The 60164-nt window shown below is 36.5% G+C and overlaps 1 protein-coding gene across 1 annotated transcript; it reads right to left on the minus strand.

Annotated features, from left to right (window-relative positions):
- Positions 1-3634: 3634 nt before the first annotated feature.
- On the minus strand, positions 3635-47326 carry LOC308701672 (uncharacterized protein). The gene is made up of 15 exons (XM_081384049.1): positions 46986-47326; positions 44055-44387; positions 43156-43497; positions 34882-35007; positions 33582-33896; positions 27566-27889; positions 25828-25914; positions 24882-25259; positions 23631-23936; positions 20094-20387; positions 19227-19535; positions 13528-13833; positions 12428-12721; positions 6984-7283; positions 3635-4759 (listed from the first exon to the last, which is right to left on the minus strand). Exons 1-15 carry the CDS (start codon positions 47029-47031, stop codon positions 4683-4685), a joined length of 3837 nt encoding a protein of 1278 aa, XP_081240175.1. The 5' UTR covers positions 47032-47326; the 3' UTR covers positions 3635-4682.
- Between the last annotated feature and the right edge of the window lie 12838 nt (positions 47327-60164).

A 60164-nucleotide genomic window follows, 5' to 3' on the forward strand; every position in this document is an offset into this window, starting at 1 on the left:
TTAGGCTTACATACCTTTATCTTGTTTCTTCTCTTCTTCCAGTCTCTTTTGACGTTTTTCATGGCCAGAAAGATGTTTTCTTTTCTTGTCAGACATCGTCGACGTCGGAGTCACTGTCTGACTGACTGACTGACTGACCGACCAAGTAGTGATGGGTCGTTCGCGAATGAGCCGGATCTAAGAGCCGGCTCTTGTAGGTGAACGACGGGAGCCGGCTCGCATATCTGAAGAGCCGACTCTATTTTTAAAAATATAGTCTTTAGAAATTAAATCATTATGTAGGCTAATAATGAAATAACAAATGATTTTAATTGTATTTAAAATAATTGACTAATTCAAAGACCAACAGAAAAATAATTATATAGGCCTAAAGGCGCACACACATTTGTTTCGACTGTCTGATCAGCCTCACATTCTGTTCCTGTCAATCATACACGCGATGTCAACCAATTAAAATGCATGAGGGAGGGCCGAGCTAACTCACACACACACTCGAGATGCGGATAAACCGCGGATCAGGCGGATGACGTGACGAAAAATAATATTTTAATTAAATTCGGGCGGGTGGCCGTTGAACCATTCAAATGAAAAAAATTGCCAAAACCTGCAAGCTATGAGCCCAGCTGTGAGTAGCCTACTATTGGAGGAGGGCTAAACGTCTCGTAGATGTGACTGCCTAACCCTATTTTGTTTTTGTTTTTTGTTTCGATATTAATTATATTTTAAAACAGCCAATCGTAGCCTACCACTCGTGGAATAGGCATTTAAAAGAGAGATAGTTTATGGTCTGATATTACTCAGAAATGTCATCGGGCAATTGCACCGCAAGATGTTTAGAAGAACACAAGAGCTAAACTTCTACAAGCTCAATAACATCCATAAAATAAAATAAAAAAAGGTAAGAAGAATAGTCAGTTAGGCTATAACTTTGCCCATTAATTAGATGTGCAAGGCAAGCAGACAAGTTTTTGGGTTGTTATGGACAATTACAAATGTGAATATTCACGTTGCACAGTTGTGCGGTGGACTTTCAGCGAGTTAAAACATATATTTTTAAAGAGCCGTTTGTGAGTCAAAAGAGCCGGCTCTTTTCAGTGAGCCGAGTCAAACGAGCCGGCTCACGAAAAAGAGCCGGATTGCCCATCACTACGACCAAGTGACAACAAGTGACATCATAGGGTCATTCAGGGTCAAGACGTCGCGGGAAAATTGCCAATCGCCATAATAAATAAATAAATAACAACTATGCTTATGATGCCAGATAAAGAGCGCTGCAGGCCCATTTCTTTTTATTTATTTATTTTATGTTACTTTTGATGTGTGATTTTTTTTTCACCCACTAGCTAGCAGTGACTCTAGGGGGCCCTCTGCTGGTCACGGGGCCCTTTGCGATTGCAAAGGTCGCTTAGTGGCTGGGCCGGCTCTGCGTGTAAGAGTATAATTGATGAGGGGGAGGGGGGGAGTCAGTTACCATGGAGGAGGGGGGGGGGGGGGGATAAGAATACCCGTTTAAACTTGGATATAAACTTATATTCTATAGGCTACTCCATATAAATATGTGAAAAAAATCTGAATGTGTAGATTGTGTGATGTGTAGACACATAATATTAACATTACCTCTCTGTGGCAGCACTCTTTATCCTCATGTGATGAGCATTTGGTTGAGTACAATTTATAACACTATTTGTCATAATTTCTGGTGTATTGAGTAGGCGACTTACAACTGTCTGGGGTTCTGTTGGGACAGGAGGCTCCAAAAGACAGATATTACCATCAGAATCCGTTAGGACCAACAAAAAACCCAACCCAAAGTAAAATAAATAGAAATATCAAAAATAGCCTATATAAAAAATAACACGTATATAAACCTCTTACATTTTATGAGGCCCTTGGATCTTCAGGAGTGACTGGCTCTGAAGTCCCTCCAGGAATTCCCTCAGCCAAAAACGCTGCTGCACTGCTAGACACTGGATGCTATTTAGTTATTTAACATGTCAAATGTAAAGTCAGGTAGCCTACACCCATGATATGCTCAAGCCTTACCTGATTGAATTATGTTTTATATGTTCTTTTAATACCTGCAGGATTGTACCTACATGAAAATTAAAATTAGGTTGAATAACATACTGTTTTTTCACCTCTGATATTATAACAGTTGGGTAAGTTACTTGTATTACTAAGTACAAATGACATCAGCAGTGTAATTAGATTAATGTCTACTTATTACTAATTACTAAATCCCATATCAACCTCAACCACTTGAACAATACAAGGAGAGACAAGAAATTGCACTTTTAATGCTTTAAAATAAACAATATACAATTGCATGAATTATTCTTGAATTGACCAAAGTGTGTAGAGGGAGAAGGTTAAATATACCTTTTAAAAATGTATGTTAAATATACAGAATTATTCTATAGTCTAATGCAATTACATCAGATTTTACTTTAAATTACAGAAGAATTAAGAGTAATCCATTTAATTAAATTGCAGTATTTAGATTACTTGGTAATTAATTACACCCAACACTGTATAACAGTAATTAAAATGTAAAGGTGAGAAACGTGCAGACCTCTTTGTGTCTGGCGCTGTTGCCATGGTGACTCATAATATCTGCGCTCCATTGATAATGGCTCATTTGAGCTGTTCTGTAACCGAAAACTCAGAGTTTCCCATCTCAGGGTAAGTCAACTCAGAGTTCAAGTTTTAACTCAGAGTTGGTTGAACCTCCTTTCTGAAACAGGCCCCTGGTCAAGACCAAGACCAGTGTGTGTTGAAACCAAGACAAAACCAAGACTTTTGAGGGGTTGAGATCATTGAGATCAAGACAAGACCATGGCAGGGCGAGACAGAGTAAAGAACAGACCAGCTCTCCTTAAATTCTTCTAAAATATCCACATTTACTGCCTGAGAAATGTCTTATATTTAATCAATAGAATAAAAACACCTACAGCTGTGTGCTGAACAATCCCATCAGCAACCAGACCACACATCTGGACATCAACACACTCTGTCACACACATTCAGGTGGTGATATTAGTGATATGAGGAAATCATTTTAATTTAGGGGTGAACTATCCCTTAAATATGTTTAAGCGCTTTAATCCCATTTTATACACAGACTTTTCTAATACGGGTAATACACAACCTGCCTTCAAAATAAGGCCCTAAAACGCCACTGTATGCGTTATAGAAATAAACTATACATACTATTACATAGTGTTGCTATGGTTATTAATAAGTGTTATAGCCACAAATTACAAAAGCAACGAGGCCTTGAATACAAAAGTGTATAAATTTGGGTATTGGGTAAGTATTTTTTTTCCACTTCTACTGCCATCTGGTGCTCAAAAAGATGAAGTGCATCTAGGCCTTTTCATGGCTAGATTGGACTTTTCTTGAACTGTAATTCGGTTTTTAATGACATGCCAAATTTAAACACAAAACCATTATACTCTTCAATTACCAAATTCAGCTAACTGAACAACGTCTAAACTATTGTCCCATTTCATCTTTGTTTGCGATTACGATTAACACAACTATATATTTTATGGTTATAACTAAGTTCAGATTTAATGAAGATTGTAGGCTATTGTGTACATACAGTACATATGGTATGAAGCAACACACATTTCACACAATTTTACCTTTTTATTATTTATTAATATTGTACATTGGTACATTGTTTATAAGTTGCATGCTAAAGATGAAGTGCATCTATAGAGCATTTTCATGGCTGGATTGGACGGCTGTTAGTAAGTAAAATACCGGTAAGCGTTTTTCCACTAGAGGACAGAAATGTATTAAGATCAGTGGCATATCTATATCTAACATGAACATGTATTCCTCAAGCAGATGCTTTTATCAAAATCAATAAAACAACACAAAACAACACAATGTGGTTATACTGTAACTAAGTACTAGGATTGAACAAAGGCACTTTTTCCATCTTTTTTTGCTATAAAAGTGCAACAAGAGTAATTTTAAGTGCTTCTGCATGAATACAAATAATTTCAGATCACATTTACAATTTGGCATTCACATCTGATTGGAAGATGAACAGAATCACTTCAGATCAGACCCTTATTTAAGCATAATTACTAAAGCAAAATAAGGCACACATTTACAAATTTCAACGAAAATATTAAAAAGAATGTCAACATAAGTTTTTTTTTTTTTTTTTTACAATAAAAGGGTCACTTACAGTGAAATTCAGTAACCCTGAATGGTCAAAGATGCACTAATGAATTTCTACACATGAAGAGAAGGTCATGTGATCTCAGCTTTAAAGAGGCTGTGATCAGATGAACATCAACATTAATCTGGTTCTGCTGTTATTAAACAGCACATTCCGTGGTTAGAGAAATACTGCTGTGGTAAAACAACAAAAAAAGCATACTACTTAAACTCGCTGTCTACAATCACACAAAATCAAAGCTGTAAAAGTCAGACTAGTATTATGTTAATAGAGTAACAGGTATGAAGCGTAACATTAAAAAACAATATATGAAACGTTTCCCTGTTCATCTAAAACCAAAGAAGCTTTTTACAGACAAGTTTAACAGCTCAACAGACACAGATTCATTTCTCACTTTAAGGCTCATATAAGCAGAAATATGTTTTTGTTGCTGCAACTGGAGCTGAATTGTTGATGATGTCACTGGTGGGCGTGTCTTATCTCATCACATCACAAGTAATCTCATCCCCTCTTCATTCTCCGGCGGCATCTCTACAGTCGCTGAATCCTTCACTCCGTTTCCTGCGGAATCAGCCAGAAAATACACAGACAATTACAGATATTAAAAAGAGAGATGTACTGATCTAGAGATTAAGCTTGAACACACACTACAAGATATTCGGGCCGATTTGTGTCCAATTCTCCCCTTCCGAGTCAATCCTAGGAAAATTACTGATAATCTTGACAGATTATTTGATCAGGTTTTGCTGTGTTGTGAGGTGTATTAAGAGTGACTGAATCTGCTCTGAAGAACATCCGGGTCACACTGATCTCAAATCATAAATAGCCAACATGTTAAATGCAATCAGAAATCTGTTTTGTGGGAGGAGCCCCGAGGAGAAACACGCACACACTCTGCAGATTGTCACAAAACAAAAGCCACAAATAGTTCAATTAGATAACCCTGCGTGATCAATAAATAAAATGAAAATAAAGAAAAATTATTAAAATTACGAAAGGATAGCCAGAATCAGGGCTGTAGTACTCGAGTCCGGTCTTGGACTCGAGTCCGGACTCGAGACCGCTTTTCTATGGTCTCGGACTTGTCTCGGACTCGCTGGTATTCGGACTCGGACTTGTCTCGGTCTCGGCCACTGGTCTTGCCAAATATGGCTTTTGGTCTCGACCGAGTCCAGGTTTCTTTATGATGTTCCCAGTAATCACACATACGTCGCCGCGATATTAAAATAATTGTATTATTGGAGGGAAAGTGAAACACTGGCCACCTAATAACTATGGGCATTTCGGCTCTTTTTCGTGAGCCGGCTCGTTTCACTCAGCTCACTGAAAGAGCCGGCTCTTTTGACTCACAAACGGCTCTTTAAAAAATAAATGTTTAAATAAACTCGCTGAAAGTCCACCGCTAGTGCAACGTGAATATTCATATTTTTAATTGTTCATAACACCCCGAAAACTAGCCTGCTTGCCTTGCACATCTAATTAATGGGCAAAGTTTTCCGACTTTTTTTCTTACCTTTCTGTCTTTGCCTCCACGAGTGGTAGGCGCAATGACTGGCTGTTTTAAAATATAGCTAATATCGAAACAAAATAACCCAGCTCATAACTTGCAGGTTTGCTTATTGGCTAACTTTTTTCATTTGATTGCTTCAGCCGCCACCCGCCCGAATTTAATTAAAATATTATTTTTCGTCACGTCATCCGCCCGATCCGCGGTTTATCCGCATCTCTTGTGTGTGTGTGTGTGTGTGTGTGTGTCTGTGAGTTGTCTCGGTCGGTCCTCCCTCATGCAGTTTAATTGGTTGACATCGCGTGTATGATTGACAGGAACAGAATGTAAGGCTGATCAGACAGTCGAAACGAATGTGTAGTGCTCCTTTAGGCCTGTATAATTATAATTTTGTTGTTGTTCTTTGAATTAGTCAATTATTTTAAATAAAATTAAAATTATTCATTATTACATAATTATTTAATTTCTATAGGCTAGCCTATATTTTTTAGCAGACTTCTTTTTCCCTGTCCTGGACTCGGTCTTGACTCGGACTCGAACCTTTTTGGACTCGGTCTTGACTCGGACTCGAACCTCTTTGGACTCGGTCTTGACTTGGACTCGACTAGTCCTGGTCTTGGACTTGTCTTGGACTCGACAAAGGTGGTCTTGACTACAGCCCTAGCCAGAATTGTCAACTTTGTCTTTTTAACTGCAGAGACGACAATAAACGCGAAACTGGGGTGCAGTCTTTAGCTATGTTCACAGCATCCAGAAATCTAACTAGAACTGCTGAAATATTTTGAAATCACTTGTAGGCTTCCCTACCTGATAGAAAGAAAAGAAATGTCTCTTTCACTCTATCTGTGTCCGTTTGAGTCTTTTCAAATTGTGCGCGGATAAATATCCTACATTCTAAAACGCGTAACGTGAAAAACGCTTAACGGCTTAATCTCTCAAGAAGACAGTTAGACCAAATTCTGCACACACCTTATTAATGAAGCACAGTATAAAGTCAACAGAAAAGCAGATGGGCCAAGAATATGAACACAACACGTTTAATTACACATTAAGCTTTTTCCTCTCAAAGAAAAAACGTTATTATAAAGAAAACGCGTTCCGTTCATATTCTGCGCTCATCTGCGTTTCTGTAGGCTCATATGCTTATGTGGTCTTTACCACACTACACGTTTTCACTAATATTCAACTGTAATTTTAACTACTAAACAGATGTTAAATTCAAGAGGATGATATTTTATGCTTATATGATTATAATTTATAAAGGCTTGAATTACTCACCATTGACAATAACAACGAATTTCCTTTCTATTCCACGTGAGAGTAACTTCAGACAATAAACTCCGTTGTCACTGGTTCTGGTGTTTTTGATGGTCAGATCTCCAGGCTGAGGCCCTAATACCAGTCTGTCTTTGAATATCTCATCACAGTATGGAGTCTTCTTAATGTCTCCGTCCTTTCCAGTTGCAAGAATTTTATCATTAAAGAACCATTTTACCTCATCTTTTACTCTATAGGTATCAGAGGATAGAGTGACATCTTTTCCCACCAGCACTCTGACGCTTTCAGAAGTGCACACATCTGGAGAACAAACAGAAATAGTTATGTAGACAGAGGTAAAACTGTTATTTCACTGTCAGTAACTGATTATACCAGGGAACAACTGAAATTTCGGCCGCCCAAAATGGCACTTTTGTTTTTCTTTTTGTATAAATAAGGATGAAAATATGATGCACACAAAAAAAGAAAAATAAATTGAATTGAATTGAAAAGTCTACTAATAATAGAATTATACCAACAAAATAATTATAAATAAGACATGAATTATTTTACAAAAAGTCATTTTAGGTTTCGGTTTTCCACCTAGTGTTCCCAGAGTTCTAATTTCAGTGCATCCCTAGATTAAACTGAGGTATCGTGTCAATTAATCCAGTCTAAATGTAATGTTTACTGTAATTATTCAGATCTTTACTAGTCTAAAGCAATATCTAGTGTTTACTCTGAAATGAGTGTGCCGGTCAGGAGAACATTTTACTTCAACAGATTGTAGCAACTATATGCAGAAATACCCTAACTAACATAATACAGTTGGTTTCTAATAATATCATAGACTATTATGCTGAATATGTAAAATGTAGACACATTTTAGATCGGGGGTCCCAGCTCCATGTCTTTGTTGCCTAAAGGTGCATTCAAACTACCAGCAACAGGATCACATTAATTTCAATAGAGAGTGGGTGATTTCTGGCGACACAAGTGACCGTGACCGTTGGTGACCGGGTGGGGCACAGTATTGCCAACTATTTTCAAAGGAAAGTACCTAACACCTCCCCTAAATGTCGCTAGATGACGTCATACGTCAATTAGCATATATTCATGACGTCACTGCGGTGTACTTGCATTCTGCCTGCCTAATGTTTTTCTCTCATTAAAATCATGCTCACATACTGTATTTTAATATAATATAATATAATATAATATAATATAATATAATATAATATAATATAATATAATATAATATAGCTGAATGTCCAATAAATCTGTTCTCATTTATTATATGTTTTTTGTCAGACAATAGAACGAGTAGCTATCTGAATTGAGATAGGCTAGTGAGTATTAGCCCACAGGTGGTAAGCACAAGAAAAGAAAGGAAAATAAAATGGTCAATCTAAATTCTTTAAATATAAAACAAAAGATAAGTGATAAGTCCGTGAAAACAACACTGCTCATCCACGTCTGTTTGCTGCCGTGCTGCTGCTCCTCTCTCAGCCATTCACTGAACAGGTAAGACGCAGATGTGTGTGTGACGGCAGAAAGCAAACCTCGTGCTCGCAGGACTGTGCTGGCAACATTTGGAGGTTACTGAGGTTTGTCCGAAAAGTAGTTAGATTTGTCGCTAGTCGCTTTTTTGAAAAAAATAAAATAATAAAGTCTATATTTCTATCACATTAAGCATTTCCCTTTAAAGAAAAAACGTTATTATAAATAAAACGCGTTGCGTTCATATTCTGCGCTCATCTGCGTTTCTGTAGGCTACATATGCTTAGTGTGGTCCTTAATGAATTTGGACTTGTAACATCACTGTCTTAATATACATTAAGTATAAACTTTTTCCAAAATCTGTTTAAACTGTCTTTATATACCAATACATTATTAAAATGTAAGTACTCTGAAAAAGAGAGTATAAAAATCGAGTGTCTGTAGTCCTCTCAGGGCGCAATAAACACAGCTACTTATTTCCATTCGGAACGAATGAAATGATTGGCTGGGCGACTGTCACTCTCCCTCGCTACCATGGCTACCACCCCTGCTGCGACAGGAGCTGCCCACATGCACGCACCCCTTTGACTCAAGGAGGGGCACAGAAGCAAGGAAGAATCACAATTATGGCAGAGAAAGAGCAGTCAAAATTCCCAGTACCTGCATACAGTCAGTGAAGGCAAAAAAAAATGAAGACAGTAGCCTATTCGAAAAGGCTATGACCAAAAAGTCTTTGGATAAAGCAAGAAGTCAGACGAGAGTCAATATCGGCATCCTCATCAGAGCCAACAGTGCTTTCATCGTGGAAGCTCTTACATGCAAAACACCGTATATGTTATGAATCTTACACGAAATTCACCTTCATCACAGCGTAACTGATGGTAATGGGAAAACGTGTATGCAACCTGTTTTTAGCTTCGCCTTATGTTACTAGCTCGTTACCAAATCAAACTCAATATATTTTAAACTTTACCAGTATCGATATGCTAGCTTGATAGTGAGTACTAACAGCCATGTTAGTTGTTTATATACATAATGATAAAGTTAGGTATTTTATTACATGTGATTCTGACATGATGTCACTACATGCACTGCGCTCCTCTCCGCTCGGCGCTGGCAAACGCGTCCTCCTCCAGCTGAGCGGTCAGCGTCGCGCGTTCATGTGTTTTGGGGGCGTGGCTTTGGAAGGAGCCCAGAAGGTTGGGGGTGGGAGTGAATGGAATAAGTAGCTGTGTTTATTGCAGCCCTGAGAGGACTACAGACACTCGATTTTTATACTCTCCTTTTCAGAGTACTTACATTTTAATTATGTATTGGAATATAAAGCAAAACAAGGTTTTTTTAAACCTGCTTTTAATATACATTAAGCCATGTTAAAGTGCCCTTTAAGCGTTTTAAAAGCGTTTTTCACGTTAAGCGTTTTAGAATGTCCTGAGGAAAACCAACTTGTTAATGTTGGCCGGCAGAAGTGCGATCATGGTTTTCCTGATGCTAAATCCAGCCTTGGAGAATATCCTTATTAAAAACTTATTTTTTTCACATTTTTATTTACAGCATTATCATAATAGGCTGTATATTCACTTATTGGCAGAAACCCAGTTGTTAGATGTGAAATTAGACACTGAGCACCCTCAAGCAAAATGACATGATCCTCTTTCATAACACCTCTGCGAAGATTCGACTGTGAGATTGGTAGTCCTCCTATCCATGCATCGAACCTTCGACTGTTCGTGGTCACCCCTAATCTTGTCTTGTCTGGATCTTTGGTGTAAACTCGTGAACGCCCCCCAAGAAAACCTGAACGCCACATCACACACATCAGATCATGATCTTAAGTTAAAGAGTTTTAACAACAATCACATACTTATTAGACAATGACACTTTTTACATTCATTAGATATTGTGATTAAAAAAAAAAAAAAAAATCATATATAATCAGCTGTCAAGCGAACTTTTGCTCGTTCAGTTCAAAACATGCTGAACCAATGATCACTGACATCAAACCTGGCAAGATGCGTCTTGTAGTGCCATGTTCTTTCTTTTCATATTTTCCTCAGGAAACTGAATTTATGATCTAAATAAAAGCTGAAGGAAGTACTTGTAAATTTAATTATCATTAAAACCGTGTTTGATATCGTGATTATGAAAAACTGGCGGTAAATCCTGTCCAGTCATCATCAGTCTGACACAGGCACAGCATGCAATGTTTTTTTTTTTTGCACGAGAACACATGGCAGAAGGCAGTGACAGCGCTTGGGAGATTTTTCAGCCTTAAGAGGATCAAATCTGAGGTGTAATCATATTTTAGCTTTTACAAAAGTATCGGGGGAAACTTATTAGAGGACGGTCACCCTTTCTAAAGAACATGCAAAGTCGCTGCAAAAGGGGAAACCGTTCAAATCATCTTCGTGACCACAACTCTCTTGCATATCAAATCCAAGGAAATTAACTTTTACCTCAATACCAAAACTAAGTTAAGGAAATAATTGGACCCAAAATATTGTTTTGAATGGAAATATTTCATTGTATCACTTGTAATTAACATGAAGAAAAGTTTGAAGCAAGTGGCTTTGAGTCAAGACAAACGAACATGTCCATACAAGATATTTAAGGGTGACATTTAAGGGATAATGTTTATTCATTGTATACTTACACACATATTTATTTTATTTATTTTTACCAGTGAAATAATTACGGGAGTTAATAACATGAGATGTTTTAAAATCATACCCATTTATAAATCCATTTTATAATTTACAGTTTAATCCTCTCCTTTGACTTTGTTTTGTGTGAAGCAGAGTAAAAGCCAGCCTTTAAGTAGACAAAACTGGATACAGGCAATAAGAAATGAAGCCTCAGCAGGAAGAATGAGTAAATTTTATCAAAGAGTTCATATTAAATAGTGAATATCAAAGTGGACGAATACTAGTTGGCCCAAGCTACAGCTTGCTAACACACGTAGCTAATATTAGCTTTCTAACAGCCAACTTGCCCCATCATTTTAGTAATCAACTGCACCCCTGTTTCCCTCTATCTTTCATAAAGCTGAGAATATATGTGCCTTGATTATTATTACATATGTTAAGGGATGAAATAATCATAACTATGTGTTTTGATCTTTGTTAGGTAACGTTAGGTTAAATTATGCTGTTAACTGGTGATTTGATCAAATAGTTGTAGCTTATTCAGTTGGATCATTTCTCCAACAAAAGGAAGGTAAGGAAAAGGGGCACTGATAAAATATAGTTTCTCAATAGATCTCCTCCTCTCTGGTTCACATAGGGTGGTGAAATAATCCTTTGACATGCTTAAAAATAATATCCTGTCGGCGATTACGTTCCCCTCCAGTGGGCGTAAGTTAGTTCTCAGAGTAATATGACACGTTGCGCTCTGACTCAAGTGCCTGTATCCACTTATGTCTCCTTAAACACTCGTTTTTTGGGGTCGAAAGCTTATAAAAACTTAGTTGTTTTTTTTAGCTTGTTTGCTGTACAACCTATCACATAGCAGCTTTTAGACAATGTTCTGTCTTTTGTTAGAAGCAAGAAATGACAAGGAGGCAGCGTAATACAAAGTCAATGGAGAGGGTTGTTTCCCCCCAGTGGACGTGGTTTTCAGAGTATGAACATAAGATATCTGTCTCTATGACGAGTCACGCAGGCACTGGGCTACTCCCCACCTGACCAGTCTAAAATAGTCGGAATATAAACACTGTGTGTATGTAGAGTATTTGTAAAAATAAACTGCCGGTGACATGCAAATTAAACATGTAACACTAATAACTGTAATACTTAAGAACAAATTCTGACATAAATACAATATTTCTCTCTGCAGATGCATTATTTATTTAATATATTTTTTCATGCTTTGGCTTTGATTGGAACTATTTTTATTGATAGAGCAAAAACACAAAGTGGATCATCACTTTTCACAAAGACATCATCTATAATTGAAAAACTACTTACCATGGACAGTCACAACAAATGTCTTGTTTGTGGTTCCTCTGCTGCTGCTGATCTGTAGTTTATAAACTCCAGTGTGTTCAGTTCTCATGTCTGTGATGGTCAGAGATCCAGTCTTCTCATCCAGCCTCAGTCTGCCTCTGAATCTCAAACCATAATCATACATCTCTCCGGTCCCTCCTAAGATTTCAGCTATGAGAGTGTCTTCAAACCTCCACTGTATCTGATCATCTTTCTGTATTTCAGTTTCAGTCTCTAGAGTGACTGATTCTCCCCCTGTCACTGATTTGCTCCTCTCTTCATTAGTGACAGCAGCACATAGAAACAGAGAAACACAAAGAAATGTGTCCATTAGTGTGTGCATGTGAACATCACAGCTTGGACATGATTTGCTGTCTTCTCACACAGAAAATGTATATTACTGCCTTAGTTCCAGTTTGTTGAAAACTGCTCTGAAAAGTGCTGATCTAAATAAAAGCTGAAGGAAGAACTTGTGGATGCAGGTCAGCAACAAAATGTGTTTTAGCTGAATTTGACAAGCTGTGAAGCTAAATAAAAGAGAGATTCAGATGAATATCCTCCTGTTAATTCACATCCTCTCCATTCAGCAGCGGCATCTCTACAGCCGATTCATTCACTCGCTTTTCTGTGGTATCAGCCAGAAAATACACAGACAATTGCAGATATTAAAAAGAGAGATGCACTGAAAAAAATACCAAAAAACATGGTTACTACACTACTATCATGGAAAACTAGTTTTACTATAGTAAAAAGATGGTTAATTTTTGTAAGGGATGTTTATTCACTGTATACTTACACAGATTTTTTTTATTTTTATTTTTTTAACCAGATAAATAATTATGGGGACATGAAATATTGATCTGAGATGTTTTAAAATCGTACCCATTTAAAAAAAATTTTTTTTACAGTTTAACCCTCTCTTTTGACTTGCTGCCTTCTTGTCATTTTTTGCTTCTAAACAAAAGACAGAACAATGCCTAAAAGCTGCTATGTGACAGGGTGTACAGCAAACAAGCTAAAAACATGATATGTCCGCAAAGACGTCATCTATATTTTAAAAATAAATTGAAATAACTACTTACCAAAGGCAATAACAAGAAATTTCTTATTTGTGTTTCCACTGCTGCTCCTGATCTGTAGTTTATAATCTCCAGATTGATCAGCTGTGCTGTTTGTGATGGTCAGAGATCCAGTCTTCTCATCCAGCTTCAGTCTGCCTCTGAATCTCTCATCAAGAACATCATCATGTGTCTTTCCAATCCCTCCTCTGATTTCAGCTATGAGAATGTCTTGATCTCCAAACCTCCACTGTATCTGATCATCTTTCTGTATTTCAGTTTCAGGGTCTAGAGTGACTGATTCTCCCTTTGGCACTGGTTTCAACCTCGCTTCATTAGCAACAGCAGCACATAGAAACAGAGAAACACAAAGAATTGTGGCTATTAGATCAAGAGTGTGCATGTGAACATCACAGCTTGAAACTACTACAGAAATATCATTCAGGTGGACACGATTTACTGTCTTCTCACACAGAAAATTAATATTATTGTCTCAGTTCCAGATTGCTCAAAACTGATCTGAAAAGTGCTGATCAAAATAAAAGCTGAAGGAAGTACTTGTGGATGCAGGTCAGCAACAAAATGTGTTTTAGCTGAATTTGAAAAGTTGTAAAGCTTAATAAAAGAGAGAGATTGAGAGGAATACCCTTTCATGTTATGAACCCTTTCTGTCTCCATATTTTGAGCTGAAGATGCTAGATCATGGCACACACGTTTGTTTCACAGTCTAGTTCAATGGGGAATTGTAAAACTGATCTTACATTGTTGAACACTGAAATGATTTAATTCCTTGTGTTTGAATGTCTGTATGTTACAGAGTTATTGCTGTTCACCACTTGAGAACTGTTCCACTGGTAATGTGTTGGTCAGCCACATGTGGGTTTTTATTTTTATTTTTATTGTTGCTGTTGTTGATGTACAGCCATGATATCAAGTGAAATAACATCATTTTGCAGCTTCATCTTTTCTTCATTTGATTGAGTTCTCTGGTAAACATGTTGAATTTATTACTAAATATTAAAACTGATTTTTTATTAAAGCTGCAGTCGGCAAGTCTGGCAGATTGAGTGGACTTAGCCAAAATTTTGAATGTTTACAACTCTCATTCCCCTCCCTACTACCAACGAGCACCCGCCCATCGTCAGTGCATGTGTACCTGATTTTCTGTGAACGCGTCCGTCTCTTCAGCATCGATCAACACCATGGACTCGGAGGTCGGCTGCCCTGGCTAATCTACCCATAGATAGCAATAACCGTGGAATTGGAAGCTTGTTAGTAGATTTTCTCTCCGCCACCACGCTTCGTACAATCTCCAGGCGAACTTCAGGCGTGTCGTGTGCATGTGATATTGTAACGTGTGCGTCTGCGCGAGGGAGAGGGGATCTGTGGCGCGTGCACGAACTGTGATTGACAGTCAGATCTCACACCCCCCTGCGCTGATTGGACCCGATGATCCGGGAGCGGTGGATTTTTGCAAAACAAATAACACGCTCCAGGTGGAGTTAGAAGCTCGGGTTTTTTTCTAAAACCACCTTATTTATGTTTTTCTGTCGGATTATAGTGTCAATTTCACTGAATTTGATCAAAAAAAATTTTGCTGACAGCAGCTTTAAAAATGTTTATCATGTTACCAAGAATTTCAGCATTAAAAGGTTGCAAAGGAAATGTGAAGATGACATGTCAGTGTCACACAGTGGGTCTCATTCATGAAACACGAGCAGAACGAATTTTTATGTAAATCGTGTGTAAAGTGGTTCTGGCGTAAATTTTCGGATTCATTAAAATGTTCGTATTTTCCAAATGTTAGTTGGTACGAAAGAAATCTACACCTGCTCCCAGCCACGCGTAAATAGTGCGTTTAACATCCGAATGTTTTGCTCATTAATAAGGCTGCATTTTAATTCACCTTAATCGGGTACATATTTACACAGCATTTTGAAAAAATATTATATATATTAATTACATACGTTTTTTCTTTTTACTTTTATTAGGAGAGCCAGTAGCCTAATAGCATCTGCAAACGGAACACAAGTCCGCAAGTCTTTTTATTTTTATTTTTAATTTTTTTTTAGATTCAAGCTGTTTATTAATTTTTTTATTATTATTATTTTTTTTTTACAAGTCCGCAAGTCACAAGTGTTGCAGTCAAGCTTCATGTCGAACCATTTTCTTTTCACTTCTGGGACTGTTCGATTAACAGATGAAATTAACTGCATCTCCATTAACTGCATCTGTAATAGGCTGCCAAGCATTTTTACCTAAAGCATTATTACCTAAAAAATATTTTTTTTAGGACCACCTGATACGCCACTGTACGCTTGAAAATAAAATGTGGCGTTTTGAATGAACTTCTGATAATAAAACTTCAATTTCTGCATCTGAGAAATTTCTCTTCTTCATTCGCTTTTGAGAAGACATGTTGAAATCCTTCGTTTCGTGTCATAATATGATGCCCATATATAGTTGTCAGTCGGTTTTATTTGGCGGGATTTATGGTAATTGAGAGAATGAGCGTGTACGCGCGTCCCATTTACGACTGATTGGAATTCATTAACCCACACACACATTTCACCATCACATCTGACGTTTACGAAGTATTTGTGAATCAGGAGAAGAATTTTCAAGAATGTCTCTTTACGCGCAAATCAATATTTACTCGTATATTTATGAATGTTTCATGAATGAGACCCAATGTTATTCTTATTACCTTAAATTAAAGTGGGGGTGAAATGCTATTTCATGCATACTGAGTTTTTTACACTGTTAAAGAGTTGGATTCCCATGCTAAACATGGACAAAGTTTCAAAAATTAAGTTGTACGTTTGATGGAGTATTTCTGTACCAAAAATACTCCTTCCGGTTTGTCACAAGTTTCGGAAAGTTTTTTTCGAGTATGGGCCTGTGTGACGTCAGATGGAGCGGAATTTCCTTATTCACCTTATTTTCGAACGCGGAAGTAAACATGGGTCCAGTATCCGGTTTTTGTGCGGGACTTCCATTTCCTCGCTTCCCTGGGCTAACTAACGATATCAATCGCAAAGGATTATGCAGAATTGACAGAAAAATGTTACACATAACGTAACAGATGAATACAACAAAGATCTAAAGCCCCACCTCACCCAGTTCGGGTACCGGACCTGGTTGAAAACACTCATGCATCTAGCTGGCAGAGTGCCAACTTCGCTGGCGCCTTCAGCACCGCCCTAAACACGGCCGAGCCAGCGCTGGACTAATATATCTATGGAGGTATTTTTGTCATGTCAAATGTATTATTATGCCATCAGAATGCAACCAAAGCACAGGACAGCAATAAGTAGATGGCTATAAATAATTGTAAATCATACAAAATAAACGCCATGATGACTAGTTTTATGATTTTGTTTCTCCTAGAGTTTTTATTGAGACTTCATAGCCCAGCCACTTTTCTGGTATCGGGTGGTCTTCTGTAGGTCTTGTGTTCACGAAATGAAAAGAACAAACATACGGTCGTTTCGGTGGTTTCTTCAAATGTAAAGCTTTTAACCACAGGCGAAGGGTGCGGTAAAGTAGGTTTTATGTTGGACATTCGTTAGACATTCGCCAAGCAAATTAAGGGACTGTCTCAAAACTGCACACACACACACACACACACACACACACACACACACACACACACACACACACACACACACACAAATAAGCATTCCAAGGTGCGAAACCACGCAAAGCATACTAATAAAATGTAAAGATGTGAATTAAGTGGACAACCTATTTTGCGTCAATACTGCTGACGTTGTCTTTGCTGCTATATATTTATGTTTAACATAGGCCTTCCACAACTCCCCTTCCTCATATGTCAAATATATCACCAATGAGGCTTATCATATGTCACCAAGCAGCAGCAGCGCCGCGTCAGACACGTTTCTGGTGTGCAGAGATATAGAAAACGCCACGCAACAGAAACGCCAAGTAAATCTTTCTTTTGTACCAGTTATTATGACAACCTCTAACTGCACAAACAATCCCGGTCTTCCTTGAAGCCATAACGATGAGTTAGTTGTTATGAATACTTGTTTGATTAACCGCTACGGTGAGCTCGCCAGTGACCGGAAGTGCCTGACCGGAAGTCTCGCACAAAATACCGTCAACTGGCTGCGTCCGTATTTCCGTTAAAAATAAGGTGAATACGGGTCCTAAGGGCAGTTCTCCCGGAAGGGCGCGCGCGCACCCGTAGACCAGCGCGAGAGAGCGAAAGCAGTACGCCCATCAAAGCGCTGTGCTCGGCTTTAGGGAAGTATTTGCCGGATTTGCAGATCGTCTAATGCTTAAGGATGGAGCAGTCCCAACGATAAAGGTTCACGGTCGTGCGTTGGAACTGCAGGCGGTGAGTAAAACTGCTTCAAATGTCTGTGTGTTGTTAGCTATCGGCGTGTAAGCACAGCAAGTAAACATGATCACGCATATCTATGGAGCATGCGATGGACAGTGTGTGTGTGTTTAAATACATCATTTCTACTTTTTAAAAATTCTCGAGACCTCGTGTTTTTCCCCCATTTCATGTTTTTCTAAGCTAAAACGCGTTCTGTATGCTCATGATTCTTTAGCTCGGTACAGCCTATCTTTCTTTTATAAATATAATAAAACTAAAGACTTTTTGGAGATATGAAAGATGCAATACTACTCTATAGGTACTCAAGATTGACATGAGAATGAGATTGACTGAAACTAAGTATTTCATATTTAAAGGTGCAATGTGTGTTTTTTCTGAGGATCTAATGGCAGAAATGCAATATAAGATCCATAACTATGTTTTCAGTGGTGTATAAAGACCTTACTTAATGAACCGTTATGTTTGTATTAACTTAGAATGAGTCATTTATATCTACATAACAACGGCCACCCCTATCTGAAGGTCGACATATCGTGACGTCATATTTCTACCGTAGCCGACAGCGAACAAACAGCGCTACAGAGCGCGTTTCGTCACTAACTTGAATGAGAAGCAGCAGAAAAAGACGCAGCAAAATACTCAGGTTGTCCCCGACTCTGCAAACGTGGAGAAAAACATGCTGTCTGAACGACACCTCGGACATCATAACGTTAGCTATTTCCCCTTATCTAGCTCTTTTGATGCTCTTATCTTATACTAACTAGCATGGAAACAGGCTATGGTAAAGACAGTGAATAAAAGACTAACACAATGATGAACAAGTAAAAATAACAATCGCAATAACATGTGGTTTTACTGAATAATTAAGTAAATATAATTTAATATAAAATATAATATAAAGAAACCTCATTGCTTGACTTGCTACTCTCTGCTGACTTAGATGACGACATCTTCCGATCCTACGTCGGCCACCATAGCCTCTCATTCGAGTTTGAAATTTGAGGGATGTGAAGTGAGTGAATGACAGTGTGCAAATCGCAAGTCTCACCACTAGATGCCGCTAAAAATCACACACTGCACCTTTAATGGTGATTTTCTTGTACGAGTTTGAATCTCGAAACAAGGATTTTAAGACCTTTTTTGTTAACAATCATGTAACACTAATAACTTTACAACTTAAGAACAAGTTTTAACATAAATACAATATTCTCTGCAAACACATTATTTAATATATTTTTTTCATGCTTTGGTTTCCATTGGAACTATTTTCATTGATAGAGCAAAAACACAAAGTGGATCATCACTTTTCACAAAGATCTATATTTTAAAAATAAATTGAAAGAGAACTACTTACGATGCACCGTTACAACAAATCTCATGTTTGTGGTTTCTCTGCAGCTGCTGATGATCTGTAGTTTATAACCTCCAGATTGATCAGCTGTGCTGTCTGTGATGATCAGAGATCCAGTCTTCTCATCCAGCTTCAGTCTGCCTCTGAATCTCACATCAAGAACATCATCATGTGTCTTTCCAATCCCTCCTCTGATTTCAGCTATGAGAATGTCTTGATCTCCAAACCTCCACTGTATCTGATCATCTTTCTGTATTTCAGTTTCAGGGTCTAGAGTGACTGATTCTCCCTCTTCCACTGATATGTTCCTCACTTCATTAGTGACAGCAGCACATAGAAACAGAGAAACACAAAGAAATGTTGCCATTAGTGTGTGCATGTGAACATCAGAGATTGAAATTACTACATAAAGATCATTCAGATAATGTTCATCAGTTTGAAATGGAGAAAGACTCAAAACTTCACATTACTGTCTCTCAGTATCACTGTAATGTGTGTAGCAGGACCCTGAACCAACAGGTGATGTATCCTGACTTCTTTCCACATGATTTTATTACTTAAATGGTCACTCTGTGCAGGAAAGATGAACTGATTTGCTAATATATGAGGCTTTCAGCTCTTTCAGTTATTTTGTCTCATCCAATATCTAATCAAACATATTTATAGGCCATATTTCTTCTGTGATCGCTGATGTCACTACACTGAAACCACATGTCTGCTCAATGTTAAAACAGTTCATCAAATTACCACACTACACATGTTCACTAATATGCAACTGTAATTGTAACTACTAAACAGATGTTAATTTAAGAGGATGATATGTTTTGCTTATATGATTATAATTTGCTTATAAAGGCTTGAATTACTCACCACTGACAGTAACATCGAATTTCCTTTCTATTCCACTTGAGAGGAACTTTAGATAATAAACTCCTCTGTCACTGGGTCTGGTGTCTTTGATGGTCAGATCTCCAGTTTGATGATCTAATTCCAGTCTGTCTTTGAATCTCTCATCACAGTATGAAGTCTTATTAATGTCTCCGTCCTTTCCAATTGCAAGAATTTCATCATTAAAGAACCATTTTACCTCTTCTTTTACTATACAAGTATCAGAGGATAGAGTAACATCTTCTCCCTCCAGCACTGTTTCAGCAGTGTACTCACCTGGAGAACAAACAGAAATAGTTATGTAGACAGAGATAAAACTGATATTTCACTGTCAGTAACTAATTATACTAGTAGGGAAGAACAGAAATTTCGCCACAAAAAATGGCATTTTCGTTTTGTAGAAATAAGGAAAAAAATATGACAACGCACAAAAAAGGGAAAAGAAATTGAACTGAATAAAAAAAATCTAATAATAATAGTATTATACAAACAAAATAATTTAAAATAAGAAATTAAATATTTTACAAAAAGTCATTTTAGGTTTCGGTTTTCCACCTAGTGCTTCCAGAGTTTTAATTTCAGTGCATCCCTAGATTAAACTGAGGTATCATGTCACTTGATCCAGTCTAAATGTAATGTTTGCTGCAATTATTCAGATCTTTACTGGTCTAAAGCAATATCTAGTGGTTTCCTCTGAAATGAGTGTGCAGGTCAGGAGAACATTTTACTTCAACAGATTGTAGCAACTATATGCAGAAATACCCTAACTAATATAATACAGTTGGTTTCTAATAATATCACATAGACTATGCTTAAAGGATTAGTTCACTTTCAAATGAAAATGAGCCCATGATTTACTCACCCTCAAGTCATCCTAGGTGTATTTGACTTTCTTCTTACAGACGAATACAATCAGAGTTATATAAAAAATGTCCTGGCTCTTCCAAGCGTTATAATGCAGTGGATTGCAACCAACAGATTGAAGCTCAAAAATGTGCATCTATCCATCATATTTATCCACGATGGCAAAGAGCAATCGCTGTTTCTAGTTCATCTTTAATATTATGCATTTTATGTACACTGATTACATTTATGCTTAGACTTTTCCTTGTAAAATGTTTGTTTGTAGCAGCAAGAAGTCTACAACTGTACAACATGTAGTAACATCCGTGAATGTTACTCTCAAACATTACTAGACACCCAGTAGTGGGAACGCCCACTAGAGACCTCATCGCCAGACACTGGAGACATGCAGCGACAAAGTCACTTGATGTGTGAAATGTGAATGCACCTTTAGGGGTCCTTTGAAGACCCCCGTATTAACTGATTCTGACAGCATTTCATGTGATTTCGAAGAGATGCAAAGATCAAACTTTCTTTCTGTCATGATCTGATAATCATTCTCATCCACACTTCACCAGGGTGTTTCAAACTTTTTGATAACAAGAATCCCCATGTATAATTATCCCATCATGATCCTAAAATACTATATGAGTAACATTACATTGTGATGTTATAAATACCTCATGTGCCTTCCTAAATTAAATGAATAGGCTTTTATTTTGCACTGGAGTCCCTAGCACCCCCTTGTAATCTCTCAGGGGCCCTGGAGCACAGTCTGAAATAGTGTTGCACGATATACCGGTACTAGAAAGGTATCGCGATACCCTGCTATTAAAAACGAGACGATATTAACTTTTTTTAGTACCGGCACTTTAAGAGTGAGAGGACTCTAAATAATAAGAGCAGTATTTCTTAATTTGCGTAGCTGTGTGACAGCAGGAGTCAGGACGTGTACATTCACTAAACAACAGAAGCAGAACAGTTAAATATATACGCGCGGCACTTGACAAAGAAACTTGCATGCATGAGAAAATGAAGCGCGGGACGTGCTCGCGCTGCTGGGCTCTCAGACCTGAAGCACGCGCACAAGCCATTCAGACAGCATGCGATCGCGACTTCAGTTCTCTTTCGTGGATTATTAGGTTTGAATAGTCAAAATTATATTATTCACGTAAACACAGTTGGGTTATGTCTTTAGTAAACGTAAACCGTTTGTAAACATAAATCGTATATGTTCCAATGTATTGGATACGTGCAGGTCTTAAAGGTCCGGAACGGTGTTGTGCCGAATTTCGACCCCCTGCCAAATTATTACCATAGACAGTATAAGAAGTGGACAGAGCCATCTCATTGGATCTCAATTGAGACAAGTGAAGCCCATTTTTAGCGATTTCTTAGCACTTCCTTTCCTGACGCGCAGACTCAAAACGAGCAAAGCGTTACACGGACCACGTGAGCAACCCGTCTGTCTTCTAGGAGCTGTGCCAAGAGAAATCTGAATCATTCCCTTCCGAATCTTGGAGCTTGGAGCAGGAGCAACTTTTGCTAGGTATTCTGATTAATTATATTGTCATTTTGCCTCCACGTCCCCCGATTGCCCGCGAGCTTCTCCTCCCGTCCATACGGTAATCTCTCTACTGTGCGACAGAGAGTCGCGTGGTTATGACGCAATCGTTAGCCTACTTTTACAAAAACTGCTTCTACGGGGCCATAACGTAAGATACAAGGTAATGGAGCATTTTATACATTGTCGTGTTTCTTTAGAAATAAATAATGGACAAATAGAGTCTTTAAACGCCTCAGATGTAAAGTTATTCGCTATCAAAGTGACGCCAAAATGAATGGGAGTCAATGGGATGCTAACTGCAGGTGAAGTTCTGCTACAAGATGGTGGCACGCGGCCGGCTTCAACTTCCGGTCGACTTCCTTCCCGCCTGATTATTACCCCCCTCGTTGAAGTCAGCTCCTGATTGCCTAATCCTAACCCCACCCCTAATCCTAACCCCTCCCCCACAACTAATCCTAAACCTACAAATACTAGGGGGGGGGTAATAATTTGGCGGGGTCAAAATTCGGCACAACACCTGTAGCGTAATTTTCTGTGTGATTAATGTTAATCCAACAACAAAAGAAAAAAGATAGTCACCCAATGCTTGACTGAATAAATGTAATTTATTTGTTAAGAATCAGTCTATAATTGTAACAAAGATACAATTAAATTAAATATCTATATTATAATTATAAAATTACATTTAAAAAATATCAAATGACTCGTATCATGAAATAAGATTTTGGTCATCCCAACCTGTTGTGAAAGGTTTGTAAATGTTAGCATGATTGATAATAATATAACTTTATAAAACAATGATTTTTAAGTTCTGTCATATTTTTCAGTTACTTTAACTGTTTTAGTTTTTTAGCCGTGGTATTGATTTAGTATCGGTATTGAGGTATTTTGGTCTGGTATCGTATCGAAGTCATAATTTTGGTATCGTGACAACACTAGTCTGAAAACCTGTGTACTTTACAATCATAATTCAGAAAATAAACACACCAATTAAATGACATAAAAAATATTATAGTTTAGTCATTGTATTCATCATGTTTTCATTTCATTTGTTGTAAAAGCAGTAAGTGAAATATCATTAAAATATTAAACTGAAAGACAATACTCACTATATACAACAACAACAACTTTGAAGGTCTTGTTTGTGGTTCCTCTGCTGCTGCTGATCTGTAGTTTATAATCTCCAGTGTGTTCATTTCTCATTCTTGCGATGATCAGAGATCCAGTCCTCTTATCCAGTGTCAGTCTGCCTCTGAATCTCACATCATCATCATGTGTCTCTCCGGTCCCTCCTCTGATTTCAGCTATGAGAATGTCTTGATCTCCAAACCTCCACTGTATCAGATCATCTTTCAGTATTTCAGTTTCAGGGTCTAGAGTGACTGATTCTCCCTCTTCCACTGATTTCAAGCTCACTTCATTAGCGACAGCAGCACATAGAAACAGAGAAACACAAAGACATGTTGCTATCAGATCAAGAGTGTGCATGTGAACATCACAGCTTGAAACTACCACATAAATATTATTCAGATGGACATGATTTGCTCTCTTCTCACACAGAAAATGTATATTACTGTCTCATTTCCAGTTTGCTGAAAACTACTCTGAAAAGTGCTGATCTAAATAAAAGCTGAAGGAAGTACTTGTGGATGCAGGTCAGCAACAAAATATGTTTTAGCTGAACAAGCTGTAAAGCTGAAAATAGAGAGATTGAGATGAATATCCTGTCATGTTTTGACCCTGTTCTGTCTCCATATTTTGAGCTGAAGATGCTAGATCATGTCTCTCACTCACACGCACGCACGCACGCACGCACACACACACACACACACATTTGTTTCACAGTCTAGTTCAACAGGGAATTGTGAAACTGGTCTTACATTGTTGAACACTGAAATGATTTAATTTATTGTGTTTGAATGTCTGTATGACATTTGTTGTTACTAACTTACTAACCTTTGCTGGTCTAATTTCATATTTTCTTATACTCAGATCCATCACATCTGCTCTTGTGTTGAATAAAAATAAGCCAGTTAACAAAACAGTTAAAGAAGAGTTTGCAATGCTATGGCTAGAGTTGTGTTGGTGGCAAATATCAACTTTCTTGATTGGAGTTTCAGTGCTTTGAGGATTTTCTTTAGCTATAGTGCTCCATTACTGATTTTGAAATGTAGCATTCCTCAGATTGTGTAAATGTATGTTAATCTTCATTAGCTTTAATATAATGTGCTGTCAACCATTGCTGAGAGCTGAATAGACGCAGGTAAAATGACACCCTCCTCTCTCTCTCTCTCTCTCTCTCTCTCTCTCTCTCTCTCTAATGGCTAAACTGAAGATTGTTAAAGACTTTAGGTACTCACCACTGGGAACAACAATGAATGTGAAAGACTTGAGGCTCTTCTTTTTCTTGTTGGTAATCTGTACATAATATTCTCCATAGTCTGTGATTTTGAAGTTTGTGATGGTGATGGGGATGGGGATGGGGATGGTGATGGTGAGAGGTCCAGTGAGATCCAGCTTCATTCTGTCTTTAAATCTCCTCTCCTCAGATTTAAATTCATCGCCCGGTTTACTGAATCTAGCTATGATAACATATGGGCATCTTTTCCTAAAAGCTGTTCCAAACCTCAAGATTATCTCATCATCTGTCTGTATTTCAGTATCAGTGTTTAGTTTGAGATCACGTCCCTCCATCACTGACAGAGTCTTAATTTCATCTTTTTCATCTCCGAACACCCCTAAAAATACAAACAGAAACAGTTAGAGATTAAACAAATAAAACATTCAAAAGAGTTTGACACTTTCTACAATCATTTGCCACTGGTAGAAAGTTGGTTCTTAAAGGGCTCTAATAAAACTCTAAAGTCGCATCTCAAATCCTAGAGAAAACTACAAGTGGAATGTTGAAATGCGGACATAGACATATAATCAAATGATTCTGCAGGTGAACATCAGGTCAGTTTACTGAATATTTGCTTTGTATTGATAATATAGTAATCCCGTCTGAAAAGCTGCTTTAAAAGAATACATAATAGAAAGGAGTACACAAATACACCTGACTTGACTTTATAAATGACACACTTGCAGTCTCTACTAATGATTTGATGAGTTGAATCTTGTGTTAGATGATAAATATGTGATGGCCCTTCAGGACAGATTTGATCTACTTGTGAACTCACAAATCTTACTATAGCGAAGGAATGGCTCATGAACATTTATAATCTTTAGTTACAGTATATTTTCATAGTACAATGAACATTAGCATTTTTTTTTTTTGTTCTTGTGAGAGCATAAGGTAACACTTGCCCCCAATTCTTGCCAGTCCACAAAACCTCTGGATTCGACCCATAAAACCTGTAATCACTGATTCATTCCCTGAGGTCTCAGTGGGATCTGTAAGAAAAGAGAGATGAGCGAGTGATAAAGGACAAAACCAGCACACACAACTTAACTTAATCACTTCATTTAGTTCTGCACAGATTTTTAAAGAACAGTCACTTTATAAAACTCATACGATCATTTCTCAAATGTGAGTGTGTGTGAGAACCAACAAATGCACAGAAAACACACATAAACCTCTTCAGATTTGAAATCTATAAATCACAAATGATCTTGTTCACAGCTGAATGGTTTCAGATCTCCGCCTTGTAAACGATGGCTAATTAATGTCATTAACATGCATAAGAGCACCAGTCAACGTCCAAATGCTTTACTTTATAATGCAGAACAGTATCACACACCTGCAGTTCTCCGACAGTCCGACACTCTGACACAAGGAAAAGTGTGTACGTCTGCTCAGAACCTGACGTGACTGAGCACTTTACCATGTCAAAGAGCGTTTTTATAAATATGAACATTGCCATGGTTTTTAGCATACACACACACACCAAGTTCAAATCTGTGCGTACACACTTTTATAAATGAGGCCCAGATTTATGCTCTAGGATTAAACCATTTGCTTTGGAGAATATTTTTATATTATTTGCCAATTGGAATCCAAAGTTGACATACTTGGTTATATTCAGATAATATTTAAAAGTACTCATATACAATTGTGATCAAAAGTTTACATACACCTTATATTCTCTATATTATGCAGTTTTCTATATTACTACTACCCTGATTAATCTATTTCACTTAAAGGTGCAGTGTGTGATTTTTAGCGGCATCTAGTGGTGAGATTTGCGAATTGCAATCGGTCAATAATTCGCGGCCTTTCCTTGAAATTTCAAATTCGAATGAGAGGCTACGGTGGCCGACGTAGGAAGCCGCGTCTTTTTCTGCTGCTTCTCATTCAAGTTAGTGATGAAACGCGCTCTGTAGCGCTGTCTGTTCGCTGTCGGCTACGGTAGAAACATGACGTCACGATATGGCGACCTTCATAGAAGGGGTGGCCGCGGTTATGTACATATAAATGACTCATTCTAAGGTAATAAAAACATAACGGTTCATTAAGTAAGGTCTTTATACACCACTGAAAACATAGTTATGGATCTTATATTGCATTTCTGTCAATAGATCCTCAGAAATATCACACATTGCACCTTTAACAGATGTTTACATTTAGACCAAATCACTCTAAAAGTTTAGATACACTTGATTCTTAATACGGAGAGTCATTTTCATGGCATGTTACTGACTTCATAAGTATGCAAAACAAACAAAAGAATTCTGGATTACAGATGTGCAGTATGAAAGAGTGTGAACAGAATGTTAAGTGTGAAAAATAAAACATAACCTAGGATTATCTGGCTATTTCAAATTTTCAACAATTCAGAAAGCACTTTAGCATCAATAAATGGAGGATGATTTGAGATTTGTAAATTATAGAATGCGTATATAGTAAAAATAAATGAATAAAAACAGAAAATATGATTCATCGTGATGTGAGTCCTTTAAAGAAAGCAAAATACTCATGTTACTGTGAAAATGGCCCAGTATATACTTCTTTTCACCATGTGTCATATTTATGTCACACTGTTTGCCAGAAAAATTCAACATTATGACAGACGATTATTACACTAAAAAGACTTTCTATACTCACCATCAAAAACAACATTGAACGATTTCTTGCAGATATATCCGGGACCTGTTATTACTCTATAAAGTCCAGTGTGTTCAGGTCTGATGTTCTTGATGGTCAGAAATCCAGTCTGTGTGTCCAGCTCCAGTCTGTCTCTGAATCTCCCACCAGTTCTCCGATCAGGATACTTAGGTTTATTGTCCTTTGAATCTTTTCTTATTAATGTAGCTATTCTTACTCCATTATTCTCCACTTCAAACTCCCAGTTTGTATAATTAACACTCTTTCCTGAAAACTCTAGAGTGACATCATTTCCCTCCTTCACTGACACCGTCTCCACTTCACCTGTGTTGAGAACCAAAACAGACGACATGAAGGAACTGAAAGGAAACTTTAATAACACAGTCAGTAAACAGATGAAATCAACTAGTGGTCAGATCTTTTTAACTGGGAGGCCCATGTGAGGCATCATGAAACAAGACTTTCTTCTATTACATAATCAAAAGGTAAAAAGAAATCTCAATCCAGTGCCTTTAAACGGGTTAATGCCAGAATGTGATAGGGCACGCCATTACACACCTCCGAATGAAAACACAGGAGAAGAAGAAACAAGCAATAGGGCCTGTCCAAATACCCACACTTGCAGTCTATGCACTTGACCACTTTTCTACTAACATGACTTATTTCCTGTATTTGGCCCAAGTGTTCAAATGGGGTGAAGACTGCAAGTGTGTGTGTAGAACTTTTTATTACCAAATGAGACACACTTGAGGGTTGTAAAAATTAATGTTTACAGCTTTATTTACACATTTTAATTTTCAATACTTTGCATTTGAAAACTTATTTTTGAAGTTTGTTCAGTAGTCCCTATGTAACAGAAGACACATATTACAAATTGTGATGTTCTATTACGTGATAAATCTATTAAAGGGGCATTTCACCCATTTGAACATTGTTTTTTATTTAAAGTGGGTCATATATGTAGTCGAAATGTAAAATAAATTTTGAATTTGGTGCCTTTGTGACCGAGGAAAGACAAAAAATAACTTCAGGACGCATTTGTATGAAAGACAACAACTCCCACAATGCACCACATTGCACAGCTCCGCAAGCCACTCCCACTAATCCAGAAAGCGCATATCTGCCTATAAGAGAAATCACTCTTCCGTCTACAAGGCTAGCTACCACCAGAGCTTGAAATTCATTTCACATTCACACAAAATGTCTAGTTAGTTGGCGAACTCATATAGTGCATTACTCCTCGTTTGTATTTCTTTCGAAAAGATGAATTATTGCATGGTACCTGGATGTCCAGTCAGAACATATGCGGTGCGAAACTAGGATAGTTCTCAACACAAACCTCCGTGTCCTCGTCTGATTCAGAGATTTCGTCCAGGAGAAATTGTCATGGTTGAAATCCTCGTCCGCGGCAGGCAGGTCTTCTGCCTCGGCTGCTCTTCGCTATAATGCGGCTTGTAAAGGTAGCCACAAACACCTGATTCAAGCATCAGACTTCCGAAATCCTCTTCCTCTATATCATATTGAGCACTCTCCTCCGCTATTGTCATAACTGTACATCTGTCTCCACAGTGTCTGTTAGCTTAGCTTCAAACAAGATGGAGGATATTGCTTTCAGTTTCAGAGAGTAAAGTCCCACCCACTGATCTGTAATAGGTCTGTAGCGTGAGCGGGTCCCGCCCCCTGGGAAAGATGAGGAACGAGTGCTTGTAGTCTCAACAGAAATCCCCCCCTCTTACACTTCCTCCTACAATGACGTCAAATGACGATTTTTGCGTCATTGTAGGAGGAAGTGAAAAAGGTAAATAGTGGATTTCTCTCGTCTCAGGGGAAAATGAGAGAATGTTGCATGACCATTTAATAGTATGACTGGTTTTCTAACAATGGACCACTTAATGCAAATGGGTGGAGTGTCCCTTTAAGTGATAATAAGCAGTTGCCAGTGTTGTACAAAATACACATTCATCTTTGCACCAATAAAATGTGCAAAACTTTACGTTTTACTACCGAATTATTTGTAATATCTAATTCATCTAACTTAATGGAATGTTTTCCTCGACATCTCACGATTTCGGGGCATGCAAGTTCCCGAACATGATGCATCATGGGATATGCTTAGCCTCAAAGACCACTCTGAGGCGGTATAGAAGACAGTGTGGGTTTAGTGTGTGTGAAAGGCCCACTGAAGTACCCTGAAAAGTGCAGCATTATTCAATGTGTTGATGTAATTTCCACCAAAAAAGTAAAACAGGGCGGGACATATCGAACAGCTCCTCCCCTTTTTAAAATAGTCTTTATATCACAGCTCAGTCAGAGCCGTTGAGCTCAGTAAAGCCACAGTTTATTTCTAATCTCCAACATATCGCTTTAAAATATAGCATTCTGTGCAGAATTCATAAGGGTCCGATAAATTTTCTGCTCTGTGCCGACTCGATCATATAATCTATGTGCTTTGTGTCTCTGGACCGGAGCTGCGGAGCTTTGCATGATACTAACATGAAACCAGACTTTTTTTTGTCTTCATATTTACATTGTTCCCTATGCCCAATATAGTGCACTACACATCATTCACCATGTAGAAAATAGTAAATGTGTGAACAAGTGACTGATTTCAGCCACAGCTTCTATTTATACTGTAGGGGGTGGAGCTTCAGATTCTAGAGAGCATTTGATTGGACAGAAAATCTCATAAGAAGTTGCAGTGCAGAGTGATGTCATCGAAATCATTGATCCATATTGGCGGAAGTGAGAAACTAAGTTTTGAATGCTTATATCTTCTAAATGCGAATTTTGAAATTGTTTTGAAGCACACTAGCTTATAGATAACATCTTCATACCAAATGCCAAAAGTGCAAAGGGCACTGTGCTTTGGCATTTGTAAGACATGGGACAGACTTCCACAATGGGTCGCCCGAAGAATAACCGTGCTATATGTCGGCGTGTTGCGCTGCCCACAAGGCTATCAGCGCCAAATCTTTTGATCATCGTTCTGAATCTGATCTAGATGTAGTCTTTGGAAAAAACAACAACATGATTTTACCAGCTTTTTGTTAAAAATGTTTCTGATGAAACGTACCCAGATTAAAGTGTTAAAGCTAAAAATATATGTTTAAAGCAGGGAGTCTGTTCTTTATTTTGACATCGTATGTTTAGATAATTATACAACAAATTACTCTCAGGGCCATGAAAATTGTGAAAATCATCAAAATCATTATTAAAAAACACTGGTGTTGAAAGAGTTAAATTGAATAAAATTGTAAAACCCCCATGGGCATTTTTATAATGAATAATATACATATTTCTATTTATGCCAAGGTGTACATTGAGGAAAATATATTTTTAAATATACTCAGTGTTTCCCCTACCATTATATAAGGGGGGCGCCCCGCCCTCCTAACGGCTCCCCCCGCCCCCCTTGAAGGTCAAGTAAATTTGATTTGATTTTCTTTATAGCGCCAGATTATTTTTTTTTATTTTATTACAAAAACTAAATAGCCCTTAAGTAATATATATAAATAATACAATTATCCCAATGAGTGCGCAAGCGCGCACACTCACACACAAACAAACACTTGCGTCAAATACAGAGCACTAGCGGACAGAGAGCGCGGCAGCGCGGCAGCGCGCGGCGGGAAATATGTCGCTGAACTGAAGATGGGAACACTCGCTCTACTGCGAGTAGCAGCCGGAGTAGCTCTCCTGCTCCAAGTCTAACGCCCGTTTCACACATATTTCGTTTGCAGTGTGTATGCGGTGAGTATTGTTTTCCGTACCCATGTTTACAGAGCTTTCACACTGCACGCGGATGCAGTCCGTCGATGATCGATCCGTTCCAGTTGCGGTGCGTATACAGCAGTGCAGCGATCGTTTCCGCACCGAGTCTATTTTTGCCGTTTATATACTGTCTATGATTTTTGCTGTGCTGCAAACGCTGAATTAAAGTGACAGCGCATGTTTCGTGGTCAAAATGAACACAGATTGACCTGAAAATGTAGTCATTTCACCATAAGTGCGATTAATTAAATAAAATGTATGTATTTATACCATAAATTTATTTAATTAAATACTACTTTTTTCATTTTAAGACCGGGGTAAAGCAAGGAAAACTACAATTTACCTCAACAAGGCGACATAATGACATTCGTGGAGGTGGAAAAACAAGTTCTTTGTGACATGCAAGATTTATTAAAATTGAAATGCAAAAGATTTTAATATAAATACATGGTTAAATATTTTACCACTTGCTTGAGCAACTTAATATATAATTATATAGAAGTAATGCATTGAATAATACATTGTTTAAATTGTGTTTAAACGTGAACGCGCGTTCACAGCAGTGCTGCGTCTGACAGGATTATTCTCTCCAATAAATGCATCATAGAAATAAAAACTTCTCACAAAAAAAGCCCATTTAAAATTTGTTTGTCATATAAATGTATTAATTAACATTAACGAACAATGAATGAGCAATATATTTGTTAGTATTTATAAATCTTTTTTTAGTTGTTAGTTAAAAAAGAAAACTATTTAAGCTCTGTCCATTAATATTAACAAATACTTCTATAAATTTAACAAAGGTTATTTGCAAAAGTCAATTTTAAAAAGATTTAAATGTTTATTTTATTTTTTAAAGAGATATCTTATGTTAACATTTTTTTTAAAACATTTGTTTTATGTTAACTTTTACAAAGCATTACCCTCCCAGACAACCAATTAATGTGACAGATAGATAGATAGAAAGATAGTGTCTGTGTCAATTTTCCCCAACCAGTCAAAATGTGGAGAATGACTGGTCATGAAGATGAAAAAAACAATAACATGTATCTACTAAACCAGTGGATCTAAAAGAGCGCTTCACACCCTGTATGAAGGCAGGGAGGTATTATATAGAGAGAAACTTCCTTTGTTGCATGTGCTTCTTTACTGCCTTCTCTTTATATATTGTCAAGTATGACACTTATGTAAACTAACAGCATTGTTAGCTTAAGCATAACAGACTCAAGTGTGGCCCAGGATCTATTTTTTTACAGTCTATGCCCAGGATAGAATGTGGAAAAGATATTGAGTGAACGGCTAAAATTGGGTCAGTTTTTAAAGCAAACGAAAAATTTGAAATACAGCACACAAATCATGTGGAAAACTGTTTTTTTTTTCCCCTAAATATCAGTATACACGATTTGTTTGTTTCTTACATCAGTCAGAAAAAAAGTTTCAAAGATTGGAAGCACTACAAAAAAATTGAAAAACACTGCATTAGCTCATTTGCATACTTAACATTGGTAATTTTGGGGATTTTTCACTCCATTAATTGCTTTTAAGGATAAAAGAAAGCAATGAACCTTAAATAAAACCTCAAGCTGCTTTGTTGTGTGTGGATGTATTATAATTATTATATACTGATAATCTGTTTTTGCTGTTTTGAAATGATCAACATTGCATTGTTGTGCTAAAAAAACAAACAAGACAAGCCTCACTGTAATGCTGTCCTGAGTTGTCTGACAAGAAAAGACCCGAGTTATCTTCAGTTGTTACTTAAGTCACAACAGTAAAAAAATAAACTGTTTACATGATTATCCTAATCTCTACCCAGTTCCAGAGCTCATCTCTAACCTCTGCTCGTTATTTAAGGCATACCCAAAAGTACATTCTCCATAGTTTCCCTTTATCACTTTAATATTTTGTATGATTATTTACGATTAAATATGCTACGTAAGAAAGTAATAATAATAATAATAATAATAATAATATTTATTATTAATAATCTGAGGTGTTTGATATTAATCTGATTGTTGTGAACTGTTAACCCTTAACCATTAAAACATGTTTATGAACCCTAACCTAAATTACTAAAACCAGATGAAATCAACCCACAGAAACAGAATTTCAGGACTTTCTCTGGTTCTCTGTAAATAACAGTTATGTTATCCATGAATAATTATTATATTATACTACACTAAAGTAATCACTGTAAATCTAAATAAAACAGTTATTACATTGATATACATTTAAATCTACTCACCAGCGAGAATCACTTCATATTTTCTGTATGCGGTTCCTCCTTCGCTTTTGATCTCTAGTAAATAAACTCCAGCGTCTGTTTTTCTGAGGTTTCTGATGATCAGAGATCCAGTCTGAGGATCCAGCTGCAGTCGGCCTCTGAATCTCGGCTCATACCAATAGGTCTTCTTGTCATTTTCACTCATTGAAGCTATAGCAGAGTCTTTAACGGAGACACGTCTCCACAGCATCTGAACACCTTTCTTTATTTCATGATAAAACTGTAGGACAGCACAATCTCCCTCCATACATATAACAGTCTCAGGTTTAATTGAATCTACAGAACAAACAGAAACAGTTAACAGACAGGTTAAATATTTTAGTAACCAGATCCAACTGTGATCAGTGGGTTTATCTAATATGTGTAAACTGTAATAACACAAACAATATACTGAATATATTTTCTTTTTTTTTACATTTATAGTTTTATATATTTTTATATCCTAACGAGATGCCTACTGCAGCTTATTCTGCAACACAGTGGAAGATCATAACCATTAAGTGGCACTGCTCTGCAGACAATACTAGAGGTTCTATTCATCCTGATAATAGATTTTTAATTATTAATTTTATAATAATAAAAAAATTAATATTTCAGAAATATAACTCTGTGTTTAATTAATAGTAAAAATTAGTCTTGTTACATTTGTGTTATCTGCAAAGTGAAAATTTAAACTTATATACTGTGCAAGTCTATAACCAATAACCAAAATATACTTTGAAAGTTTATAACCAATGGTCACCAATGCCACACTAACCAGAAAGGAGGCTATGACTGATAGAAGTACAGTGCTTTCAATGGATTTTATTGTTGTTTAACAACATACCGATTGCTCAGCTGACGCACTGGCAGTGCATGCTAATGTAAAGACTGTATGTGTCTATCCCTCACAGCCTGGTTTTCATCCGTGTTTAATTCAATAGTGTCTAACCTGACTAAGGTCTATACCCTGAATATCCACAGACTCTGGAACCGCTGGTATTATTAGAGTATTATATGACAGTGTTCATAATTAAAATTATTTATTTTTTAAATTGTATTTTCAATATTTCATTGCAACATAGACTGTCTATGGTTTTGTAACTATTTGACAACAAATGACTGTGCCTCCGAGTTATAATGTATATTAATAAAAAATCAATAATTATTGTAGTTAATTAACTTGTTGTAAGTTTAAATATTTAATATGAAAAATATGACTATTTTCAAACCTAGACTACTGCAATAAAGCTCATTATTTTTCTCTGTAGGTTGTACTTACCTATATGTTTTTTTACTTTAGAACCTCTGTGGCAATAGTAAATCAAAGCAGCCACCACCACTGCCAGCAGAACACCACCAACTATCCTTATGATAAAACCTGCAGATGGACCTGAATCTGAAACAGCTACAGAAAGTCATTAGTGTAAATGTGTCTGATCTATAACACACAGTATAAACATCAGCACTATATAACCTGAGTGAAGATCTGATACTGTAATGATAAAGACAGACATTAGTGTGAATGTGTCTGATCTATAACACACACTATAAACATCAGCACTATATAACCTGAGTGAAGATCTGATACTGTAATGATAAAGACAGACATTAGTGTGAGTGTGTCTGATCTATAACACACACTATAAACATCAGCACTATATAACCTGAGTGTAGATCTGATACTGTAATGATAAAGACAGACATTAGTGTGAGTGGGTCTGATCTATAACACACACTATAAACATCAGCACTATATAACCTGAGTGAAGATCTGATACTGTAATGATAAAGACAGACATTAGTGTGAATGTGTCTGATCTATAACACACAGTATAAACATCAGCACTATATAACCTGAGTGAAGATCTGATACTGTAATGATAAAGACAGACATTAGTGTGAGTGGGTCTGATCTATAACACACACTATAAACATCAGCACTATATAACCTGAGTGAAGATCTGATACTGTAATGATAAAGACAGACATTAGTGTGAATGTGTCTGATCCATAACACACACTATAAACATCAGCACTATATAACCTGAGTGAAGATCTGATACTGTAATGATAAAGACAGACATTAGTGTGAATGTGTCTGATCTATAACACACACTATAAACATCAGCACTATATAACCTGAGTGAAGATCTGATACTGTAATGATAAAGACAGACATTAGTGTGAATGTGTCTGATCTATAACACACACTATAAACATCAGCACTATATAACCTGAGTGTAGATCTGATACTGTAATGATAAAGACAGACATTAGTGTGAATGTGTCTGATCTATAACACACACTATAAACATCAGCACTATATAACCTGAGTGAAGATCTGATACTGTAATGATAAAGACAGACATTAGTGTGAATGTGTCTGATCTATAACACACACTATAAACATCAGCACTATATAACCTGAGTGAAGATCTGATACTGTAATGATAAAGACAGACATTAGTGTGAGTGTGTCTGATCTATAACACACACTATAAACATCAGCACTATATAACCTGAGTGTAGATCTGATACTGTAATGATAAAGACAGACATTAGTGTGAGTGGGTCTGATCTATAACACACACTATAAACATCAGCACTATATAACCTGAGTGAAGATCTGATACTGTAATGATAAAGACAGACATTAGTGTGAATGTGTCTGATCTATAACACACAGTATAAACATCAGCACTATATAACCTGAGTGAAGATCTGATACTGTAATGATAAAGACAGACATTAGTGTGAGTGGGTCTGATCTATAACACACACTATAAACATCAGCACTATATAACCTGAGTGAAGATCTGATACTGTAATGATAAAGACAGACATTAGTGTGAATGTGTCTGATCCATAACACACACTATAAACATCAGCACTATATAACCTGAGTGAAGATCTGATACTGTAATGATAAAGACAGACATTAGTGTGAATGTGTCTGATCTATAACACACACTATAAACATCAGCACTATATAACCTGAGTGAAGATCTGATACTGTAATGATAAAGACAGACATTAGTGTGAATGTGTCTGATCTATAACACACACTATAAACATCAGCACTATATAACCTGAGTGTAGATCTGATACTGTAATGATAAAGACAGACATTAGTGTGAATGTGTCTGATCTATAACACACACTATAAACATCAGCACTATATAACCTGAGTGAAGATCTGATACTGTAATGATAAAGACAGACATTAGTGTGAATGTGTCTGATCTATAACACACACTATAAACATCAGCACTATATAACCTGAGTGTAGATCTGATACTGTAATGATAAAGAAAGACATTAGTGTGAATGTGTCTGATCTATAACACACACTATAAACATCAGCACTATATAACCTGAGTGAAGATCTGATACTGTAATGATAAAGACAGACATTAGTGTGAATGTGTCTGATCCATAACACACACTATAAACATCAGCACTATATAACCTGAGTGAAGATCTGATACTGTAATGATAAAGACAGACATTAGTGTGAATGTGTCTGATCTATAACACACACTATAAACATCAGCACTATATAACCTGAGTGAAGATCTGATACTGTAATGATAAAGACAGACATTAGTGTGAATGTGTCTGATCTATAACACACACTATAAACATCAGCACTATATAACCTGAGTGAAGATCTGATACTGTAATGATAAAGACAGACATTAGTGTGAGTGTGTCTGATCTATAACACACACTATAAACATCAGCACTATATAACCTGAGTGTAGATCTGATACTGTAATGATAAAGACAGACATTAGTGTGAGTGGGTCTGATCTATAACACACACTATAAACATCAGCACTATATAACCTGAGTGAAGATCTGATACTGTAATGATAAAGACAGACATTAGTGTGAATGTGTCTGATCTATAACACACAGTATAAACATCAGCACTATATAACCTGAGTGAAGATCTGATACTGTAATGATAAAGACAGACATTAGTGTGAGTGGGTCTGATCTATAACACACACTATAAACATCAGCACTATATAACCTGAGTGAAGATCTGATACTGTAATGATAAAGACAGACATTAGTGTGAATGTGTCTGATCCATAACACACACTATAAACATCAGCACTATATAACCTGAGTGAAGATCTGATACTGTAATGATAAAGACAGACATTAGTGTGAATGTGTCTGATCTATAACACACACTATAAACATCAGCACTATATAACCTGAGTGAAGATCTGATACTGTAATGATAAAGACAGACATTAGTGTGAATGTGTCTGATCTATAACACACACTATAAACATCAGCACTATATAACCTGAGTGTAGATCTGATACTGTAATGATAAAGACAGACATTAGTGTGAATGTGTCTGATCTATAACACACACTATAAACATCAGCACTATATAACCTGAGTGAAGATCTGATACTGTAATGATAAAGACAGACATTAGTGTGAATGTGTCTGATCTATAACACACACTATAAACATCAGCACTATATAACCTGAGTGTAGATCTGATACTGTAATGATAAAGAAAGACATTAGTGTGAATGTGTCTGATCTATAACACACACTATAAACATCAGCACTATATAACCTGAGTGAAGATCTGATACTGTAATGATAAAGACAGACATTAGTGTGAATGTGTCTGATCCATAACACACACTATAAACATCAGCACTATATAACCTGAGTGAAGATCTGATACTGTAATGATAAAGACAGACATTAGTGTGAATGTGTCTGATCTATAACACACACTATAAACATCAGCACTATATAACCTGAGTGAAGATCTGATACTGTAATGATAAAGACAGACATTAGTGTGAATGTGTCTGATCTATAACACACACTATAAACATCAGCACTATATAACCTGAGTGAAGATCTGATACTGTAATGATAAAGACAGACATTAGTGTGAATGTGTCTGATCTATAACACACACTATCAGCACTATATAACCTGAGTGTAGATCTGATACTGTAATGATAAAGACAGACATTAGTGTGAATGTGTCTGATCTATAACACACACTATAAACATCAGCACTATATAACCTGAGTGAAGATCTGATACTGTAATGATAAAGACAGACATTAGTGTGAATGTGTCTGATCTATAACACACACTATCAGCACTATATAACCTGAGTGAAGATCTGATACTGTAATGATAAAGACAGACATTAGTGTGAATGTGTCTGATCTATAACACACACTATAAACATCAGCACTATATAACCTGAGTGTAGATCTGATACTGTAATGATAAAGACAGACATTAGTGTGAATGTGTCTGATCTATAACACACACTATAAACATCAGCACTATATAACCTGAGTGTAGATCTGATACTGTAATGATAAAGACAGACATTAGTGTGAATGTGTCTGATCTATAACACACACTATAAACATCAGCACTATATAACCTGAGTGAAGATCTGATACTGTAATGATAGACAGACATTAGTGTGAATGTGTCTGATCTATAACACACACTATAAACATCAGCACTATATAACCTGAGTGTAGATCTGATACTGTAATGATAAAGACAGACATTAGTGTGAGTGTGTCTGATCTATAACACACACTATAAACATCAGCACTATATAACCTGAGTGTAGATCTGATACTGTAATGATAAAAACAGACATTAGTGTGAGTGTGTCTGATCTATAACACACACTATAAACATCAGCACTATATAACCTGAGTGTAGATCTGATACTGTAATGATAAAGACAGACATTAGTGTGTATGTGTCTGATCTATAACACACACTATAAACATCAGCACTATATAACCTGAGTGTAGATCTGATACTGTAATGATAAAGACAGACATTAGTGTGAATGTGTCTGATCTATAACACACAGTATAAACATCAGAACTATATAACCTGAGTGTAGATCTGATACTGTAATGATAAGCATTGTTTCTGCAGCAACTTTCAGCGTGTTTCCTATAACAACGTCTGCCGTTAACATAAACCACGCGAAATCCGATCAGAGCAGTCTGACTGAAATACATTTCCAGAAATGCGATTTGAATAGGACTTCAACCCACTTATGAATGTAGCTTGAAACAGATTTGTTAAAATCGCATTTCATGTGATTTTTTGTTGTTCAGCTAATTCTGATCGAATTTCAATCGGATAAACATGAAAATCAGATTTGGACTGAGAGTCTGAACGTAGCCTAACAAACACTGTAAACATCAGCACTAACCTGAGTAAATATAACCAAGAAACCACGATAAGTGCAAAGTGACAGTGCAAAGAAATTGCAGATATTAATATAAAAATGCACCCTCATGCGCCCTTTTTTCCCCTCAAGAAATCTAAGTTTTGGAATTGAGAATACAAGATCAATGTTCCCATTTTTATAGTTTATCTGTAGATAAAGGTACCTAAAGGATAAAGGTTTTGCATAAAAGTACTTTATCTTGCTGGACTTTATTTCTCTTTCTAAATCATGTAATCTCCTCCTGGTTGTCTGTTAGATCACAACACTGGAGTAGAGAGCACTATGAATTGTTCTTCACGAGCACAGTAACTGAAATTTAAAATTGTTAAACGTTTCATTTCTTTTTGACCATTTTCATCTCATTTTAACGAAACCGTGATAATATTGAGAATTTTGATATTTTTGGTCACTAATCATGATATGAAATTTTAGGCTTGTAACACTTTTGCGCAATGAAAGATTAGCCTAAGTCTTTCTTGTTCTGTCCTATCCATTATATGTTGTTTTAGTGTACAAAACAATCGTCCAGACAAGATGATCATTTCAACAATATTATAGTAGTATTAATACTAAAGTCTGATTTCATTTTCAATACAATCAAAAACTGAGAAGCAAGACGATAAGTTTCATTTGCATGAAACGAGATAGCGCATCCGCAGTGATACAAGAGATGTGTGCTGTGTTATAATGCGTTGCTATTGACGACTGCCATATAATTTAATGTTTCTGCTTAAAAAAAAGTGCATAGAGCTGCTAATTTCATTTGTTGTTTGTTGATTTTCAAATATAAAACATGTTCAAATGTTTTCCGTGTGTTTATCAGTGCTTTTTTAACATTTTCATGTCATTTTAACAAAACTGATAATATTGAGAATCGTGAGAATTTTGGTCTCTATAATGGTGATATATAGCTTGGGAGTTGGGATGTGCCTGAAGCCGAATACCTTATTCAGAAAGGCACAGTAATGGCTTCAAAACAAATTATGAATTCTACCGAATAATAGGAAAAATATTTGTCAGACACGGTTACTACTTGTGTTTGCATCACTGTAAAAAATTGTATTATGTATTATGCCATTAATGACAAATTCCAGAAATTCGCAATTTTTATAGCAAATGTATTCAGTGTTTGCTTTACTGTTTTAACTTTTTAATCTTTAGTTTTCCGCTGGCTGCATAACTGTGTGTTTATGACGTGTTTATTACAGAAAACGTGCAAGAGAAAATCTGATCAAAAGATGTTGGTTATTTATCACGGATGATATAGTCATCATGTAGTGGTCTGATTCACTGAGTGAAATATCTGAATAAATCAGCTGTTAATTTCATATTTGTTCAGCAGTTTTATGATATTATGACATCAGTATTACAACAGATATTCTGAGTTTTTTGAAAGTCATTATTCAGAAAATGTTTGAGCTGTGTCTTTTAGACGCACAGAGACATCACGAAACAGCATATGAATCTCACCAATGGTGACAATCATCCAAAAATCCTCAATAAAAAAAAAATCGACAATTGCAGCCATAGTTAAGATACATATGATGATTCTTGATGTCTGTGTGTCTACATGATCCTGTCAAAACATTTACTGTATAATGACTGCAGGATATTATGCAGTATTATTGTTGGGCTACAATAAACAGTTTAAAACTAAATTGTTTAATAACTTAAATTGTTTAAGAATTTAATAACTAACATAAAAATATTAAATTATTTAATCAGAGATTTGACTCTGGGTTGTATCAGTGAATCAGGCCACTACATAATGGTTATTTCATCACCAATATGTAGCCAAAATTGTCGGATCACATTTACTCTTGCATTTTTGCCATGACAAATGTGCTTTAGAAACACAGTTACAGCAATATGCTAAATGTTGTTTATTTAAAGGCAGTAGCTGTCTAGTCACTAGCGCAGTGAAGTCTGTAGTTACATTAGTTCCTGTGTGTTATCTAGCCAATGGCTAACAGTAAGATATTTACATTTTACAGTGAAAAACCTGTTAAATAAATGTTTTTCTGTAATTCATTTACTGAAAATTTCTGAAAATGTTTTTGCATTTTATTCATATTATAATATTTTATTTCAATTTTACGTTTTTTTTTGTCTGCAAGTAATTTGACTTTAAAAAAAAAATCTAGTCAAGGTGTTTGATCGTCATAATTCAGGAAATATAGTGTTTTTCTGTAAAATGGTTAATGAACATTTCTATAAACGTTTTATTTTTTTTCCACCTTATTTAAACCAGGAAATTTTACTTTCATTTTGTTTTTTTGTTTAGCAGCTATAGCTGACAATCATTTGACTGTTTTTTTTTACAGTGTGAATAACAGCTGAGCCAGAGGATCATAGCACGTTATATATGAACCTCTAAAATCACCATGCAATAATGAGTGTTTGAAGTGAATTAGTTTAAACTCTATAAATGAAATGAGCAAAGCACATACGAAGAGTAAAATCAAGTAAGTCATACACATTTTCGATATGTCTATTTACATGTTTTAAAGCTTGTACGATATAATAAGTAATGGATGGGCGGTCCACTTTCCCGCAGAGTTTAGCAGTAACCCTGATCAAACTCCCCTGCCTGTATCTTTCTAGTATTCCTGAAGAGCTTGATCAGCTGGTTCAGGGGTTTGATCAGGGTTGGAGCTGAACTCTGCACGACTGAATCTGCCCATCCATGCGATACATATGTTTGTCTCACTCTCTCCTGCAGCTGGCAAACATTTGTGAATTATTTATCATTTGTTCAGAATTTGCATTTGAATGTAAAGTTTTTTTGTTGTTGTTTTTTTTGTGCAATTTTTCAACCACTAAATATTTTATCTTTAAACTTCCATGCTCTCCAATCAGTTGTTTTAGAGTCAGGCGACTCTTATTTGAAGTTGTGGATGATTGTCCTGATAACTCTATACACAAAGTTCCTCTAAAAAGTTCATTTAACATTAACATTTAGTGTTATTGCTTTAATCAAATTATTATATTGTATTATAATAGATATAAATATTTTATGAGTTATACAAGATATACTTGTCAAATGAAAACTTTGAAGGGAACAGAATTATATTTAAACTGAGCGTCTCGTGTAAGTTACAAACTTCTGGTTTATACCCAACCCATTTCCGGTTTTATCTGAAAACAAATACAATTAATTTTGAGATGGTTACAGATACAGGCTCCGCTGCACAACCCTAAAATGAGCCCTTTGAAGTCACATTACCTGAATTACAGACAGCTGATAAACAATCATTACATTAAAAGTCTTGAGTTACTCACCACTGACAATAACAGTGAATCTCTTGTATAACGTCTGATTGCTGCTGATCTTCACTGTATAAAGTCCAGAGTAATTGGTTCTGGTGTTTGTGATGGTCAGAGATCCAGTCTTCTCATCCAGCTTCAGTCTGTCTCTGAATCTCTCATCATATTCATATATTGGTGAGCTCTTTGCCTCTATATCATGTTTAGCTATGAGTTTTCCTTCATCTCCAAACCTCCACACTATCAGCTCATCTCCGTGTGGTTGAGTAACAACAGCCGGAAGAATGACAGAATCTCCCTCCATCTTTGACACATTCTTTATTTCAACTCTATCAACCACAATAGAAGATGGAGAGTCTGCAAGAAACAGATTCACAGAAAGAGATTAAACATAATAAACACCATTACTTGTAGAACAGCAATCTGAAGTTTTACAGTTGGTTAGCTTTGTGGTCACTACTTAAGGGCACATGCAGATTAATAAAATAATCAGTTTGACATGTACAACAGGTAGCTACATCCTAACTGGACTGGCCAAGAGTCGATGTTTGTATCACTGCAGTTGTCTGTGTTCAGTAGATAACATTACAATTCTTAGTTCTACACAACTGCTGATTCTTCTTTGGACTATTAATACTGGTGGAACGACCTAAACAAAATATAGTGACTTCATTTTCTTTCTAGAACCGTTAAAAATGTTATAAAATCAATATCACACTCGCAATCATGATGCTGTTCTGAAATTATTCATGTGATCACTTGTGACCCAATCATTGCTGTGACGATATACATCATGAGTGTGATACTGCATAACAAAAATAATGTTAAATGTTATTTACACTAAAAATAATTCAGTTTAATTTGTAAAAAACAAACCTGAAAAACTGAATTACTCAAAAATAAAAAAAGCTCACCATCAACAGTAACACTGAATCTCTTGTCTGTCGTCCCACTGTCACCTTTACCGACGGCCTCTAGTTCATAAAGTCCGGAGTGGTTCCTTCTCATGTTTGTGATGGTGAGAGATGCTGTTTTACTGTCCAGCTGCAGTCTGCCTTTGAATCTTCCATCAGGACCATCTTTATATGAGATTTTACCTTCAGTGATCTGAGCTATGAGTTCAGTGCCAAACCTCCACAGTATGTGCCTATATGTGTGTATTTCAGTAAAATCAGTGTTTAGAGTGACAGAATCTCCCTCCATCACTGACACTGTCTTCACTTCATCTGCATCAACACCAAACACTCCTGCAGAACAAACAGAAAATAATTCTCAAAGTTTAAACTTACACAACACAGCTGGTCATGGTAAGCCAGTTTATCTAAATCTTGTCTATCTATTAACTTATGTCTAATTGACTTAAAGTCTTCCATAAAAAGTAGCCTAAATCTTGTCTATCTATTAACTTATGTCTAATTGACTTAAAGTCTTCCATAAAAAGTAGGGTAAGTGTACCCATTAAGCCCATGTACCCTTTAAGCCCACTTTCAACTCTGAAGTCAAATTAAAAAAAGAGAAAATAATATTTTATGCTGCTTATTATTTTAACCAATCCAGTGATGTGTTACTTCCCTGGCATTTTTAATTGCATACCAATTACATTTGGCAATGTTGAGTTAGCCCCACCCATGTGCACGCTGTCTCAGGGGACCTCACACAAAGTCACCCCAAAACTTTGGTGTTTCGGGACCCTTCAGAAATCAACACATTTCAGCAATTTTCAGCCATTTCTTTGGAAACTACATTGATATTATGTCAAATAAGAGATAAATGTATTGTTTTTTGTGTATGAACAAATAGTACTTTATCATTTTATATCATTTTCCTTTAAATGGAAAGATGAGTTTTACTAGCTTGCGTTCAAAGCTAATCTCTAGGTCAAACCATTAGCCTTACAGAAAGATAGACTGCCAAAGAATTAAGCATGTGAACTGAAAACAATGAATGTTTTGTGATTCATTTTACATTAATTTACAAATAAATACATCATAAATTGTTTTGTAGAGAAGATTAATTTTATAAATTAACTTTTTTTAAAGATGGGCTTAAATGGTACAGCACCACAAAACACATGCAAACTACAGCCAACACAAGCTAACCTTGAATGAAAAAAACTTAACATTTCTCAATGTGGGCACAATGAAAATTACTATGATACTAGTCCACAGTATATTTAAGCTCCATGCATGTATTTGTAAACATATCTTACATTTTTAAAGGAAAACATTGTCTTTTTTCACCATTACTCACTGTGGAACCATTTAAGCCCACCTGATGTGTTTCAGTGAGGAATCCCTCTAATTGCAAACTTTGATACATTTTCTGAAAGTGTTTAATGATAACATGTCTTTGTGTGCTTTTACCTTACTAACCTTTTAGCCTTACCTTACTTACACACAAATTACACATTCATTCAAATGAGATAGAGCCTGTTTTGTCCTAAAGTCCTTTATGTATAACCGGGCATAATTCGGGAGTCAAGCTGAGTTAAGGATTGAGATTCTGGACATTGAGAGCTCCCAGAGGGACCCTACATTCCCCACAGTCCTGAGCCCCTGGGACTGTTAGGGGGGCCCACTAGGAGCCCCCCTAAGCCCAGAGTATGGAGCCCTAACTCAGCTAGGCTCCGGAGATACACCCGGTCAAACTTCCAGCTTGACTCCAGCTACAACTCCAGTCAAGCCGAGTTAAGGCTCGAGACCACCGGCCACTAACACCAACCCATCCCACCCAGGGCTCTAATCAAACATTAGCAAAAGGATTTTTTTTAATACTTCCCTGTCACTGAATAAATATATTGATGTTTTAATTCTTTAAAATCATTTTTTTATATATATATTTTGTGAATCAATGATGATGTGGGCTTATTTGGAACACATGCGGGCTTAAATGGTGCCAAAGTACCAATTAAGCCCATGCCAGACTTCTGACTTTATTCCTAAATTATCTTAATTTTATATTCAAAAATGTCCATCAACTAATTAATATAATTTCAAATGAGAGATTAATCTTGCATTTTAACAAATTGTATTTCTTATATACTATGTCAATATCTATGAAAAAAACCTAGACTTAGATTTTGGTGGGCTTAATGGGTACACTTACCCATGAGAGAAAAAAAACACTGTTACTGGTTCTAGAATCTAAAGATGCGCTACTTTTACATTTATTCGTTTTTATACACTATTAACATTCACAATTTTATACAAATTTTTTTTTTAACTAAAAAATAAGCAATTTATCTCAGAGGCAGCAACAAGACAGAATTGTTCAGAAAAGTAAGAAATAATACAGAGTTCAGACGCTGTGTTTTGTGGTTGCTTCTGTCACTAATTATGCATTATGGATATATAAACATCAGAGAGCTGATATAGAGATGATATAACCACTAAAGGAAAGGGAGGACAAATATAGAAGCATCTGGTATTTTTGTGCTTCGTTAACTTTTTCCATGAAAAATAAACAACAGAAATATGTATAAAATTCTACATTCACATGCCAGTGCATTCCAACACATCAATGCATTTAATATCATACATTCGACAATGATTATAAAATATGTACAATCAAACCGCCAGAGTTTCGTAAAATATATTAAAGAAATGTATACCAATTTTGTCCCAGTGGTAGGCCTATGTTGTCACGTGTTTAACTAAGGAAATCAGATAAACAACCTTATTTCTAATAGAGCGCTGTTTATTATAGCTAGTGACAACGATAGAAATATCTATACTTGTAAGTAGAAATATCTATATAATATAGAATATCAGCAATCTGCATCCGGTTACAATATAAAACCGAAAGTAAAAAAACATTAATTTATGTTGTTATAAGTTAACACTTACCGCACACGAACAATACAAATATGAAATGTTGGGAAATGATCTTCATATTGCTGTTGATTCAAAAAAAAAATTGGATTCTGTCAAATTGTTTGTCGTTTCTGAACCGCACCCACACGGACTGCAAACGACGATTGTAAAACAAACCGTACTAAAACAAAACAACAGAGATAATTTTATTACCAACTGTAATTCACTAACACTTTCAACTATTAATTTATATGCTATGAAAAAATAAGCAGTTCTGCTCTCTGTCCTGAAAGAGTAGGGAAGAGCAGACGACTAATGGCGGAAAGCAGCGTCTGACTCTGTCAGTAACGGAGAAAAGAAAACAGGAATTTAGCGCCCTCTAGCAAACTTTTACAGTCTATGCTACCAACTAACACGTGCACACATGTTGATGGGGATTGGAGTCTCGGGAACATCGAGACATCTTCACAGTGTTGTAGGCCCAACTAGTGATTTATTATTTTTAGGTCCACACACATGCACAATAGTTTATTTAGCCAGACTCGCAAATTTCATCTGTCAATCTGTTATAACTTGACTCATCCTGTAGCCTACCTTGGAAACACCATTCTTAAAATCAGCGCATTAACCCTCGTTCATACAGTAATGCTGAGAATTTCTGGAAAAGTTGATCCAGGCAGTAACTGTCCTGGCCTTGTGTGATTTTATTATTTTACATTACTAGAGTTTTGCCTTAAGGACTCTTTTCAAAGTTCCCAGTTTGGAACACAAAAGTAAACTGTAGCAGGTAAACTATATGGGAGATCTTAATTTTTTATCTTCCCATTTGCTCCAAATGACGTCATTTTAAATTAATTTTTTTAAGTTTGATTGTAAGTTTGATTCACTTATGATATGAGCTCTTAATGTCAAATTATTTCAATTATTCACAGACAACTAATAAACAATTATTAGGCTACTTCAATTCTCACCACTGACAGTAGCCTATAGTAATATCTTGTACGTTTGTTGCTGCTGATCTTCATAAGATTAGTCTACTCAAAATTATGTCCTATGTGGTATTATAAAATAAATTATAATCTCTACCTTAAAGTATATAAAAAATATATAAAAGAAATACATTTTTTATGAAAATAAAATGTGTAAATATTAAAATATTGCATGACAATCAAAAAATCATTCAAAAGTTGGCTCACCAAAATAATGTTTTTATTAAATAAAGTAGTTATGTGGTGAGAAATTATGGTTCTATATGAGGATAGTAATACTAAAACCTGCTTGGAGGTTGGCTATAGGGCAGTTTTGAAATTTCATAAATAACAACGTAATAAAATTATAGGCCCCCAGCAGGTTTAGAAATATTTAGTATATCTAGGCTAAATGAAGTTTTTTTTTTTTTTTCAATAATAATAATAACAAATGTATAAATTTAAGCTTTATTGTAATTAAATGCACTATAGGCATAAATAAAGCCCTCCTGCATTGACCAGGGGGGTGTTCTTCGTAGTTCGTACGCCACTAACTCAGTTAGCTGGATTCGAATAGGCTTGTTTGAGATGAGCAAAATCTGCGCAGAACCGGGCTGCGTGACAGTCCACTTTAAGACACGCACTTGCGAACTTCCCTAAGCACTTAATGAATCTCTGCCGCCATTTTGAAGCGCGTTCCACTTCGTGAAGTGGACGAGGGAAGTTTATATGGAATGGACAGACCCTCGTTCCCTCGATTTTGACCGAGGGAGCGAGTCTACTTCTTATGTACACTTCAGGCACCTATATGTCCCACAATACAGTACGATTGTGACGTCCCCACAGATCTAATCTAATCACCACCACAACAAACAATTCTGATATATTAATTCTGTTTTATTTTTATTTTATTTAAAACAACCCAAATTTGTTAACACACCTATAAAATGTGGATGCTGCATTAAACAAATTCTTAAAGGGGAATAAATAAATAAATAAATAATAAATCAACAACATAGCTGAGTCCAAGTGATCAAGGGCTTAAAAGGATAGTTCACTTTGAAATTAAATTTTGGTATGTTTTAGCTTACCTCTAGGGCGTCCAAGATGTAGGTGTCTTTTTTTCCGCAATAGTTTTAATTTTGATATTTTTAGGTCAAACCGTTCTTGTCTGTCAGTCATATAATGCAGGTCTGTGGTCACTGTCTCAAAGAGCATGCACAGAGTCCAAATTAAAACAATTCCCCATCGTCCAAATTAAACAATTCCCCATCGTAAGTACACATTGATGGCCTAAGACACGAAGCGAGCGGTTTGTGTGAGAAAACAAACAGTATTTATATCGTTTTTACCTCTTGTAACACAGCCACGTCCAAGTGATCTGTATGCAGACTGGTGCATATACACTAGATGTCGCCTTGGCTACGGCAGTTCTTAACGAAAAAAGACACCTACATCTTGGATGCCCTTGAGGTAAGCTAAAACATACTATCCCTTTAAGGACTATGGAGGACCATACCTGCAGAAATTAAAAATGAATAAATAAATATGCAAAGAAATGTAAGAAAACAAAAACAAATGACTATTTATACTTTTATTTCCCTATTTATGTATAATGATATATTTTTTATTATATTTATTTATTTATTTATTTCCACTTTCATTTATTTTCACATTTATGTATATATGTATTTATGTCTACATTTATTTATTTATACATTTATTTATACATTCATTTATTTATACATTTATTTATTTACACATTTATTGCTCTGTATGCTAATGAGGGGGGCGTGTTTTACCTCAGACATATCAATCGAGCTCAGAGGGGCAGTGCTGAAGCTTTGAGGCCAAAGTGACACGTTGTGGTGTGACCAAACAATACGCAAAAGGTTCGTGGACATGACTTTACAGGTCATGCAGGGAATATGACTTAGAGAGATGGACAATATTGCCAAAATCTTATATCATGGTTTATGTCCTTTAATATCACCCTAACTGTATGTATAGGTTTACCATACATAGGCCAACTCTTTATTCCGGACATGGCCGTAAAACATCAGCTGGTCAGGATTTCTCAAATGTCTGGGCACACCTCAACAGAATCCGCTGATAACAGACAATTTGAAACGGAAGCGCGTCAAATTATCCACTATTAAACACATTTTATGCCATGCATTGTGGGTCCGCACACAGAAGCTAACTGCATTTTTAATGTATCTTCCAAAGCCAATGTTGACAGCAACAGAAACAAACTTTTCCATAAAGAGGTGATATTTCCGTTATAAATTGATTGATTAATATGTATAATATTAAATATATAATTTAATATTATACAAAAATATATTTTTTTATGTTTTATATTTGGATAAATATGACAACAATCAAATAAACCATAGATCACACTGTCAGAGAGTTTGGGAATACTAACACATAATTTATACACATAAAAACATGAGGAACAAACACCAACAGAGATGGCTTGTCTGTGATTTTGGTCAAACAAATTCTACAGCATCGAAAGAAGTGTGAGATTGACAAATCACAGCATGAATACAATGCAGAGAAAACAAAGGTTCAGGCACTGGCTGAACAATTGTAGAATGAACAAAGAAAGACTCTTAAAGCAACACTATGTAGTTTTTCAACCTTCATAATATTTTTCCAAGACCCTTGTGATGGTACATCGACTTACAATAGGTTCAATGACACGTCTGCCATAGCCTGACGGGGTCTGTATCGCTTTTACTGGCACTGCGGAACTTCTGGGTTCGGGTAGTAACCCGACCCCAAAAAGAACTACAAAATTTGACTGCTTTACGGCATACCTCACTTACCCCATTCTGCCCAAGACGTGAGAACTCCTTCTGCAGAGTGTTGGAGAATTTTCCCTTGATTCATGTCTAAGTATGATGTAATGAAAATGACAAGCATGAAAAAATAGGTCTGAAAAAGGATGAGAGAATGGAAAATAACCAGTATGCATCAGCAATGCAAAGTGTCAAAATACAGTATGAAACAGAGCACCATTGTGTGAGGTTTGACCAATAGAGAAGACATGTCTAACTGTGCCAAGGTCACCAGGCGTGACAGAGGGGAAGAGATAGATTTGAGAGTGCCCATTGGGCACCTAGAGATAAGAAAAAGTATAAGACATGAACACTGGCCAATGTAACTTTAGATGTCCGGATGGCCAGCCGGCTTCTCACTTTGTTGCTTGTCAATAAAGTTAATTCTTCTGACCTGGAACCTCGACTCTGAGAAACTACTTTGAGACCTGAACCAAAAAGAACTACGAATTTGCCACAACAAGAGTTTGGGGGTATCGGCTTCCCAACAAATGCACGTGTATCCCCTGGTAGAACCATGACAGATTTTACGACAGTAGTAGAATACAATACTGTTTCCCAACTGTAGGGGGACCCCGAGAGCAAAACCTACATGGTGTTGCTTTAAATGATAATGACAAGCTTTTAAAGTTGCTATCCACACAACTGAAATCAAAAGACGGTTCTGGCCAAAAAAATCCCATAAAATCTAGCAGCAAGATAGAGAAAGAGACACTCTGCCCATTTAAAGACCTCAAGAAGATTGAGGATCAACAATGTCGTTATCTGCTAGAAGTGACAGCAGCTCGACTGGGATCCCTGATGACAGTGATGTTGAATCTGAGACACATGCTCATGTCACCAAGAAAAACAAAAAGGTTAGATTCGCTCCTGTAATTGTCAAGAACAGAAGAACTGAAATTGAAGTTGACAATGAGGAGGAGTATGAGGAAGGCGAAAGACGAACCCGCATCATAAAAAAAACTATTAAGAAATATGTTCCATATAGAACATACCAACCAGCTTCACCAGAGCAAGTTGAGAAATGGTCAAAATAATTGCCAGACGTGTACAAGCAACCAAGGAAAGCTTGGCAATTTCTTCAACGCTTACAGAAAATCTACAATTTACATCCAGTAGATGGTGTGATGATTGTTAATGTGAACAGGGTATGCGAGTCTCAAGAAAACATTGAGGCTGGATGGGAAGCTCTACGAACATTCTTGTTTGAACTGAAACCAGCAGAGGTTAATTGGGCTAGAATTACCTCATGCATGCAGAAGACTGGTAAAGTGTTGCAGAGTTCGAAGAACGCTTCACACAAATTTGGTTGGAACATGCTGGTTTAAATGACAGCGAGGATCTTGACAAGAACACTAGCATGCCTCTGAAAACTGCTTTTGTAAATGGACTGAAATCTATAGTTTCAAAAGCCCTCAAAATCCAATATGATGACTGGGACAGTGTTGGAAAATCTTTTAATCAGATTGTTGAGTGGTCAGCAAAGAATGAAAGAACACATGAAGGAATAAATGTGGAATGAGCATAAAGAAAATTAATATAATAGACAGTCAAAAACTCAAAGAAGATGCAGGTATTGCAACGAAGAAGGACATTGGGTTCGTGATTGCAAGCTGAATTTAAAACATCAAAGCGATGATGACGAGGACAACCTGTTGAGGAGGTTTCAGCAGTTGACAGCCAAACAAAAACAGATTCTGCTAAAAGCTGTTGAGCCGCAGGGAAACTGAAGAGCCTCTCTCTGCAGCAGCAACTAGTGACATCTCATCAGACAACTGATGAAATCCTGCGAGATCAAAGATGGATATCGCGGGATTCATGCTTGTGCACAGTGTTGCTACACTGGATGTAATTTAAGTTCTGTTGCTTTTATATGAAAATAAATATAATGAACAAGACACCCAAAGTACTTATTTAATTCCATTCCAAATACATGTTTATCAATAATTTTTTTCTTAAATACAGATATTTGCTGTTGTTGTTGTTGTGGTGGTGTTGTCATTTTAATCAATTTTGTGATTTTTGCTGTAACTGAAACAATGATTCACTTGTCAAACTAAGTTTGGTTGTTTGTTAAATCCAGCTAATACAGTTTTTTGCGTGGTGTGACGTTGTGTGAATATTCCCAAACTATCTGACAGTGTGATCTCTATGGGTTATGCAATGTAATTTGTGTTTAAAACAATTTAGTCTCATCTACATAATTTGGTTGAAGAATAATGATCTTTGGTCTTATGTGTGTCATTGGTGATTCATTGTGTCACTGGTGTCACTGTCTTTTCTATCATGTTAAATAAAATGTCACATGATAATAATTTTGCATCCATTTAATTCTGATGCACTCAAAGTTAAGATTTAAAGGATTGCATCATTACTTGATTTTAACAGGTTTTTCAAATATTTTCATAGCAAACACATGGTAGCACAGATGAACTAACATCATTCAAGCATAGCTACTTTTAACAAATCTGATTAAAATAAATAAGACATAATCGCCTTATTTGTTGCACTATTATTATTTTCTGTAACTACATGTGCTGAAAAATATAAATAATATTTCATAAAAACCTTTAATATTGCCAAAGAAGTAGGGTAACACAAGCGTCAAAATGGTAGGCCTACATGCAGTCTTTAAATAAATGCACAAAATATAAAAATCATTAAGCCGTCATTTTTGTGTATTCATAAAGTCAAAGGGTGTTCTATAATGTGTTTAAGTTTAAATGTTAGAAAAAGAAATCTGATCTTCAAAAGGTGTCAGAATTGAGGTGTCATTTTTGGGTTTCATCTTTCTTTCACACGTTCTCCTAAAACAACAGGCTGGGGGACAGCTCACCCAGGAAGAGGACGATTTAGCTTATCAGCACAATCACTGGATAAGAGTAGGCTATATAAAATGTAACTTCCTTGCTCTTTTGTTTTGACCCATGACTTTTATATGCTAATACATAGCAACTACGCATAGAGGAAGGGGAGGGCCTGTGCCCCTGCCATGATGGAACCAATCTTCATTTTCAATTTAGCAAACGGAGAGCAAACATCTCTTCTGCTCAAGGATTCTAAATTCAAGGATATATGATTTTATCCAGAGACAAAAAGACCTCCTAATTTCACCGATGGTAAGTTCACTTCAACACCTTTAAACCTTAAAACACTTGATAATTTAACGTCTTATTTCAAACAAAACAACCTATTTTATGTTTTATCTATGTAATGTAGTGTTTTGTTAGATTAAAATACTCATACTTGATAATTTAACATTTCAAATAATATGAACTATTATTCACTATTAAAATACTTATACTTGATCATTTAACATTTCATTATAATATGACCTATTATTCACTATTTTATCTTTTATCCATGCAAGTCAGTGTTTTGTTGTGTATTAAATTAAAATACTTATACTTGATCATTTAACATCTTGTTTCATAATCTAAATTGTTTTATTTATGGATGTGACTATGTAATCTGAAAACAATTCACTCTGACATATTTCTTCGGCGCAGAAAATTCCGCCATCGGCTATTATACACTCCTGAGAGACTATCAGACAGACATTTGTATTCTTAACGCATATAATGTTGTGTTTAAAAGGTTAAAACTTACTTTTAGAAATAATTAAATAAATTTCATCTTATTTCACATATCTGTTATTGTATATGCTTTTTAATTTGTCTATGCTATTTCTTAATTTCATTCACCCGTTTTTATTCTACCCACAGACATTATGGAAGCTGCATCGTCATCTGAAAAACAAATCCATGACAGATTTCTTCATGTTCATATTTTCACCATTCTGTGAACATTATCCACCAATATAACATCCCTGCAAAAAACATTCACTTCCATTTCACCAATCTGTTTACAGTCAAAACACATCTGAAAAACAAATCCATGACAGATCTCTTCAAATTCATAATTTCGTCATTCTGTGAACATTATCCATATTAAAAACACCCCTCCTGCAAAAACGATCCTCTCACACCAACCAGATTACAATCATAAACACACAACCATAAAAATTCCAGAAACACACACACACACACACACACACACACACACAGTCAACGGTCAACAAACAGGTAATCATAAAACCCCCATATGTACAAACATCCGGTCATAAACAGATGTCATAAAACAATAAATCAAGGGCCATAAATAATTTTTGACACAAGCTACAGGGTATAGCTATACTAACAGCAAGCTGATGATGTATAATTTCCTTGTTCTGTCAGTATTCGCCATATCTCGCCATCTACTGAAATCTACCTCAAACTGGAAAAAAATAAATAAAAATAAAATTAATAAAAGGAAACATTAGAGTGACAAAATGCTGTAGTTTAACATGTATTCAGCTTGAAAATGGGATAGTAGGGAAGTAGGGATTCACCAAATTGAGTTGGTGTATAGATATTAAATGTGTGAATAATATAGTATCAAAATGTGTTAAAAGGACGAAACTTAACTATTAGCTATAAAATATGTATCTAAGAGCATTATTTATGTATTTAAATGCAGTTCATATATAGTGTGACAAATATGACATATATAGTGTCACACCATATGAGGTTTCATGTACTTAGCATGATATTAAGCAATGTGCTTTTATGCTAACATACTAAAACCATGCTAACTACAATATGACAATATAGTTTTAAAGTTAATATTGACTGAAAATTAATTTCATTTGGGCATTTTTGTGTAAAATGTGTCGCACCAAAAGACAGCGCAAAAGGGAACTGAAGCAGGAGTGCCGGATATACTTGATTTTTTTTAAAACATGAAGAGAGAAAACTCACATTGTAACTTTCAGTGTCCTTCTGAGATGTTGTTCTTCCTCCTGAAAGAAAGAGGACCCCCACTCCCCAAATGTCTCCAAACAATTGCCCGTTTAAAAAAAGGAATATGGCATCACACCTTATGATATCCATTTTTGGGACAAAATGTTTTAGTTAAGGGTGGCTTCACAATATTATGCCTGAACTTTTAAGCAGACTCACAAGTAGAAGAAGAAGAAGAAGAAGAAAGAAACCTTTATTTGTCCCACAATGGGGAAATTACGGAAAAGCCATCAACCTGTCCATACAAACATACATACAATATGACAAGGGAGTAGACAGGACAGGAAGACAGGGAATACAGCATTGACATGAGGAGAGGTGAGGAGAAAAAAAAGGCAACCATGCTCCTGTAAGGAGTACAGTTTGGGAACAGGAAAAAAACACCTCAGCAACATTAGCACATAATCAGTATACTCTACAACATGAATATACGAGACTTGCAACAGGGAAGGGGAGTGGGGGATGGAGGTAACCCAGCACAGGCAAGCAGCCATCTGGTCCTGCAGCCATTCTCGGCGCTGGTCACAGACCCGCCTGTCAGACTGGGGGTACAAAGCGTTGAAGGCGAGGGATGGGGGGTGGGGGGGGGGGGTGATTGCATATCTGTATATGTGTAAGAGTTCGTGTATGTTTAGGCCTGGAGAGTCGCTACGCCTGGCATCATAATCTAGGTGCCTCAGTCCGCAGGATTGTCATAGCGATACACAGCAGTTTCCATGGAGTCAGCCTTGATCAGGTCCCAGACAGAGTCAACAATCAGCAGGTGTCAGTGGGGAGTGGGGGAAGGAATGCAAGAGCGTCTCGCTGCAGTGCTCATCCGGGGGAGATGTTGTTCCAACAGCGGCCTTGCCAAGGCCAGTGCTGGTTGAGGGGGGCCAAAAGGAGATAAGATTGGGATTGTTTGGTCTTGGGGCGAGTAGCCGCATTCAATTTACACGGCTATTCTCCTGGTCCATTTTGGTCTCCGAAACGATCCATTTGCCTTTGCAAAGCTGTGAGCTTCTCCATGATGTTATCCATATTGTGGTTCATAGTCACAGTCTGAGTGCTGACAGCTCTGCCCACTGCTTCAATCATGACGGGCAGCCTTATAGGGTTTTGGACAGCTGTCACCGTCTTCTTAATTCCTCGATAAACCAGGGCAATGCCTAATCCAATGGTTCCGAATAGGTAGATATCTTCAGTGTCCTCCACGGAAAGAGCCGCCAGACACACGACCCGCCACCTCTCCCACGCATCCATCGTGTAGCCAGCTGCGAACGTTCCGGCAGGGCAGTCAGGTTCCCCCAAACCCAAGCTTCTCGTCGAGAAGATGGTGTCAAATGCGTTGAGAGACCAGTTGATCAAATCCATAGTTTCTTAGTTTGGAGAGCAGTGGAGAGAGAGTCTCTCAAAATACAAGACAGTAGACTAGACGAGACGAGAGAAGCAAAGCAGGGGAGGTAAGGGAGAGGAGGGGAAGAAAATGTGACCGCCTTCGTTAAGAGCCAGAAGAAGACATCTGGGATAACAATATATGATTGAATTCATAGATGCCATCTACGTCACTATAAATAGAACGCCGCCATATTTGCGACCGACTCGCCCGGTATGGCCGCCCAAACTGCCCATTTGAATGAGAGAGAGAGACAGAGATACCTGGAGAAAATTTCTATTTTAGACTCCGATCCTTATTTTTTACCCCCAGTTTTCTTTAGTCCATTATTATCTGCCCCAGGCTTGCCCCAATTGGCCTTTCATGATATAGAAATACTTAAGTCATAGAGCTTCATGAGCGCGCGTTCATGAGAGTCGAGGCGATGTCATGAATGAATCTATGAATCTGCAGCTGTTCGGCTGGCATGAATGAATCTATCTAATCCATCCATCAGCACAGCCAGAGACATCAGCCGAATGTCATAAAAGACTGCCATATCTGTCCGAAAGAACAGATGTTCAATTACAGAGAAGAAGGTTTAATACACACAAATATCGAAATGAAAGAATCTTTCGAGTCGAATCTTTTTGAATGATTCACTCACGATTCGGCTGCGATTAAAAGCTATCAAGAGGTAAGCTCAGTGATTATAATATAACGACTTAAATTGCAGTTTGTTCGTCACATAAAGCTATCATATGAATAACGATATTAATATAACGGACGAGTCGTATTAGATCACTTTTATGATACTTTTGTGATGTTTTTTTTGCCTTTTATTATTATTATTTTTTGCGCGACAGCCCCCAGTAGGCTAATGTTACTCATTCACTTTCATTACATCGACAAGAAGAGTCTCCATTAGGCTACATATTCAAAAATGTCCCTTTGTCTTCCACGGAAAGTAAACTTAAGGATTTGCACATGAAGGTGAGTAAATGATGGCAGAATTATCATTTTTGGAAGAACTAGTCCTTTAATATGCATTTCAAGGCTGAGATTATGCATCGTCTGCAGAGCTAACGTTAACGTTACTTACACAAAATAACATCTAAAGCGCATGTGACGAAGACAATATCTTTATGAACTTCAGAAAAATATTTATTAGATTTAGGTAGGTATTAACTAACAGACAGACAGACAGACAGTTATATTCAAAACAACCCCAAATCTTACTAACTTACCATGATAAAGTGCATTTAAACAGATCCAACAATAAAATGAAGACAAAACATTATCTGTCGATATCTGTCTATAATGTTGTCCACTGAGAGTATAATGGAAATATAATTAACCACAAACCAACATGAGACTTCAAGTCTTTTAAATAAATGATTCTCTCTTCTATCCTTTTCTTTTGGTATAGAATAAAATACCAGTTCAGGGTTCCTCTTTCGGCTGTTTTTGCAGCCAACTGCACAACATATTGCAGGCATTACTGAGACCGCCGCGGTCGCAAAGATGGCGGCGCAAAGCTACAGTGACGTCATGTGAATCGAATGAATAAACAGAAAATGAATAAATGTTCTTGTTTTTATTCAAAATCAAAATTTGTGAAATGTGCTTGAGACAGTCACGCCATATGAGCTTATTCTGGTTTGGCTGAAAATTGTGAAAAAATGGAAGATTAAACCTATGAATGCTCTGTACACTCTAAAAACTCCTGGGTCAAAAATAACCCATAATGGGTTATTTTTGACCCAACTCCTGGGTTAAAAAGGGACCAACTAATTTATGGGTTATTTCAACTCAGAAAATTGGGTTATGCTTTTTGACCCAAATTCTGGGTTAAATACCTGACCCAAATGATGGGTTTAAAAAACCCAACATCTGGGTAGAAATAACCCAAAAATTAGTTGATCCTTTTTTAACCCAGGAGTTGGGTCAAAAATAACCTAACTTGGGTCACTATCCCAGTATACCTTATTTCAGAAAATAAAACTTTGTTTTACATTATATTACACACTTAAAGCACTTTTACATTTTTATTGCATTAAATTAAAATCTATATAAAAAAAAACACACACTTGGACATGTTTATTTTCCTATTTATTTTAGGTCACACTGTAATAACAATATTAGAAATAAAAAATAGAAAAATAAACAACAATTCTCAGAAGAGCCTCAGGAATTTAAGCCTGGGGTCAACTTTGGGGACAAGATTTTTGATAGTGTCCTCATCAAAGAGAAGAAATGCCTCCTCATCTATGCCTTCATCTGAAAGACAGAAAACAAGACAACATGAGTATTGTTAATAAGTTGAGACAATTGTGAACCACTCACCAGACACTCTTTCATTATCAAGCTAACAAATAATCACTTTTAAGGGAATGCAGTGGCTTTCACAAAATCTTGCACTGACAGATTTAAGTCTTATTAAAAAAATGTAGGTATAGAGAGATGATATAAGGGCAATAAGAGTAAAATGCTCACCTCTAAAATTCTGTCAGCTCAGACAGCTCAGCTCCCACTCAGTTAGCTTATCAGCGACAAAACTGTCCATTTCAAAATGACCTGGAGAAAACATAGCAATAAAGAGGTTAGCAACAATTTGAAGACTTGACCCGCTTAAATTTAACTCTCACTAACGTTACTTCAGCCAGTAGAGCACTGTATAATATGATAAGCACGGCGCAGTTGGTAAACATAACTCAACTATTGTGTTGCCTCGTCGCTCTGTAACGTTAGCCGCTGCTATGGGGCTCGCACACCGGACGAGAAGCGGCGCGTCGCGTCGCGTCTAGGCAGGGTTGCCAACTTTTGAGTTTAGCTCGGAGTGAGACTTCTCAGGGGGGGGGGGGGGGTACCCAATTTTTGGGGGGTATTTTTATTTAAAGGAATTAATTATAAAAGCGATTTAAGTGAATAAAGAAAAAAAAGCTTATTGTATTAGTGAAATAATTGTAACTATTTGCAAATAACATTTTATTTTTAATTATGCATGCATTCTCTCTAAATGAATCAAAGAAATTATAGCATATTTTCAATTCAAAAAGGCTAAATTTAGTAAATAAATAAAAAAAGTTGAGTAATTCGCGTCACCGGATACTGTCGGTAGTTGAACATTTCTATTGTAAAACAGTCAAATATTAAATGTTTTCCACTTACATTTTGCCAGGCATTCGTTCACTTCT

This window comes from Scardinius erythrophthalmus, assembly GCF_964197995.2.
Source record: "Scardinius erythrophthalmus genome assembly, chromosome: 14".
Lineage (NCBI taxonomy): Eukaryota > Metazoa > Chordata > Actinopteri > Cypriniformes > Leuciscidae > Scardinius > Scardinius erythrophthalmus.

Bases quoted from the DNA above. Each gene is read 5' to 3' on its own strand.
- LOC308701672 (XM_081384049.1), bottom strand. From the start codon at position 47,031: ATGAAGATCATTTCCCAACATTTCATATTTGTATTGTTCGTGTGCG. The intron at 23,937-24,881 runs GTGAGTACCTAA...TCGCTAATGAAG, and splicing joins ATTCATTGTTGTTCCCAGTG to TGAGCTTGAAATCAGTGGAA. The intron at 19,536-20,093 runs GTGAGTAATTCA...TCACTAATGAAG, and splicing joins ATTCGATGTTACTGTCAGTG to TGAGGAACATATCAGTGGAA.